The 72,089-nt window shown below is 41.1% G+C and overlaps 1 gene segment (V, D, J or C); it reads right to left on the bottom strand.

The window, feature by feature from the left end:
• Nucleotides 1-39,916: 39,916 nt before the first annotated feature.
• Nucleotides 39,917-57,882, bottom strand: LOC140471507 (Ig heavy chain C region-like). The segment is given in 7 exon segments: nt 39,917-40,333; nt 40,787-41,095; nt 43,035-43,340; nt 46,430-46,735; nt 56,911-56,962; nt 57,345-57,670; nt 57,799-57,882. Coding segments are annotated over 7 exon segments (1,740 nt in total).
• Between the last annotated feature and the right edge of the window lie 14,207 nt (nt 57,883-72,089).

Below are 72,089 nucleotides of genomic sequence, written 5' to 3'. Positions count from 1 at the left end.
GGCTATTGATGATAGCAAGGGGCCCAGCAATCATTTCCCTAGCATCCCACAGAGTTCAAGCGTGCATCCAATAAAATCCAGGACATTTTCCATCCTTTGCATGTTTTAAGACCTCCAGCAGCTAGACTATATTAGAGTGTGGAAACAGGCCGTTTGGCCCAACAAGTCCACACCACCCGCCAAAGCGCAACGCATCCATACCCCAACATTTACCCCTTACCTAACGCTACAGGCAATTTAACATCTTTGGACTGTGGGAGGAAACCGGAGCACACCCACGCAGACACGGGGAGAACCTGCAAACTTCACACAGAGAGTCACCTGAGACAGGAACTGAACCCAGATCTCTGGCGCTGTGAGGCAACAGTGCTAACCACTGTGCCACCGTGCCACCGTGCCGCTCCTCTGTAATACAGCCACTTTCCAAGATGTCAATACTTATTTCCCAAGTTCTCCAGCCTCCATATCCTCCTGCACAGTAGACACTGATAAAAAATATTCGTTCAGTACCTCCCCCATTTCCTGTGGTTCTGCAAATGGGGAGCCTTGCTGATCTTTAAGGGTGTCCTGTTCTCTCCACAGTTACTCTTTTGTCCCTGACGTATTTGTAGAATTCTTTTGGATTCTCCTTAACCCTATATGCCAAAGCTATCACATGTCCCCTTTTTATGCTCCCAATTTCCCTCTTAACTATACTCTTGTTGCCTTCAGACTCTTCAAGTGATTCACGTTAAATCAAGAATTAAGAGGCTAATGATGATCATTCCGATTATCAGAAAAATCCATCCGGCTCACTGACACCCTTTAAGGAAACAAACTGCCATCCATTGCTGGTCTGGCCGACAAGTGACTCCAGACCCAGAGCAATGTGGTTGACTATTGACTGCCTTCTGGGCAATTAGGGATGGGTAATAGATGCTTGTCTTGTCAGGGACACCCTCATCCCGTGAATGAATTAAGGAAAAAAAAAACCCTCAATTCCTGCTGTATATACCTGATACACGCTTCCCTTTTATCCATGACCAGAACCTCAACTTCTCCAAACCTACAGAATTCCTTATACGTACCAGCCTTACCCTTCACCCTAACAGGGACATAATGTCTCTGTCCTCCTGATGTGTCATTTTTGAAGGCTTCCCGCTTCTCCCCTTCTCTGCGAATATCTGTCCCAATCGACTTTGGAAAATTATTGATTAATATCATCAAAATTGGCTTTTCAACAATTTAGAACTTTAAGTTTTCGACATGGTTCATGCTTTTACATCTCTATTTTGAAACTATGGCATAATAATGACTTGCCATAATGTGCTCCCCCACTGATACCTCAACTACCCCCTCCCCACTGCCTTAATTCCCAAGGGTAAAGTGACGTTTAGCTCCTTCTCTGCGATGGAGAGCATTGGTCAAACAGCAGCAGCGTTGTAAATGGGATTGGGGTCAGCAGAGTCTTTGACTCATTGGGTTGAAACTAACAATAATTTGCTTCAGTGACATTTTCATTGAGTGAGACAGAGGGATGGTCTGTACGAGGCTGAGCTAGTTTCCTGTTGCTATCTTATGGAACTCACCTCATTAACTACCCACCCCACCCCATGGTGTCCCTCTCATTCAATACCAGCCCGATTCTCCCACCCATCATGGCTGGACGTACTCACCATCGCACAGATGCCCCTGGATATTCCATGATCCCTGACACTAGTACCATCTTTAAAAGACCAATGGGCACACGGTTGAGATTTCTCTGTTCGGAGATGACCTGCACAGTTTATCCTGAGCATGGCAGCTGAGGGGCAATTAAACCACGGTTTGTCGACAGGGGCACGGAGGTCCTGGTGAATGGGCAAGTACAGAGGAGGACTATTCTCTTCCCAGAGGGGCCACACCACCAGACCCACCGAGCATGGTCTGAGCTCACCACCCAGCTCAGTGCAGTATCTGCTGTCTGAGGAAATGTCCAGCAATACAGGACAAGCTTCAATAACCTTCCCCACTCTGTCAGGGTAAAGGTCACCATATTCTCCCTGCTCCCTCACACTCACTGTATATCTGTTATAGCACCGACCCCAGAACAAGGCTCATGCTCCACCACTCTCACTGCTGCAAGCAGCACCTTCCTTCTCGCTCTCTTTCCCCCCCCCCCCACTATATCTTTCTCTTTAAGAACACTGTTTGGATACAACACTATGGACTGACTCCCACTGGACACATCACCATCTCCACCCTCCCCCCCACACCCATGCCAGCACGAAAAGCAGGGACCCCCACTCACACCTTCACTCCCTCCCTCCATTTCTCGCATTCCAAGAGAAACAGCCTGGAATAGGACAGAAAGGGACAAGCCGGGTGGTGGAATGCCCGATATCCATCTCTCCCCACCACCACCCGTACCTGTGTGTCTGTATTTGACTCTGAGTATCTGTATGTAAGTGCAGGTCTGACCGTCTCTGTGGTGCTGAAAATGAACCAATCTCTCCCTCAGCTGGCCTCCCCACCCGACTGCAGTGACAGCGGCAGAGAGTGACAACCCTCGAGGATTCAGTCTGGGAAGGAGAGTCAGTGAGAGAGCTCATAGCATGATCCAAACTGACAGCACCATGAATACAGACACACACACAAACACAAGCAGGCTCGCACACACAATGCTGGTAGATGGAAGGTTGCAAATATACTTGGGCCTGTCAGAATGGAAATGCTCATCTCTGAGTGATCCATTTTGTCAGGAGATGACATGAATTGATTTCTCATTCTGTGACTTGCACTGTTTAAAACTTATGGGAGAAAGTATTGAAAAGTCCTGAAAAAGGCCCAGTAGTGTTGCTAGTGCCGCAGGAATAACATTGCTCAGTGTCGGACAAAACAGCTCTATGCTTCCAAAGATATTATTGGAAAAATCAAACGACCATGCAATTTGAGAGTTTCACAGTAAAGGATTTGTTATCTTCTGAGTGAGTTAAAAACTCTGCCATTGATGCAGTGGTGTGGAGAGGCCAGCAGAGGGTAGTATTGTATGTATCTAATCACTAAACTCAGAGGCGAGCACTGCTGCCTCATAGCACCAGGAACCCGGGCTCGATGCCACCCTCGGGCGACTGTCTGTGTGGAGTTTCACATTCTCTCCGTGTCTGCATGGGTTTCCGCCGGATTCTCCTGTTTCCACCCACAGACCAAAGTTGTGGATGTTAGGTGAATAGGCCATGCTAAATTGTCCATAGTGCCCAGGGATGTTTCGGTTAGGGCCATTAGTGGTGAGTAAACATAGGATTGTAATTAAACGTGTCTGCGTGGGTTACTCTTCGAAGGGTCAGTGTGGATGTTTTGGGTCGAAGGGTCTGTTTCCACACTTTAGGAATTCTATGAATTCTGCAAACAACAGGGACAGACAGAGACAGTGGAGGAGGGAGACTTTGATTCCAATTTCATTATATTTACTTCAAAAACAACTTTGCACAGAGATGCAGACAGAGGTACACACAAACTGAGATACTGACACTAACATACATAACGTATGCACACAGAGGTACGCACACAGATATGGACGTTTAACCACAAACACACGAACATACCCCCACATACAGGCACACACTGTCTTTAATACAGAGATATATACGTTTTATTAATAAGTTATCAATGGTCAGTTGGAGAAGGCAGGGGAATGGGGTTGAGAAATATTTTTGCCGCGATCAAATGTCGTGGCAGACAAAAATGGGCTGAATTGCCTAATTCTGCTCCAGGGTTCATTGCTCATAAGATCATGTGGTGCCTGGAATCGTCTTTCCACAACGTCAGTGGAGGCTCATTTGGTAAGTATGTGATTTAGGAGAGTTAATGAGAAAGTGGACAGGCTTGAGGAGCTGAGTGATCAATATCTGTTTCTAATTGTTGTCTTGTTTTATATCAAAAGCGTGGTGTTTGTTTGAAGGGGCCATATTTTGAGAATAAGGAGATTCCCATTTCAGACTGAGACAGGGATGTTCCTTTCTGTTTTGGGTTGTGTAATCTGTGGTGTTCTCATGCCGAAGTAGCAAGGTTCAGTTCCATAGATCTTTGATGTACAAGAGAATCCATGTTTATTGGGTACAGACAGGAAAGGGATGTTTAGTAACAATCACATCAACAATGCACATTCTGAATGGTGCAGCAGGTGCAAGGGGCTGAACGGCCAGCTGCTGCCCCAACCGATATGTTGTTTTCTCAACCACTCAATAATGTTACAGAGGTAAAGAAAGATCCCATTTAGCCAGTCAGCATCGTTATAATGAGACAGACGGAGACCATTCTGTCCTCTAAGCATTCACACAGGAATAGATTGAGGTTATTGAGCCAGCTAAGTACATTACACAGTGTAGGATGAGGCCATCCTACCTTTCTAGCTTGCTGGCCAGCAACAGGGGAAACCCGGTAAACTATCAGGGAACAAACATTCAGGATAAATGTTTATATTCAGGTTGCAAAGTTGTAACTTGGTGGAATGCCTCAGGAATCAGTGTGACATTATCAACAATTTACAATCTATACCAATGACTTGGATGAGGTGACTGATTGGATTGGAGTTCATTTAGCTGATTTGCCAAGACAGTCATTTAACAGGATATGGAGCCTCTGCAATGGGATACCGACAGGGGAAGTTAGTGAGCAAATTTGGCAGAAAACAGTATAACAAGGGCTAAGGGAAGTCAGTGCTCTATAAAACAGATAAAATAACAGTAACCTACTTAAATGGAGAGAACATCTCATTGGTCCGGAGGGATGTGTGTGTCTCGGTACATGAGCCATATAAACCTAGTCAGCAGATTCAGCAAGGGATGAGGGAAGTGTATTGAATGATGCTGTTTCATGCAAAGGCTATCGGGTATAATCACCGGGATGTTTTACTGTATCTGTACATGACAATGCTGAGACTACATCGAATGTATTGTATGTAGTAATGAACCTTGAAATTGAAAGAGAAAAAATATGCAATTGTTTTGGAAGCTTTTCACAGATGGTTCACTTTACTCCTTGTTAGAATGAAGGCCTGATAGAACCATACTGTCATACAGCACGGAAACAGACCCTTCATTCCAGCTCATTTGCACCGACCAGATATTCCAATCTGATGTAAAACCATTTACTAACATTAGACCCATAACTCTCTAAACCCTTCTTATTCATATACCTATCCACCCCTCCACTGTTGTAATTGTACCAGCCTCCACCACTTTCACTGCCAGCTCGCTCCATTCACGCACTACCCTCTATGTGATAAAGATGCCACTCAGGTATCTTTTAAATTTTCCCCTCTCACTTTAAGTCTTTGCCCTCTGGTTTGGACTCCTCCAGCCTCAGAAAATAACCTTGGTTGATCCCGCATCGATGGGCCTCATGGCCTCTACAAGGTCAGAGTACTTCAGACCTGAGAATGAAAGCTGATTATATTGAACCATATAAGACCCTAAGGAGAGTGTATTGGACCGTAGCTGAGGGATGGGAGAATAAAACTATGGATTTAATTTAAGAAAACAACATACTCATTTTAACACAGGTACTATGAAGACATGAATTTATTGTACAAAAATCATGTAGGCACATATAAATATACCTTCAAATTATAAATTACAGATTATTCCTAAATGAAGCAGGTAACAGGGATGGAGTCATTCAATCAGGAGAATATTCGACCAGACCTTTCCGAGTCCAGGTTGGTGTTTGGGTCACATTATTGCATGTTTCGGATCAGGGAGGGAGCAAATGCAAACTGTCGTAGAAACAACAGCCATTGCTCAGTCTCTACTTGGACTTCTCTACATCAACATATGAGAGCTGAAAACCAATCAGCCATCTTTAGCACTCTTTGAGGGTTCCTGTTGAGGATTCCTTGGAATCTCTCCACTGCCTGCAGCAAAGGGAATTCAGCCAAATCCAACCGTTCTATGAGGAAACCCCAGTGCTAGCAGCTTCTGTGAGGCAGAATCACTTCATAGGCAGAATAACAATTGAAACTCTCTCAATTTTGCTTTTATTCTGAAATTAACTGTTATTTGGACAGAGGTCTTTCGAATTAATATTCTACAGAGTTCCATTTTTTTCTGTTTGCCTTCAGAAGTGTGTGCTTGCATGCGTGTGCGTGTGTCTTCGTATACATGTTTCTGTGTCTCAGTTTTGTTGAAAAATAAATGTTGATGTACATATTGTCGATGTTCAAACTGTACTGCATTTATGTATCCATCGTAATTCGAGTAACTTTGCTTTGGTTTTAGATTAGTTATTTTTACAAATTTAAGAAACCCATCTGACTTGTTCCTAACACTGAACCTGACACAGTCTGAGATGGATATCATTTATCATATCACACACGTAGTTACACTGATAATTTGTCATAATGTCTGGAGGAGTGTGACGAGAAAAAAAAGCAATGACTCTCTAACCTCGGTAGGAACAGGGATAAGGAGAAATTCTCAAAAGGCCATTTGAGTGGGAATTTCTCCTACCCACAGGTTTGTGGTAGCTGTGTGTTTGCATTTATTTAAAGGTGTGTTAGTTAAATATTTGACGGGAAAGTGAATCAAGGATAATGAACTGCAGATAGGAACGTGGGGCTGAGACCACAATCTGATCAGCCACAACCTTAGTGCCTGGTAGAGCAGGGGCCCACTCCTGTTCCTCAGTCCTACTTCGCCCCATTCCATTCAGCCCCTCAATCGGCCATTCACGAGCAGTTGGAGACCACTTATTCCTACTACCTGGTGCACAGAAACCGAGGTGATCATTTATCCCTTGAATACAGTCAAAATGATTTAGTGTGGATTGAAAAACGTTCTTGGGAAAAAGAGTTGCTGTTACTGTGAAACTGTCCCCTCCTGTCTCTTTACAGAAGTTCCTCTGTCTCCATTTAATTGTCATGTTGTTGACCCAGATTCATAGTGAATAATGACCACATACTGTACCCAGAAATTGCTCACAAAATCCTCTGGTCTCTTTGACTACAACATTCCTTCACAGGACTTCCAGGAAAATAAAAACGATGAACCTTCCAATAACAGAATGCAAGAACATGAGAAGCAGGAGTCGGTCATTCTGCTCCTACGGTCTGCCTTTCCCTTCAATTGGATCATGGCTGGTCTGCTCTAAGCCCCAACTCCTGGAGTGTCAGCAGTTTCAACCATCCATCCATCCCTTCTTCCAACTACCTCAATGATCTATCTCCCCTTCCTCTGTGGAAGAGTGAAGTCCCGACGATAACTCCCCTCTGTGAGAAGGAAACACACCGCAACTATGCACCATGACCTATTGACATCAACAAAATATATAAAAACCAGGTGACTGGCCCTGACAACAAGGCAGTGTTTAACTGAGGATGGTATCAAGTAACCTGAAGAAAATTGAACATAATGCAAATGAAGGGTAACCTCCCCACAGGTTGGAGTGATTCAGCACAAAGAAGATGTTTGTGGTTCTTCGACATGTCCCACCTCAGTCTCGGGACATCTCTGTGGGAGATCCACAGCACAACCATCCTCATTTGCGCCTCGGTGTCTTCCCCCCATCAGAATCTCAGAAGTGGAGATGGTGACTGAAAATCATGTAATGTTTAGAATAATGTGCCCCCCCTCACCTCCTGAAGCAGCCTGTGTCCATGTGCAGGAAGACCTGGACAACATTGAAATGTCGGTAACATTCATGTAACAGTCCTGCTGCATATTGTGCATTACCAGAGTAAAGAGAGGTGCTCCGTCATCACCTCAAGCTCACTTCACTGGAATGTGAGGAGGTCATTCCGCCCATCAATGTTATTGGATAAGAATAGGGATAGCCCATTCATTCCATCCTGACTATTACACAGGAAGGTAAGGAGTCCAGTCAAACACATTGAGCTGCTAAACAGGAACCACGGTTTGCCCAGTCAGGTTCTTGAGCGTCTCCCATGACATCATGAGGTGGCCATTCAGCCACTCAAGCCCATTGTACAGAAATAAGACGATGTTATTTATGACCAAACAAGACAAACCAATGAAACAGACACTGCAGGGATAGACTGCTCCATGTCGTTCCTCCTGGCTCCATTGCTAATGGTCCATAATGTATACATTAATATGGTTTGTTGATGGTGAGGAGAGAGGACATCTCCGAGAAGCCAGACCGGTATTCCCTATGGAAGCTGTTGGGAGCGGCTAACATTTTCAGGAGTTAGGCATTGCAGCTGCTGACAGATTAGTGAACAATGTGACTTTCAGTGCAGGGTCACACACCAACTGCACATTGAGGCAATGAGAGTTCATTCAGAGCCTAAAGCTCTCTCCCAACCAATACAGGAGCTTCACAGAAGTACATAAATTATCATGAAGCACATATCTTGGGGAAAATGTATTTCTTATGCCATCAATGTCTATCTCTGAACATAATGTGTGTTCGTCCATAATCTTCAAGTTTCAATGCAGTCAACTCTTATTCTCTCACCATGCTACAAATTAAGCATCCATTTCCTTTACACTCTCTTCATGTTACCATCATCCGAGAGATTATTCTGATAAAACAGCTTTGCACTGCTTCTGTGACAAGGAGACCATTGATTTATAAAGGTCAGAAAAACTTTCCACAATAGCCGAAATACTGCCTCAACAACACTCCACAACTCCCACATATGATTCATTTTGTAATGAAGGCTGACATTTCATTTCTTGTCCTGGTGAATGGATGCCCGAAATGAATTCGGTCCGTGACGTGTGACCAAGGACATTCGGGCCCTTTTTGCCTAAAGCACTTCCCAACATCTCACCTTCTAACAAATACAACATGAAAAGGAAAGTATATGTTAACAAAAAAGAATAAAGGAAATTTACAGCCCAGGAACAGGCCCTTCGGCCTCCAAGTCTGAGCGGATCCAAATGTTCTGTCTAAACCTGTCGGTCAATTTCTAAGCATCTGTATCCCTCTGCTCTCCATCTATTTCATCTGTCCATACGCATCTTAAATGAATCTACCATGCCTGCCTCTACCACCTCAGCTGGCAACGCATTCCAAACTGCCACCACCCTCTGTGTGAAGTACTTGCCACATGTATCCCCCTTAATCTTTCCACCACTCACAATGAAAGTGTGACCTCTTGTTATTGAATCCTTCACCCTGGGAAAAAGCTTGTCTCTATCCACCCTGCCTAAACCCTTCACGATTTTGTAAACCTCAATCAGGTCCCCCCTCAATCTCCTTTTTATTAATGAAAATAAACCTAGCCTACTCAACCTTTCTTCATAGCTAGCACCTTCCATCCTCATAAACCTTCTCAAACCCTCCAAAAGGCGTCTATATCCTTTTGACAATGTGGCGACCAGAATTGTACACAGTATTCTAAATGTGGCCGCACCAATGCTTTGTACAATTTTAACATGACTTGCCAGCTCTTATAATCAATACCCCGTCCAATGAAGGCAAGCATACTATATGCCTTCTTCACCACTCTATCCACCTGTGCAGCAACCTTCAGAGTACAATGGAACTGCACTCCCAGATGTCTATGCTTATCAACATTTCTCAAGGCTCTTCCGTTCATTGTATAATTCGCTCTAGAATTAGTCTTGCCTACATGCATTACCTCACATTTGTCTGGATTGAAAGCCATCTGCCACTTTCCGCCCAAATCTCCAGTCCCTCTATATCCTCCTGAATTCTCTGACAGTCCCTTATGCTTTCTGCTACTCCAACAATCTTCGTGTCATCTGCAAACTTGCTGATCATACCAACAGTGTCCTCTTCCAGATCATTTATTTATATGACAAACAACAGTTGCCCCAACACTGACCCCTGTGGATCAGCACTGGTCACCTTTCACCATTTCGGGAAACTCCTGTCTGTGTCCTGTTTCTCAACCAGTTCTTTATCCACCTAGCTAGAATATCCTGCACACCATATGACTTCAATTTCTCCATTAGTCTACAATGGGGAATCATATCAAACGCTTTACTAAAGTCCATGTATGTGACATGTACAGCCCTTCTTTCATCTAGCAAATTGCTCACTTCCTCAAAAAACTCAATTAAGTTGGTAAGGCACGATCTCCCCTGCACAAAGCCATTTTGCCTATCACTGTAAACCCATTATTTTCTAAATATAAGTAGATCCTATCCCTCAGTACCTTCCTCAGCAACTTTCACACCACTGACATCATACACACTCATCTTTGATTACCCAGAATATTCCTTCTACCCTTCTTGTACAGGGGACAACATAAGCGACCCTCCAATCCTCCGGCACCTCACCTGTATTTAAGGATTCCACAAAGATATCTGTCAGGGCCCCAGCTATTTCCCCTCTCGCCTCCCTTAGCAACGTGGGATAGATCCATAAGACCATAAGACCATAAGACATAGGAGTGGAAGTAAGGCCATTCGGCCCATCGAGTCCACCCCGCCATTCAATCATGGCTGATGCGCATTTCAGCTCCACTTCCCAGCGTTCTCCCCGTAGCCCTTAATTCCTCTGGACAACAAGAATCTATCAATCTCGGCCTTGAAGACATTTAGCGTCCCGGCTTCCACTGCACTCCGTGGCAATGAATCCCATCCGGTACCTGGGGATTTGTCCACCTTAATAACCACTAGCCTACCCAGCACATCTTCGCTACTTATGTCAGCGTGATCAAGACTAATCAAATTTCTATCTCTAATCTCGACATACTTCATGTTCCTCTCCTCAGTGAACACTGATGCAAAGTAATCATTCAGAATCTCACCCATTCTCTCTGGTTCGACACACAGCCTTCCTTTGTTATCCTTTAGTGGACCAATCCTTTATGTAGTCACTCTCTTGCTTCTTGTATAAGAATAAAATGCTTAGTGCTTCTCCTTAATTCTGCTCGCTAAAGATATTTCATGACCCCTTTTAGCCCGCTTGATTCCTTGTTTAAGACTTGTCCTACTTTTCCGATATTCTTCCAGGGCCCGTTCTGTTCTTAGCTCCCTTAGCCTTATGTATGCTTCCCTTTTCCTCTTTGCTAGTCGTAGAATTTCTCCTGTCACCCACGGTTCACGAATCTTGCCCTTCCTATCCTTTGCCTTCAAAGGGACATGCCTATCCTGCACTATCTTTAACCTACCTTTCAAAGCCTCCCACGTCTCAAATGTGGACTTCCCTTCAAATAGCTGTGTCCATTCCACATTTCCTAGCTTCTGCCGAATTTTGATACAATTAGCCTTGGCTCAGTTTAGTACTCTTCCCTTAGGACCACTCTCTTCTTTATCCATGAGTATTCTAAAACTTACAGAATTGTGGTCACTGTTCCCAAAGAAATCCCCTACCGCAACTTCTACCACATGTCCTGGCATGTACCACAGTACTAGGCACAATATGGCCTCTTCCCTCGTCAGACTATTGACATACTGCAGTAGAAAACTCTCCTGGACATTTCTTGCAAATTCCACCCCATCCAGACCTCTGACGCGAAGTATATCCCAGTCAATGTTGGGAAAAATAAAATCTCCTATCACCACTACCCAATTTCCTCTACATATTTCCATAATCTGTTTACCTATTTGTTCTTCTACCACATGCTCACTGTTGGGAGCCCTGTAATACAGCCCCAACAGTGTAACTGCACCCTTCTATTTCTCTGCTCCACCCATAATGCCTCACTATCCAAGACCTCTATAGTGTGCTCCTTTAGCACAGCTGTGATATCGTCCTTGACCAGCAACGCAACTCCACCCCTTCCTTTTACTTCCCTCCCTGTCCGGTCTGAAGCGTCTATATCCTGGAACGTTTAATTGCCAATTTTCATGCCCTTCCTTCAACCAAGCCTCTGTGATTGCAATGACATGATACTCCTCGGCACCAATCCAAGCCCTAAGTTCATCTGCCTTTCAAACTATACTCCTTGCATTCAAGGAGATGCATTTTAGGCTACCAGTTTTTTTGTTCTCATCTACTCTCTGCCTACTCTGCCCTTTATGAATGCAATCTTCATAATTCTTACAGTCTCCACATCACTGCCTACTTGTTTTCTATTCTGGTTCCCAATCTCCTGCCACATTAGTTTAAATACTCCCAAATGCAGAAACAAAAAAACCCACTAAGGACATTGGTTCCAGTCTGGTTCAGATGTACACCGTCCATTTTGTAATAGTCTCACCTGCCTCAGAACCGGCCCCAATGTCTAACAAATTGAGCCCCTCCCTTCTACACCATCTCTCAAGCCATGTGTTCAACCTGTCTTGTTCTTTTTTATCTCAACGCTGGCTAGCACGTGGCACTAGTAGTACTCCCGAGATCACTACCTTTGAGGTGCTCCTCTTTAACTTCCCTCCTACCTCCCTGAATTCTTCTTTGAGGACCTCATCTCATTTTCTACTTATATCGTTGGTGTCCATAAGCACCAAGACATTTGGTTGTTCACCTTCCCCTTTTAGAACGCTCTACAGTTGATCGGTGGCATACCTGACCTGTGCACCTGTGAGGCAACATACCATCCAGAAGTCCCATTCCACCCACAGAACCGCCTATCTACTCCCTTCACAAGAGAATTCCCTGTGACAATGGTCCTACGAGTCATTTTACCGCCCTTCTGAATAGCAGTGCCTGCCACGATGCCATGAACCATGCACCTGCTGCCCTCACCTGGTAAGTAATCTCCCCCAACAGCATGCAAAACGGTATACCTGTATTGGAGGGGGATGACCGCAGGGGACACCTGCACTGTCTTCTTACTCTTTTTCTGTCTTTTAGTCACCCATTCACTGTCTCCCTCAGCAATTCTAAACTGTGTTGTGACCAACTCACTAAACGTGCTATCCATGGCATCCTCAGCATTACAGATGCTCCACAGTGAGTCCATCCCCAGCTCCAGAGTCGTCATGTGATCAAACAAGAGCTGCAGCTGGACACACTTCTTGCAAGTGTAAGAGTCAGGAGCGTCAGCCACGTTCCTAAGCTCCCACATCAAGCAAGAGGCACAGGCCACGGGTCTGAGTCAACCATTGTTGTTTTGCTGAAAGGTTGACATAGTACAGTGGAAGTTTATAGTATCAATTTGCCTTACAGACATCTTCCATTTAATGATTTTCACATATCCATGGTGTGTGTGTGTGTGTGTGTGTTTGTGTGTGTGAGAGACAGAGAGAGGGGAGCGGGGGGGGGGGGGGGGCTGACAAGAATCCTATTGTTATTTTGGTATACTCTGATTATATTCATAGGTTCAGCCTTTTTTACATGAATGTTCATTACGTCGGTGTTTGGAACTGAGAATTATCCGGAGTTCAGAATGGTTAGGATCATATAACTTGAGCAGCTAATTAAAACAAATCTGTTTCTGCTCAAATTTTCCAAGTATTCAATCACAGTCCATGACGCACGAAGGAATTAATATAAAGCTGACATGACAAAAGGAAGGTTAAAAAATAACTTCAGAGGACATTGGAGTGCTATAGAGAAATATCGGTTAAGTGAGTAGTCAAAGGCCTGACAAATAGAGATTTACGGTGATAAAAGATAAATTGTCCATTTTCACTGGGAGAAAAACGTTTTTTTAAAATAGAGGGAGATTCCATAGCTGTGAGATGCAGTGGGATCAGAGTGTAACATTCCCTGAATCACAAAGTGCTAGCAATACGTAACTAGGAAAGCGAATAAATGTTTTCCTTTTATCGTGGGGCAATTTAAACACAAAAGTAGAGAGCACTGTTGAGCTTGTATCTTGAATGCTCTAGTTCTTATCGGTCACCCTGTTTATGGAAGGAAGTAAATACATTGGAGGCAATTCGGAGAATGCTTACCAGAATAATACTTACAGAATGACTTGTCAGACAAAGGGAATTCGGATAGGCTAGTCTTTTGTCAGTTTGTGGTTAGGAGAGGAAGAGTCAAATTAATTGAAACAAGATGTTTCCTCTTACAGAAGAGACGAGAATGAAGGATTGCTGTCTAAATGTCAGTGGTTGCCCATTTGAAACACATCGAGATGATTTGTTTTCTCTCAAAATGTGGAAACTCTGACACTTTATTAAAACAGAGCTATGGAATATTTTAAAGGCATAAATAAATAGTTTATTGTTGAGAGAGGGATGGTGAAAGGTTTTCAGGATAGGCAGGAATGTGGATTTAACATTACAATTAATGAGACATACTCATGTTGAATATCTAACTCATCCCTGTTTGTATGGGATGTGGCAGGTTGATTAAACTGACAAATTGGAATTTCAATGTAAAGATCCAACAAAGTTTATAATGCTGAAATCCTCCATCTTCAGAGCTTTTTCAATGGTTGAATTTTTCAAGTGTTTGTTTAAAATCGCTTAATTTGTGCTGTAACACTAATTGCCGATGTGGAAACTGTGAAGAGATTCCAATAATGAATGCAGTGATCACAAAGAAAGTTTTAGTCCAATGCGTGACTGAATTAAGATTCATCTAGAACACAACAATGTGAAAGAAAATTAGTGTCACTTCCCGGAAGTTCTATGGAGGGGCTTCTGTCTGAGAACATGCCACAACAATGCAACAATAACAGTAAATTGCTGGTGGACTGACAGTTACAGTAAGATAACGTAGAGACTCCTCATGAAAACAGCACCCAGCAATGCAGAGAATACCATTCCCGACCATAGCAATCACATACTGCCTCTCCATTATCGACATTATCCTTCGGGTCGGAGAGTTTATTTTTACAAACAGACAGTTTTAGGAGAGGACATCAAGGAAGCTTGAATTCAAAATTACTTGCAAATTTGAGTTACTTATCCCTCCTCATTTTAGTCTCTTAAAATGAATATATTCAAGAAATATGTATCCCATCACACTCTCACCCTTATCACCGGCTATAATGTCCATCAAACCTATGAAAGGGGTTGAAGAATAAAATCAGTATTGATTGCAGTATCCGTCTGGATTGTAAGAAGTTGAACAAAAGCAGCTGAACTCAAGCTGCAGGACTGTATCCAGAGTCTTCAGCCATTCAAGCAGCTGGCACTCAATAGTAGCTGGAGGCAAATGCTAACTTCAGGATTTAATTTATCTTGTCTGAACAGTTACAGGCATGGTAAGGTTGACAATCCAAACTGCAAGGGATATGTAAAATATAATTCTCCAAGATTGTTTGCAATAACTGGAAAATATGTTTGATCTTTTGTGTAATTCGTACTTCATTTGATATTATATTTTCCAAGGCAAATGCTGGAGAAGAAGCAGTTCCTGTGAAGTTATGTAGATATTTTCTTCAGCATCCAGAAACCATGTAGCAGGCCCTAGTTACCACAGTCAGCTTTAACCCCCAAAAGATGTATTACATCCAGAAGTGGAAGATAGTGTTCTTTCTTACAGGAGACTTTTGCAGTCATCATTTTATGAATTCTGGTGAAGCCCTGCTGGTTGAACTGAGAGCTGGAGTCAATCGTGATGGTTGGCAGTGCCAAGGGTGGCATGGTACTGACAGTAGGTAGTACAGAAGATGCTTCCTGTTCACAAACCATTATTGAAATGGCATGATCCCAGGAGCTAACAGCAATAACAGAATGAAGACAGAGCAGTGACCTGTCCTTTGCTGCCAGTAGTGGTGGATATTGCTGAGCCTGTACTCAAGAGATTTGCAGGCTACGGCCCACTGCGGGAGTTGAGGAGCTCTCCTATTCACTACTCAGACAGACACGAGTGGCTCTCAATTGATGACTTCATTTGCCCCCCACGCACAGGATAATATAATGGGGCAGAAGGGAATTGGGCTTTGCTCCTGAACTCCCCTCCGCTTGGCCTAACTCATGAGAATCTTGGCAAATGCCAGTTGACATGGAAAATGCAGCCCTGCCTGTGGAGACAGTACCAAAGGTCTTCATTGGAGATATTGGAAAATTGGTTGCCAAGTCTCCATTTGGGCCTGGAGCTCTTCAGCTGAGATATTTTGAGACGCTGCAACAAATATAAAGTTTTGAAGAAATGAATTGGTTGCATCGTATCTCCCTTTTTTGCTTCCACACTCCAGCCTAATTAGCTTGTCTTGCCAACAATTAATGAGGGTTTTGAGCTCATAAATCTTGAACCAGTTTTATAAAACTAGCTGTCAATCGCTTGAAATATTAACTTAATTCTTCAGGTTTATTATGATGATTTTATTGTGGACGTAGATGTATGCTTAAAATGACTGAATAGCACTTTTCTGACTATTTGCAGATCACCTGACAGTCCAAAGTACAAGGTCGATGAAAAACTGTACGCTCCAAAATCTATCATGAAAAAAGTAAGTTTGAAAACAATATGTGATTAATGTTTTGCTTCATTCAGAGGGCACAAAATAGGAAGTAAATCACTTTCTGTGGACTTTTCAGGAAACATCACACAGCAGCGTAGGGAACACCACAGCAGGCAAGAGCATTTGCATAACTGTCTCTCTGTTATCTGCATTAGAATGAGGGATTCAGAATTTTGTTTCAAAAATATTGTATCAGGAGAGAACATCGAAGACACTTCATTGTAAGTTTGCTTACATTTTATTATTGAAGTTTCTAAACTCTTAATATGAATACATTCAAGAACTTGCTATCCCATTTTTGTCTCTAATCATTATCACCAGCAACAAAGGTTTTGAAGAACAAATTCATCATTTATTGCTAAACATCACACAACACCAGGTTATAGTCCAACAGGTTTATTTGGAAGCACACTAGCTTTCGCAGTGTCGCTCCTTCATCAGGTGATAGTGGAGGGCTCAATCCTAACACACAGAATTTATAGCAAACATTTACAGTGTGATGTAACTGAATCATGAACATTTATTGCAGTCACCCATCTGGAGTGTGGCCAGTTTCACTCAAATGGCTGAATGCAAGCTGCAGTCCTGAATCCCGAATCTTCAGTCTTCCAAACAGCTGGCACACAATTGTGGGATGGAGGCAAATGCTCATTTAAATCACTTTATGTATCTTTTATCATCAATTGCAGGCATAGTAAGTGTAACAATCCAAACTGCAATGGAAATGAAACCTATAGTTGTCAGGAACAACTGAAGAAATTGAAGTGTCAGTTTGATCCAAAGTGCAATTTAACTCCTGAATAATATTGTATTTGGAATAAAGGCTATTGCTGCAGAACCAGCAATCCTTGTGAAGTTATGTAGGTATTTCCTTCAGCATACATGCAAGAACAATTTCAAATACGCTGTTCCGGGCCACAGTTAGCACATTGTGGAAACTGCTGGGCTCTGCCTCCCAAGTGTGTATTTTACAGAGAAGTTAGATTGTGGTGTTTTTTTGTGTTGTGAATTGTGGTGGAGTCCTGCTGCTTGGACTGAGAGCTGGAGCCAGCGCTGCTGTAGTGAATGGCACCACCAAGGGCAGCATGCTGCTGATGTGGCCTGACCAAGAAGATATTGCTGGGTCACTATCACAAGAATGAAATGGTCCAATCCAAAGAGCTGATGGTGAAATCGGAACGATAACAGAGTGGCAAACCTTTCTGTGCCACCAATAATGTTTGCAATTGCTGAGCCAATACCCATTGATGAGAAAAAGTCAATTCTGTATTAGAACCAGTATCCAAAGCTCTTCATTGGAGAAATTGGACAGTTAGTTGCCCTTCTCTAATTGCCCCTAAGCTCTTTATTTGAGACTTTCCTGGACTGTGCAACTGTGAAGAAATAGGTTTGTAACGTCATTCATTTCCATGTTCCAGCCTGCCTGTCAATGGCTTGAAATCCTGACACTCCTATTCAAGTGTTTTTATTCTGAATGTAAATGTTTGCTAAAATTGACTTAATAGCACGTTATGACCATTTGCAGCTCTGAAAACATCAACTGCTGAAAGTGCAAGGGAGCTGGTGATTCTGGTTCTCCAGAAGCTAAGAAGCTCATTGAAAAATAAGCTGAATACAATGTGTGACTGTCTACTAATAGCTAGCAGGTCTGGCTGCATGTGTGGAGTGAAAGCAGAGTTAATGTTTTTAGTTGAATGATTCATGTTCAGAACTTCAGACCTCTCTGAAGAAGGGTCACTTGACTCAAGGTGAACTCTGCTTTCTCTCCACAGATGCTGCAAAATATGTTGAGTTTTCAGATTGTCAAATTCCATAGTTTGTTTTATTACATTAAAGAAATTATTGACTGGCATATAATCTTTGCTCTATTGTTAATTTGTAAAAAGACATTTTAGGTGGAAGTTTGCAGTGAATGCTGCAGACCTAATGCTGGGACTGAAACCTAGAGTTTTGGCGTATGCTAAGGATGGTATATTGCCAGCAGTGACCAATGAAGAGATTCTTCATTGATGAAGGGCTTTTGCCCGAAATGGTGATTTTCCTGCTCCTCAGATGCTGCCTGACCTGCTGTGCTTTTCCAGCTCCATTCTAATCTAAAATGACGAGATTCCTGCCAGGGTTACTCATCAGTTGACAGTGCAGCTTAATTTCAAGAGTTGCTCCTCCAGTAAGAGGGACACATTTCTGAGCCCTACTGTTCATACTGATCATTGCTGAGACTGCAAAGGTGGGCACAGTCAGGGATATGAGGGAGGCATGACTGAGAGATCATGTAGAGTCAAGATGTCAAAGAGAACTGGCCTATGTCAGCATGGCTTAGCAATGAGAAGGTGCCAGACTCCCTACTGCCATCTTCCAAATTCGACCACCTCCCAGTTAAAAGCTAGTGAATAATTGAGTGAATAATGTATTAATACAAAGTCTTTCAATAATCATTTCCAGCCCTTCAATGTTCAGGCCTTCAGTTGTTCACTTCAAAGCACTGGACTGTACAATGAGGCTAAACATATTGAAAACACATTGACTACCTAACTCTCTGCTTCCACATACTATTACATTGGCCACCTCCCCTCACCCCATCTCTTCTAAAAGAACAGACTAAGGTGTTCTGCAAACCTCTGTGGAAGTTGAAAAAAAGTCAGCATATATTGCAGTCATATCTTTTGAAAGTGGCCTTTTTTAACAGAATATAATAGAACATAGAACAATACAGCACAGAACAGGCCCTTTGGCCCACGATGTTGTGCTGAACATTTGCCATAGCTTAAGTACCTATCCATGTACCTATCCAATGGCCGCTTAAAGGTCACCAATGATTTTGACTCTGCCACTCCCACAGGCAGCGCACTCCATGCCCCCAACACTCTCTGAGTAAAGAAACTACCCCTGACATCTCCCCTATACCTTCCACCATTCACCTTAAATTTATGTCCCCACGTAACACTCTTTTGCATCGGGGAAAAAGTCTCTGACTGTCTACACTATCTATTCTAATGTAAACAGGAATTTCTGGAGAGCATTAATTTTTGTAAGATTTCTGGAGGAACTTCCTCTTGACAAGATCTCTCTGTGCTATAGCAAAACCCACCATTCCAGACCACAGCCCCTCCCAATATTTACATTACTCCCGGTTATTAGAGTGATTCCTCTCTTTTTATAAATATGCTGTATCAGCTCAATAGAGCCTTTTGATCTTCACGGTTTATTTTCAAATGTTTGCAAGTCATTGATAAGTGTCAATCCTTTGTTTAATTTGTGCTTCACGGTGACTTGTGGCTGGGGACATTTTGTCAGACCAGATTATCAGGAAGATGGGAATCAAAGTTTGCCAGAAATGAGGAAGCAAGTTTGATTTGATCTGATTTTGATGTGGTTTAATTATGCTTCATTTGGAATACAAGAATGTGAAAAGGGAATGTTGGAGAACCATTAATTCCTTCAAAATGTTTTGTGCAATGCAACGAATGCCAGTTCAGACAACAGCAGCTACATTAAAGAGGCTGCTAGACTGCCTCCCAAGGAATTTAAGGTTAGTGACAGAGTTGTCTTAAACAGTAGTACCACCACCCTAAATGCTGAGAGGGGAAATTGCTTGCTGATCAATATTGAGGTTCTGTTTCTGGACATCGGAGCTATAGTGAAAACACTGAAGAATTGTGTTCCTTTCCTTCACTCCACCTCATCGCTTCTTTTTGTTTCTCTTTCCTGCTCATCCTCACTCCCCCACCCCCGATTCCACACTAACTCCAAAATCATCGCCATGGTCTCCAGAATTCGGTGACATTTGATGAAATGTGGCTGCATATTTGAAGAAATATGGCTATGGATTGGGACCAGCTCCTGGTCTCCTCACCTTGGTCTATCTCCCATACAATGTCGCCATTGAATGCTTCGCACTTTTTATAATTTAAGTTGGCCAGAGGCCATGTGTATCCACGGAGTCAGGCACTTTCCCTAGTAATAGTCATTTGTTTGAATCAAGCTTATAAAGTGCTTTCATGGTGAATTCAATACAGGCAGCATCACATCCACTCCATTTCACTGACATCATCAACTAATAGAAGACTAAATGCTGAGGGCATTACAGTGCTCTGGCTCAGAGATCTGTAATTACTCCCGGGTTTATTATGGTCAGGTCTTTCAGTAAACTCCAAACGGATGAAGGAGCAGGAAAGGAAAAGGGATAAAATTCTCTTTTCAACAAAACAGCCAATACTGACTAATATGACATGAACATTCAGTGAATTTGAATAATGAGAAATCACTATATTCGGATTCTGAATCAAACATTGAGCTACAAATTGTGCTTGTAAGGGTTAAATTAGCCATAGTGTATAAAGGGCTTGAGTTACTTTTTCAGAGATAAAGAAGTTAAACTTGAATCCTTGCATTTGGGATGTTGTCCCTCTGTTCAAGTGCAGACAAGTCTTTATTTGACCTCTTTACTCCCCACCCACCAACTCCTACCCTCACAACCAAAACTTCCGATGTTAATAAGAAGTGCCAAACATTAATTTTGTGATCATGCACGTATTTAAAATGATTTAACTGGTAATTTATAACCAGTTGCAGCTGTGAAAATGTTGACACCTCACATTGTGAATTAGGTGGAAACCTATGTTTGTCAGAAACTAAAGGGAACAAATTGGCAAGTAAATACTAAACATGTGGGAAAAGCAGGACTGTTTATAACTATTTGTCATAATTTCCTTATTTTGCATGCGACGGTCCTATTTCTAATGTTCAGAATCCTAATGATATCTTCAATCTGCACTGCCAACTTCATAATTTGTGTGCATACACACAATATGCATAAACTGCATTAAATATTATACCGGGATCATTTAAGAAAGCATTGATCATTGTATCAAAAGATTTTAGCTTGTTTATATAATGAACAAAGAACAATCCAGAATAATTCTGAGTTGGCGGAGGGCTGAGTGCAATGGGGCAAGAGGGCATTTGTGCAAGGACATTTGAGCACAAATCTGGGCAACGTTCAGCTTCAGCTGTACAGTACAGCTTAACATTTCCACAAGCAGGAAATGGTGGCAAAAACAGTACTCTAATTCCCTGCATGATGTTGCAAAGGATATGGATTATTGTTAACTCCAGTGAGGACCATGCTAAATATAGACTGTTCAGAGGGGAAATAAAGAGTAAGGGAGACTGGCAGCTAACTTCAAAAGGGAATCCAAAAGTCATCATTAGTCACAAACAGTGAAAGGGTAGCAACGGAATGAGTGGGGCCAATTATCATTCATCTCCTGTTTAAACGTCATAGGGGCAGGGGCCTGGCTGAGGTATTATGAAGAGGAAGTTGATGTCCAGTTCATGGTGAAACAAAATGTAGTTGAGACTTGGATGAGATGAAGTTTGACAGAATTTTAGAAAGGCTAAAATAAAACAAAATTGTAGATGCTGGAAATCTGAAACAAAAATGAAACTGCTGGAGAATCTCAGCAGGTCTGGCAGCATCTGTGGCGGGAAAGCAGAGTTTTAGTTTTCGAGTCCTGTGACCCATTGCGTATATCCAGCTCTTTCTTTTTCAATGAGAAAGGCTGATCATCATTGAGTGTTGTAACTGATAACAGCGAAATTGGAGATACCTGAGGATACAGAGGAAAGGAACATTGAAGCTGCAGTGGGAATATCCACAACAACCGAATCCTGTTCAAATAGAGGCATGGAATCAGAGACAGGAGAATCACAACATTTAAAATACTTTTGTTCAAAATTGTCTGGATAAATCCAGCAACCAGATTCATCTTAGTGGTCGGAAAGTTTCTAATGAAGTGTAATCACAGCTCCAGCAACAATACTTGGAGATCATATGGACTAAATTTATATGCTGACTAAAAATCTAATATGTAACCTGTTTACCTAAATCAACTGATGAAGGCTCATAATTCTGAATCTTCAGTTTTCTTGGATATTTAATCCAGTTTAGAAACATAGAAAATAGGGCAGGAGCAGGCCATGCAATCCTTCGAGCCTGCCCTGTCATTCATCATGATCATGGCTGATTGGAGTATGACCTTGTTTCATTAAATTATTTGATCAAGGCTTGAAATGCAGCATTGTGAGACTTCTGCTTTTTTAATGTCTGGCAATAAATTATAGACCCAGACACCATTTTAGTTTGCTTTTAATTTTGTGGTTATTGATCAATTGCAATTTAACAGACAGAGCATTCAAAAAAATTATAGACTCAATTCTACAGAAAAAAAAGTGACGAAAAAGTAAGTTTGATTTGTCACGTGGCTAAATTGTATTTTTAATGTGGAATCTAACACCATGAGAGAAATTGCTGTAGAGTCAGAATATCCTGCAAAATAATGTAGAGACTTTCTCATGAAGACATGCCCCGAAAACCAGTCTACATTGTTTGTCCTTGAATTTTTCCAAAAAACATTCAAGGATTATGATCAATATGTATGGTTGTCTCAGATACATTACTGGCAAATGTTGTAACGCCAATACCAAACTCAAGGTCTCTTTCTCAACTTTAAATGTTCCTAGGAGAAATTGAGGACGGCAGAGTCTGGAGATCAGAGATAAAAAATGTGTTGCTGCAAAAGCACAGCAGGTCAGGCAGCATCCAAGGAGCAGGGAATCGACGTTTCGGGCATAAGCAATAGTCAGTAATTTCTATCAGTGTCCACCGTTACAGCTACAAAAAATCCTCTAATATCTCTCCTCAATGGGTCATTCTTTCCCTTTGAATGTGGGCAGTGAGCACTCAGCTCTATCTTTTTTTGGCAGCAAATCGCTACCTTGATCCAGCCTGCTCTCAACAAGAGGTTAACTTGCACTGTCAAAGTGTGGCAATACTGAGAACAATCCTCCCCATACATGACCCATGCTATGATCACAAGAGAGGGGCTTATGTCCAAAACGTCGACTCTCCTGCTCCTTGGATGTTGCCTGACCTGTCAAATATTCCTGTTGATGAATGTTTAGCTTCCTGAGAAACAACTAATAAGTCTTTTTATCTTCTTGATGCTTTCTGTAGGAGTATAGCACCAACACGTCTATCACTTGCATCGATAACTACATTGAATAGCTTTGGGTTATTAGTTGTCGCTAATATTGGGGCAGTAGTTAACACAACTTTCAGGCTGACAAATGCCTTCTGACAGTTTTCCATCCATTGAAACTTCCTGCATTTCTACGCAATTCAATGAGTGAAGCAGCCACACTGCTAAGACTCCCTACAACTTTCTGATAAAACCCACTTGTAGTACTACCAAATGCAGAACAACCTCTGTTATATGAACGTCAATTATCCAAATTTCAGATTATCCGAACAAGATCTCAAGGTCCTTTGTTTGCAATCTGATCAGTTATCTGAGCAATGCATTATCTGAACAATTAGTTATCCGAACAATTAGTTATCCCCACCCGTCTAATGTCGATAATCAAGATTGTTTTGTAGTCGTACTGCTCTTTTGGTCGATGAGGACACCTGTCCATGTTCAATAACATGGTCCAGGAGAGTGATTTATGTTTTCTTGAGTTCGCTGTCAGCCAGGTTTATCACCAAGCCTGCCTCTCAAAGTTGAGTGAATAATTTTGAGAAATTCTGCAAATTTTCCATCCGTGTGTGACAAAAAACCAGGTCATCAATGTGTACCACGCAATTGGGGAACGAAGAAATTGCATCATTGGTTAGTCTTTAAAATGTAGCTGGCACATTCTTCATACCACATGACATGGCTGTAAACTGTACAGTGCATTTTGGTGTCACGAAAGCCGAAATTGTTTTCACATTTTTGAATAGAAGTAGCTGAAGGGGTCCTTTGAGTAAGTCGTAGAGAGAAATATAAATTGCTCCTCCCATCTTCTCAATATGGTCTTCCAAACTTGATTTAGGACATTTATCAGATTTAGTAACTGCATGGATTATGCATAGGTCCACACATAATCATTGGATATGATCTGGCTTTGGTCCCACTGATGTAGGTGAACTCTTTTCACTACGTCAGATTTTGATTATATTGTCTTTCTGCAAGTGTTCAGTCTCTTTCTGAACCTGTGCCAACCTTCAAAGGTTAAATCTGGAGGGTGTTATTTGATTGGAACAGCATTTCCTCAATCAATATTATGTGTAGTGAGATTAGTAATTCCCAGGTTATTCCCACATATCTCCCCATGTGATTATACTATTTATTTTGGGTCATTTCGATTTTCATCCGAAAGGAAACTCAGCCGTTTATCCCAGTTTCCCAGAACTTCTTCATTGTTCAATTTAATTTGAGGAGACCAATTCACAATCATCTGAAATTATTTCGTCACTCTGTGTTGTAGCCAGTACCACATTCTCTTTTGTTTTCTTATCAAAATAGCTTTTGAACAAACCACATCTCTTCAAGCCACAGAATGGTCACAGAAGTAAGTGGAGCAGTAAGCCATTCAGCCCCTTAAGCAGGCACTGCTGTTCAAAATGACGATGGCTGATTATTCAACTCAGTACCCTGTTCCATCATTCTTTCTGTAAGCTTTGATCCCTTTAGCCTGAAGAAAAACTATCACGTTTTGGACTCAATCAATTTCTATGACAGTGAATTCCAAAGAGTCACCACTGTCAGGGTGAAGAAAGTTTTCCTCATCTCAGTCCAAAATGCCCGAGCCAGTATCCTTAGACCGTGAGCCCTGGTTCTGGACTCCCCAGCCGTAGAGAACATCCTTCCTGATTATCGAATTCTGGACATAAACACTGACTTGTACTACATCTTGTGATCTTAGCCTGGATCAATATGGGGAGGGTTGTTATCAGTATTGCCACACTTTGACAGTGCAAGTTAACCTCTTGCTGATAGCAGGCTGGAAGCAAGGTAGCCATTTGTTGCTAAGGAAGAGATAGGACTGAGTGCTCACTGCCCATATTCAAAAGGGAAGAATGACCTATTCAGGAGAGATATTAGAGGACTTTTTCTGGTTGTAATGGTGGACAGTGATAGAAATTACTGACTCCCGTAGAACACACAGGGAATCAGCAAAGGTGACCCAAAGTGCTGATTCCTAATTACACATGTTGCACTTTCCAAATGACAACAGCCCATTGGTTGAAGAAGTTTTCCTTTATTTAAAATTAAAATGCCCATCGATGTATGATACACTTCTGGAGTAGGTGGGACAGGAAGAGATAGGACTGAGTGCTCACTGCCCATATTCAAAAGGGAAGAATGACCTATTCAGGAGAGATATTAGAGGACTTTTTCTGGTTGTAATGGTGGACAGTGATAGAAATTACTGACTCCCGTAGAACACACAGGGAATCAGCAAAGGTGACCCAAAGTGCTGATTCCTAATTACACATGTTGCACTTTCCAAATGACAACAGCCCATTGGTTGAAGAAGTTTTCCTTTATTTAAAATTAAAATGCCCATCGATGTATGATACACTTCTGGAGTAGGTGGGACAGGAAGATAAGCCTACTCAGTCTAACCTAGGAACTTAAGCTACTGATCGAGGGTAGGGAGACTACCATTCGACGATAAGAGGCCTGTTTGGCATCCCAGACAGAATCGATGCAATTGCCCTTAATTGCTTCATTAATCCCTGGGGATGTAAGTAATAAGCCACTTGTCAGAGTGTTGTGTTTTGCTCAGGTGTCACTGAGTAGTGTGCTGATCTTTAAGTCGGAACGTTCAGGGTTCAAGATCTACCCTCGGGGTTAAAATAGACTAATTGATACTGCCACATCAGTGCTGTCCTGAGATAATCCTACACATCAGATGTATATGAGGCATTAAACCAAAGCCACTCTGCCCGCTAAAGGCACCCTTATTATTTTGAACGAACGTGAGGAGATTATACTTGGTGACCCGGCCAATATTTATTGCTCAATCCCGATGAGCAGATGATCCAGTCATCATCTCCTTCCTGGTTTTCTCATGGCACACAAATTAAATATCACTTTTCTGACATGTGACTACATGATCAAAAGTACTTCGGTTGTTGTATAGAATATCTCTGATTGAAAATTGATTTGTCAGAACCTGGATGTATTGTTACTCAACTTTGCTGTTCATTTTTTATTCTCTTCACTCTATGCTGTAAGAAAAAAACTCCTTTCCAACTTCCACCAAAGGAGAATGAGACAAAGCTCAGTGCTATAATATTTCACTTTGTACTAACATCTGGATGAAACTAATATACCTTTCAATGCAAATATAAAACGAATTGAACCCGTTTTAAACGTTTAAAACAAATTATATATTTCACCAAAGGAGTGTATTGAAATATTTCAATAGTTCTCATTGTGTCAAGTACCAGCAAACAGTGGAGTCTGTTCCAATCTAACTTATCTTGTCTAAAGAATAGGCTGAGGAAAAGAACAGCGCATTATGGGCTCCTTCAATTTGAGAATGAGGAAAGGAGTACAGTGTGGATCAGTGATTAACAGCGGGAACAGTATTCTCCAGGTTAGAATAGATGTGCAGTGGAATATACTAAAATGATAGAATGAGAGAAGCTGAAGTGGGATATTGTCGGCTGAATGTTTTATAAGCCTGTTCAAATCGGGTCAGTCAGGATCTTATTGAATGGTGGAGCAGGCTCGAAGGGCCAAGTGACCTATCCTCGTTCATTGTTCATACCTCGAAACAATAATGTTAGTTACTCGAGCGGAGGTATTAAACACACATTTTAAACTGTTACATGGACACATGCTGATATTTCCATCTATGACTCCCTGGGTTTGATAACATGTAGTTGACAGTGGCCCCAGGGGTTCTGCACTTGTTTCAGAGGTCTGGAAATAGATGTACAGGATACTCTGAGATTGCATTAAGATGTTATATAAAAGCACAACTTTTCTACTTGTCTTCCTGCGAGGGTAGAGAGGGTTTTGCTCTTCATCAAACCTGTGCTGCATTTGACTTCAATCTGCTTTTCTTTTTTGCATTATTGTGTGGAGTTTATTCTCTTAAGTCAATAGCCTGGGTTTTGCCCAAAGTTTAAGAGGTTTTTACTCACATTGGTGAGTTTCTGTATCCCATGAGGTCGATTCATTGCAATCAGTAATGGAAAATATAGCAGATCAAATATAATGTTGTTAACTGTTATTAGGTCATTTAACAGGGATAACTATGTGCTGTTCTATGCCCCTCAGGATTTAAAAGCCTTTTCAGTGGGGCCACTGCTGATTTACCCCAGGCGCTACACTGGTGAACTCACTGAGACTGAAACCTTTATAATCTGGGACAATGATGAAATACAAACTGACTGGAACTGCAACTTATCAGAAAAACTAGGGAACAGGGAGAGACTGGGGCCGAAGCTCAGAACACAGAGGCACTGTAAACCCAAGCACCCATTGACACAGCTTCTCGAGATGGGTTATGATGTGGTTCTGCACTATTCGGGTCTGATCTCTGATCAGAACCAATGCTTCTCTGTCAAACCTATGTGGTTTGTGGAAACAAATAATGTCTGCTAGGACGCAACTACAAAGCTCTCCTGCAATAATGTCACACAGAATCAAGTGAAATTTGGTGTATCCCCTTTTGGGGCTTCCTGCATCCTTTCAAGTGGCAGCTGAATTTGTTGGTCAGGTATCAGTTACCATCGAATTGGATGAAATCTTGTTAGTGGTTCATTTATTTACATTTCCCTATCTCTGAGGTTTGCCCCATTTCTTTATTAAAGAGCCAATGTGTGTGAGATCTCTTTAGTGCTGTCTATAGGAGAGCCGTGTTCCTGCCACTGTGCAACTTCATATTGATATCTGCCTTTAAAAACAATCTGAATCTATGGTCACATACTGGTGTCGGAACTGAGTAAGGCTCATAATAGAATGACCAACTCGACAACTGCTACAAACCAATGTGGGCTAGATTTTCCAACTGTCATTATCACAAGGGTGCTTTTGGTGCCACATTCACTATTCAGAATAACAATTGGTTTTTCTGCTTGTGCAGAATTTCTCTCTATTACTTTAAATAATAGTGTACTGTGTGTGGTTTGTTTCTATTTATTTCTGTTCCTCAATGACTTTGAAATTCTTACTGAAAAAGTATCAAAGGCAAAGTAAAGCCATTCTTCTCTCTCCAGAAGTACATTGTTGCTGGTTTTCCTCTGAGGCCAGTGCAGAACTCTACCAGTTCATTGTAGGCCTGATACATTATAGTTAAATTTCACCTCTGCCAGCTGGTACAACATGGAAATTTGAGTATTGATGAAAATAAAGATTTTTTAAATTTAAATCTTTAGTATTGTACTTATCAGGACACAATCAAGAATACCAATGGGAAGGGAGAAGACATTTAATCTGTCTGGGTAATGAGTGCTGATTGGTAAAGACATGGAGAATGGACCAGGTGATGATTGGCAGTTAACTGCCATTGCTTGTTGTGATTCGACTAAATTGGTGATGGCCATTCTCTGATTCATTTGTCAGGGCAATACCTTGACCACTCAGGCAACCTGCCAATTGAAAACTCAACAAAGTTTAGCTGTTAACTGTCCATCACCATCTGACAAGCCCATTTCCATTGGTGACATCTCCATCAATCGTTGTGTACTTTCCAAAGCTGCAGATCTCTTTTCCTGTTCAGTGTAAACTGTTGTTTCCCTTTACATCAAAATCCTTGCTACTATGATGATGCATGCAAGACAAAAAAAAAGTATGTCCTATTTTACAGCAATACCCAATTTCTGTATTTGCAAACAACTGTTTGAAAATGGGAACTTTTTGCAAATGGAGGATCCAACATCCGGCTGATATGATTAAAATGGAGGAGAAAGTGAGGACTGCAGATGCTGGAAATGTGTTGCTGGAAAAGCGCAGCAGGTTAGGCAGCATCCAAGGAACAGGAGAATCGACGTTTCAGGCATAAGCCAAAACGTCGATTCCCATGATTAAAATGGAATCTAGTTTTCGAAGTTGAATTAATTTAACCCCCTGACAAGCCCACTTTGTACATGCAGATCCACTTTGAATATTGTATCAGTCTGGCTGTTGAAAGGCAGCTTTGGAAAGTTGTTTATTTATGTTAACTTCAATTTAATGAATTGCTGAACCGGTGGAAAATACATTCTATTGCATTTACGAAACTAAGATATCTTGTGAAATCAGGAGATGTGCACAATGCAAATGAACATCCCATTTACTGCTGGCCTGGACAAGACTGGTAAATTTAAACTGGCGCTTATAGAGAAAAGACAGAGAACTTAACTGGCTCATTATCATCTAATGTATTGAGTTTAAACTTATGTCTGTCTGTAAATTCTTCAAGGCCTTGATCCATGCTGTCTCTTGTACTTTTTATATACACACTCTGTTCTTTTGGTTCTCTGATTGCTTTATATCTTTTTGTCCACGAGTATGGTCAAGTCCCCTTAATTAGCTGTACTTTACTGATAAACTTCCTCAGATGCCCTCTTTACTCATTCTCTCTTTGAAAGCTTACTTAAAAGGCAGTTTCATGTTTCTGCTCATTGGTCCAAACTCTACTGATACATGTCAACAACCTTCTCCTGTTTGGCTTTCGGTGCATCCTTTTCCAGTTTGGAAGGTCGAACTCAAATGCTGAATATAGGGTTAAAGACAGGATTCTTGGCAGTGTGGATGAACAGAGGGATCTGGGTGTGCAAGTACATAGATCCCTCAAAGTTGCCACCCAAATGGATAGGGTTGTTAAGAAAGCATATGATGTTTAGGCTTTCATTTACAGGGAAATCGAGTTTGAGAGCCACGAGGTTTTGCTACAGCTCTACATGTCCCTGGTGAGACCACGATTGGAATATTGTGTCCAGTTCTGGTCACCCTGCTATAAGAATTATTTACAGGCTTTGGAGAGGGTGCAAAGAAGGCTTACCAGAATGCTGTTTGGACTGGAGGGCTTGCCTTATGAAGAAAGGTTGAATAAGCTTAGACTTTTCTCTCGGGAGAGAAGGAGGAAGCGAGGAGACCTGATTGAGGTGTCCAAAATAATGAGAGGAATAGATAAAATCAAAGCTAGAGAATTTTCTGCAGGGCAGGATTGACAGGTACGAGGGGGTCATAGTTTTAAGATATTAGGAGAAAGGTATTGAGGAGACGTTAGAGTAGGTTCTTGACACAGAGAGGTGTGAATGCATGGAATACATTGCCAGCGGTGGTGGCGGAAGCAGAGTCATTAGGGACATTTAAGTGACTGCTGGACATGCACATGGTTAGCAGGGAGTTGAGGGATGTGTAGGTTGTTATTATATTTTACATTAGGATTATAACTCGGCACACTGTCGTGGGTCTGAGGGCCTGTTCTGCGCTGTACTTTTCTATGTTCTCCGTTAAAGCATATCATAAATGTGAGTAATAATGTCCACTTTTGGTAGATTTAATTGGAATGTATCTGCCAAACCTTTAGCAAAACTGAATCAGCAAACAGCTTCAAACTGTGCGCACATCCATCACATAACATTGCTGCTCCTCATTAACTCTTCAAATACACTGCTCCATTCCAAATAGCGGACCACCCGTTCCCATTCAGAGAAATTTGTATCTGATGGATGGAAGCGGTTGTTTCTGTACTTCTGCCATTTTTATTGAACTCATCTCAAGCTACACTTTAAAATTTGACAGTCAGGCCAAGACTGTTTGTGTTAAGCTTTATCAATTTGGACAAGTTTTCCAGCTCTTCATGTTCTTGAATATTGGAATGGGACTGGGGTCTATCAGGCCTCAAGGGACAGGCAGCAAGGTCATTAGGTGGATAATACGGTGGAAGATGACAAGGGAAGGAAGGAGTTTCAGTGCCTCTCATATTTCCATCTCCGTAGTATTTTATTGATCCCAAATTAGGGAAAAGATGACCACTCAGGTGGTCAATGTAGAGACTGTTCCCGCCAGTGCTGGCAGTTTATTAGCAGTAGGTGGGTCCTCTATTGGGTGGGAGACCTCCTCCTGCATCCTAGAGACACGCCTGCAGGATGTCCCTCCTAATGAAGTACCTCATGGCTCACAACAGGGTATCCCATCTGCATACTGGAACAGTCTCCTGTCCAGGTTAGCGATCATTACGGGAACTGGAAATCAGAGTATGTGAGTGAAAGAAGCCGTGAGGGCTAGAGTGTTCACAACATTCCCAGGACCAGGTTGGCAGGTCCTACTGAAGCCATTAATAAGTCATTAAGATCCCCCAATTGGTGCATGAACAATGGGTTACTCCTACTCCTAGTAAGAGTATTGTGATTAATGCTTTTTAGTGCTATTACGCAAATAGTGAAGTGTGGCCATGTGATAAAATCATTTACATTCACTGCTGAATACTCGAGACTTTTTTGTGAGAAACTTTATAATTTTTCTAGTTGTTCTGAACACACTTTTTATTTCATACAATGGTGATTTTCTACATAGGATTACAGAGGAAAAACAGACCATTTGGCACAATCAGTCCATGCCAGTGCTTATGTTCCATTCAAGGTGTTTCACATCTTTCCTCATCGAAATCACGCATTGTAATTCTCTATTCCCAACCTTTCCAAGTGCTCGCCTAGTTTCCTTGAAATACATCTAAACTATTGATTTCAACTATTCCGTCTGGTCACATATTCCCCGTTCTCATCATTATTTCAGTGAAGAGGTTTCTTCTGAATTCCCTTTTGGATTTCTTGAGGTACCGCCTTATATTGACAGCCTCTAGTTATGTTCTATCCCAAAGTGAAATGTTTTCTCTGTACCTTCTCCTTCAAAACCTCTCATAATTTTAGAACTGTCAGCCTTCTTTTCAAGAGAGAAGAATTCTTCCTTGACATGCACAGCCAGAAACTTGTGTAGCATTTTTATAAATCTTCTTTTCACTCTTTCTCATACATTCTATAAAATGTCAACTGGAACTGCAGGCAATACTCTTAATTATAGTCAACCAAATTATTAGATTACTTACAGTATGGAAACAAGCCCTTCAGCCCAACAAGTCCACACCGCCCCACCGACGCACAACCCACCCATACGTCTAACCTTAACCGACACGACGGGCAATTTAGCATGGCCAATCCACCCTAACCTGCACATCTTTGGACTGTGGGAGAAAACCGGAGCATACCCACGCAGACACGGGGAGAATGTGCAAAATCCACACAGTCAGTCGCCTGAGGCAGGAATTGAACCCAGGTCTCTGGCGCTGTGAGGCAGCAGTGGAAACCACTGTGCCACCAAGCCACCCACATTTAAGAGGGACCCTACTTTCAAATCTATCCCTTTCGAGATAAAGCTTAGAGCTTTGTTTGCATTTTTATGGCCTTTAGAACCTGTGGTGAAATTGTTAGTGACTGATGTAATTGTCTGAAATCCCTTTGTTTGTCTCCCTCCCTTAAATGTGCATCTTTGAAAAATGACCTGCACATTATTCCTACCAAGATGTAACACCTTACATTTATCTGTGTGGATCTTCATTTGCTAATTATTTCCAATTTGGTATCATTGAATTGCTAACTTTTTTTGTCTTAATTAGATACAATATTTAATTTGCAGTTTTACTTTATATTGTTTTGAATTTTTAGAGACGTGCAGTAATCCACACGGTAACTATAACAACTAAATGTAGAATGACAGATAGATGAAAATTATTACAAACACAGGACTAATTAATAGACTCTATTAACTGCAAGGTCAAAACAGGGAATTATTTTTTACACGAATGATATGGTGAGATTATCCGTAGTGCAATAACTTTTTCTCCATTTTTTTGTTGCAGTTTATTTCCTCAGGTCTTTCTGTGCTACTGGTATGAAATTGAAAAGGCACCCATCCTCCATTTTAAGCTAAATGATAATTAAAACAAAACAGCATTTATATAAAATGTAACATGATTTATGAAGCCATCCCTCTAGGCTTATACATATTCACAGCCATGTAGAGTTATATAGGGAGAGGCAGAATAGGCTGGGGCTGATTTCTCTGGAGCATTGGAGACTGAGGCGTGACTTTATAAATGTTTATAAAATCATCAGAGGCATGGATATTGTGAATAGACAAGGTTTTTTTCCCTGAGGCGGGTGGAGTCTCACCTAAACCTATACTCGTGAGTATAGGTTTAGAGTGAGAGGGGGAAAAGTTGAAAGTACCTAAGGAGTAACATGTGCATGCAGAGGATGGTGTGTATAGAATGAACTGCCAGAGGAAGCGGTGGAGGCTGGTGCAATTTCAACATATAAAAGACACCTGAGTGTGTATACGAATAGGAAGGGTTTAGAGGGAAATGGGCCAAGTACTGGCAAATGGGACTAGATTCGTTTAGAATATCTGGTCAGCATGGGCAAGTGAGACTGAAAGACCTGTTTCCAAGTTGTAAATCTCTATGACTCTATGATCTACCCCTTTGCTCTTAATGTACTAGTCGAATCTCTTTGGATTATCTTTAACATTATCTCCCAAGGCTTTCTCATTTTCCTTTCTTGCCCTCCTCATTTCCCTCTTTAGAATGTCCCTGCACCTCTTGGACTCTTCGAGTTCACTTGATCTCATTTATCTATATCTAATATATGATTCATTCTTAATCTGACCCAGAGCCTCAATATCTTTATTCCTCCAGTGTTCCCTCCTCTTACCAGCCTTATCTTCACACTAACAGGAACATCACGCCTCTGAACTCACGTTATCTCACTTCTGAAAGCTTCATTCTTGCCGGCCGTCCCTTGAGCTGCAAGCAGTCTACTCCAATCAACCCTTCAAAGTTTTTGTCTCATACTATCAAAATTTGCCCTCGTCCAATTAAGAACTTTAACTTATATATAATGCCAATCCTTTCCATAGATATTTTACAACTAATCGAATTATGACCCCGGCCACAAAAAGCTCCCCTACTAAGCATTCAGTCACTTGCCCTGCCTTGTATCTCAAGAGTAGGTCAGGTTTGCTCCTTCTGAGGTAGTTACATCTGCATATTAATGAAGAACATTGACTTTAGCACTTACCAAATTCCATACCATCCAAGCTCTTAAGACCATGGCTGTCCCACTGTATGTTTAGAAGTTTAAAATTTGCGATTGTTACAAACCTATTATTTTTACATATAAATAAGATCTTTCAACATATTTGTTACTCAATTTCACTCTGACTACTGGGGGGACTATTACAATTGCATCAAAGTAATCACGCCCTTCTTATTTATGAGTTCCATCCACATAGCTTCACTGGACCATCCCTCAGAAATCCCTTGTGTTAGAACAGCACTTATATTTCACCACAAGAAAAATTGACTCCAATCTCCTTCTAGCTCTTCCTATTTCTGCCGTACCTTTGATGGTGGGAGGGGCTTTGAACATAAATTATTCAGTTTACTGGTGATGGTTCGTAGCTGAAAATAAAGATACCATGGGTGATTTGGGTGATGGGAAATAAAAGGTTACATTGTGTGGAAGGAAAATTCTGGATATAAACAAGATTTTTACAAACCGATCTCCATTCTGTCTGCCCAGGTCTTGCCTACACCGCTGTACCTCCAGAGGACTTTTATTTTGATGAGTTCAAGTTAATCTCAGCCGCTGTTTTGTACTTGTCAACTATTTGTTAACGGGGGTTTGCCGTTTCAGAATGTAGGTTACCTTATTGTGTACGTTCTCAGAGTTCAGTGTTTGGGGTCCTTGTTGGTTCACCCTGTGCTTTGGTATATAATGCAAAATTACAGAAAAATATTAATAGCAATTTAAGGTAAAATGTTAGGATATTGGAAGAACAGCTAAGAGCATCAAGTTTGACAGAGGGTTGTGGGACAGGACATGGAAAGCAGCAGGGTTTCCAAAACTTCTCATCTCTGCCTTCCCTGATCGAAATCAACCTGTGATTTATCATTTTTGAGGATTGTTATTCATTAATATCGGTGTGTCAGATAGATCTCAGTCTCAGGGAGGTGTGGCGTGCTTCTTTGTTTTGTGATGAACTCAGAGGAACATACAATAGTAAAGGAGTAAACCCAAAGGGGTGAAGGAGCAGAGGATCCCCCGTGTGTATGTGCACAAATCAGGGAATGTACCATGACACGTGGACAGAAGAGCAAATAAACCCAACTTCATCAATAACGCTGTAGAGAACAAGCACAAAGCAATTATATTAAACTCAAATAAAACAGTCTCTTGTCTCACCTGGAATGTTGCATCTTGTTTCCGATGCCACGTTTTTGAAAAGATGCGAAGTTATGAGATTGGGTGCGTGACTGATTCACAACACTATTCCCGGAATGATACACCTCACCAACCCTGAGACGTTGGGACTGTTCTCCTCTGCTGATAGTTTCCAGACTCTGTGAACAGTTGCTCTGATTGGTTCTCAATTCCGTCTTGCGTCACATAGATCCCAATGGCTGAATATTTCAAGTACTCATGAGCTCTGCCTGATCAACATCGACCTCTGATTTATTATTTATGAGGGTTGCTGTTCAGTAATATCCCTGTCTCAGATAGATCTCAGTCTCATTCCCTGGGATTTGACAGATGCGGTGTGTCAAATAGACCCCAGGAATTGTGATACATGAGATTTAGGTGTGAGAAAAACTCCAGTCCTGAGAATCTGCCCTTGGATTGTGCACGTGTTGTGTCTGAATACCTGACTGAACGTTGACATTTTTGGCTGATGAATGTTTCGTTGGGCGCTTTAGGTGGTGATTTCTGCATTACTAACCCAGGCTGTCCCCACATTGGGAGTACTTTTAGTTTAGACAGTGTAGAGTAAAGTTTCAAACTCCTTTGCCTGCCTTTTATAGGCTTCTGGTGGAGCAAAGCTCCTCATTTGTATCATTAGATGACCCAAAGTCGTGACCCTTTGTGCATAAGAGGAAATGTTCTCTTATCATTCTGCCTCTGGAGTGTTCCATCAGGCATATCGTGTGATAGATGTATTTACATTATTGGGCTGCATGGTAGCGCAGCATTAAACTAAATGACTGGATGAAACACAACCAAACAGAACAAGTGAAAGCATTTGGCTGGGAAAGGAGTAGGATGTGGGAAAATCTATTATTACTGACTGGTCTTGAAGAAAGAATTAAGTAAACTCAAGGTTAGTGCATATTCATTCGAGATTTATTAACCATTTCAGAAAGCATTTTTATCCAAAAAGTTGATGTAAAAGCTAACAGAAGTGAATATAATGGCTGGATGCCACATTCAGATGAGAACACATGCGCTGTGAGCTGGGAGTTTTCTGTACATCAGTAACAGTCACAAGAAAGGGAATACAAAGGCTCTTCAGAAAGGGTTACATCAGTAACAGTCACAAGAAAGGGAGTACTAAGGCTAATCAGAAAGGGTTACATCAGTAACAGTCACAAGAAAGGGAGTACTAAGGCTCATCAGAAAGGGTTACATCAGTAACAGTCACAAGAAAGGGAGTACAAAGGCCCATCAGAAAGGGTTACATCAGTAAAAGTCACAAGAAAGGGAGTACAAAGGCCCATCAGAAAGGGTTACATCAGTAACAGTCACAAGAAAGGGAGTACAAAGGCTCATCAGAAAGGGTAGGTAACCATTCTGAGTAAGGAACTAATAAAAGCAAAACAAATGGGGCTTCAAACAACTGGGAAGCTACAAATTCTTCCATCCACAACCATCTCAAAGATATCAAAGTAAAAAGGAAAATCCATCAATAATTGTCTCAGTAACACGCTGATAAACTGAAGTAATCTCACTGTTAGAGTCAGCAACAGGACAGATTGTAGATTGGGAATTCAGAGACCTTGATAAGCAGATCACGAAAATCAAGGGGGTCCACAATTCATTCACTTAACCTGGAAAAGAGGCAAAAAGCAATGACGCAGATATTTATGATCAGGGACTTTCAGACTTAATGTTTATTCAATGGCACACTTAGAGATTTTACAAAACATATTGGGCTGCTTGGCGTGAGAAAGATGTGATTATTCTCACCTTCACCAGAGTGACGGCAGCGCTGTAGAAAATACTCAGGAAGAACAAGGTGATGAACGTGGAAGCAGTTGTCCAGATGTTGCTGTTATCATCATCATAGTCTTCAATCCAAGTGCGATCTATTGAATCTATGAATATAAAGCCGAGAGAACGCATTTAGATTGTTTATTGATCCAGATCGATCTATCTGCATCCAAGTCATGTAATTAGAGGCCATTACATCTTCATAAAGCAGTCAGGTATTTCTCAAGTGTGACTCTTATCTGTATCTGTTAGTGCATCATTGACTCTCAGCAAGAAATTACAAATACTAACTGCACATGTACTTTCTTCATTGTCCATGTCAGAACGCTTTAAATTATTTTTCTTTTAATCTATTATTTAAGGATATTATTATTTGAGGAATGCTGATAACTAATGATTATTTTAATTGAATCATTATATTTAAAATATAGGCTGTGATAGCACTTTAGTTGAAAATTGTGGCCATCACTGAATAAAAGTTCAAATGTGGTTCTCATCTTTATGTATTGGTGACCAATTACTTGGCAAATCATGAATATAAGTGACATCACAGTCAGGACATTGCTTCATATTTTTGTTTGTCGGATCTGTACATTTAGGAATAAGTGTTTGTACATGTGTCCCTTAATTTATTTGATCTACTGCTTGGTGTGTTTGGTTTTCCTTTAATGTTTGTGTATGTGGTTATGAGAGTCTCTTTCTTCACTCTTGCCCATGTTGGAGTTTGTGCGTGAATAAACAAATTCCTGTTCCTTTACTGCTGGTGTGCTCATGTGTTTGTGTACCTAAATTTTGGTCTTTTCACATTGTGTAAGCATCATCACGCTAATATGCCACCTCGTTGCTGCCCCTATGCTTATCTTGTAATTTCTTTGTGAGTGTTCACTTTTCATTAGTGCTATCTAAAATGTGTGCTTATGCGTCTGTTTCAGATCCTACCTACATTAGGTTATTTTCATGTTTATGCTTAATAAATGTTAGCATGCAATGATATATTTTGATGGATGTTTATATTTATATGATGATGTTTGCTGTGTGACAATCTTTCCCAAACCATCTCCTGAGAAGCTTGTTTGTGTTATTGTTTGTGGATGCTTGCTGATGCTTGTGCCCATTATCCTTATTTAATAAACACCCCTCTATTTGTTGATCTATGCACTTGTGTGTCTGCATGTGAGACTCTGAATTTGTGTGTACGTGTGATATTGTATCCATGCTGATCAATGTGGTTTAAAAATAACTAATTAAGCTGCCTCTGTCATTGTATGTTTGTGATTCTGAAAATGGGAAAATTATGATATTAATATTTATCTCTGTGCACTTACGTGCCTGTGTGAGTTGACAAGTGGGAGGACATTTTTCAGAATTTGAATCTGTGTTCATGCGTGTATGTCTGTACGCATTGTGCTGTATGAATGTAAATGTATTTGTGTGTTACCGTGTGTCTTTGTTTCTCATGGTTATGTGTGAGTACCCCTGTTCATTTGTGCAAATGATTTTCATTCAGTGTATGTGAGTTTTTGTATGAGCTTAGAGAGTGTTCAAGTGCCACTTGCATCTGTGGCTCTGTGTGAGTATGCATGTGTGACATCTTATCTATATGCACATTTGAGTGTGCACATAAATATGTGTCTTTAGGTGAGAGCTCGTATATGTGTCATTACGAGTGTATTTGTGATCATCTCTCTGTATCTGTTCTTATACCAGACTGCAATTTTTATTGCTGTAATTTATTGTTCGAATTTTAATGGATTGCCCATAATTAGATCTGACCTTGGTGTTGTAGGAAACATTTCCCATCGTCATGGAGAGATAAATGTTTTATGAGCAACACTTCTGTTGCAGTGATAGAATTTCTGTCTCTGAGAGAAAAGTCTTGAGTTCAAATCCCCACTGCCCCAGAGATAACATTTCTGAATATGTTTATTAGAAAATGTCCACTTGTGTTCTGTATGTGAAACAAAATGATATCAGGTATTCGAATACAAGAATTGACCCCATGTGCTCCAGAAAACTGAGACAAACCTATGGAATACAAACCGGGACGATGCAAACACCAGTTTTGGATTATGGGAATCAATGTTCATCATTTGTTAACAGAGCCAAGCATGTCCAACATGCTTCAAAGGTATTATTTTGCATGGAAATGTTAAATCTTTGGACAGTAAGCAAGAAGCTGACTGTTCCTGTTAGTAACTGGGTTACATTACAGAGGACATCTTCCATGAAAACTCTTCACAGGGAGCAAGAGGACAGACCATTCATCGTTCCCCTCCCCTCTGCTTCACGACAACTTATCTGTTGATTCTCTTTGGTGTGAAAGTGAAGATACGTTCTGTCAACTCATGCACTGGTGCAAGATCCCTGGCAATTCCCCAGAAACAAAGGTTACATTCAAACTCTTCTGCACTATTTACGATTGGTATGTTCCAATCAAATTTAATTTTAAAGTGTCTTAAATTTACATTTCCAATTGGTGCAATGTGGCAGTTTAAAACTGACATGAATTTTGTAAGAGTGTCCAGTCGGGGGAATCAAGAACACCAAGTTCATAACTCGTGCTCTACCCTTGACATAAAATGGACATTGTCAGATTTTGTCACAGAGGGATTTAGGATGGATAAGGTATTTGGCGGAATCCTGCAATGAGTGAACTTTACTCTGTCTCTGACCCAGGGTGTATCTGAGCAGAGAACATTAACTGCACAAGACACTCGTCCTAGACCTGTTGATAATCCACTTTAACTACACAGATGGAATGGAAGTCAGGGTGGGAAACAATTAATTCAGTATTTAACTCACAACTGGAGGGAAAAAAACACTTCTATTACTTCTGTTGAATTATTAAATTCAACTTTGAAATTTTTATTGACATGAATTAACAGTGTCCATCAGTGCAAGCGAAATGTTTACAAAACTTGGTTTACCGCTGGATTTATCGACTGTTCTGTTGATTATCTTCAGTGGAATCGCTTCATGTTCCACCACACAGGAGTAAGAAGCACCGCTGGCCCACTCCTCCGCTGTAATGGATAACAGGCTGTACATGAAGAAGGAGATGTTGTCACTCTCCGCCATCACCTCAGTGTTCTTGTAGTTACTGGGATTCACCGGCTTGTCATTGTTTGTCCACTTGACGAAGATCTCTCGGGGGGAGAAACCTCTCACTAAACAGGTGAGGGAGAGAAACCTCTGAGCGGAGATTTCTTCTGTTGGTGGCAGGAGGACCGACACTGATGGCTCCAGCGGATTAATCACTGCAGAATATGTGAGACAAATATAAATCAACCAAAAAATCCTGAACCAATATCACAATTTCACTAAATATTAAACTATGCCACGTTTAATTTGGGATTTATTCACTTCCGTTTACTAAAGGAGCAGAATGGTACACATTCTGTTCAGTAAAAAAAGTCGAGTTTAATGTGAAAGTTGCCTCCATGTTTCCAGCCCACAACAAGGACATTCTGTCCAACTGTCATTGCTGATGGTGACGTCACAACCCAGGCTTCTTCCCACTTTATCTGACTGAATCAGAATACAATATCCTTTGGTCCATCTTTATCTTAATCAGCTACCCAGCTATCCTGCCTTCAGATGCACCATTAATACTCCCAATGGTGTTTGTTCATACCAATCAAACCCTGACATTGATGTAACTGCATCTGGATTACACATGGGATCCTTTGTGTTTTAATCTCACCGCTCACCTTTCTCCTTGTGGATGGAGTCTCTCCGCGGAGTCGGTAGATTCTGATGGTACACCACACATTCAAAAGTAACGCCACTCAGCCAGGCTTCAGTAGAAATGTCTAATTTGCTGATCACGCTGTCGGGATTCTGTCCAGGCTGGTCAGCAATCTCTGTTTTCAGAGGCTTCTTTTCTTGTTTCCAGGTCACGTTGACTCCAGAAGGAAAATTGGACACAACGCAGGTTAACGTCACCGTCGCCTCCAGTAAGACTTGTTCCACTGGCGGTGGGAGGATTTTAACGGTGTTAGGGTGGCACTCGGTATCTTCTATGAAAGAAAAATCAAAGTCAATGAAAAATGCCCCTTTATGATAAAAACAGCCAATCTTCAGATTACTTCTTCACAGGGTGAAGACACCACCTTCAAAATGGCAACTCCAACTATTGCTGAAACGATGCTTCATGTTGTTGATGTATTTTGATTTGTGAAAGCATTTGTGATTACGTATAACATACCCTGTGTAATTACTCCTAAAGAACACTGGCTTTGTAACAAGTGAAACCTGAAAAAAAATAAAATAATCGAAGATACCATCATGTAACCCATGGAATTACCTTTCTTTCAGAGTCTGTCTCTCACTTAACACCATCTATTGATACTTGTGACAAGAGTAATCTCAATATAATGAGTTCATTTCCATGTTCATAACCCTTTGTTGCAAATGCTGCTGGTCATTCTGACTGCCAAATCACATCCTACATTTTAGACAAATTATAATAAATAATAATTATTCTCTTTGCAGAGTTCTAAAGTGTTACAGGAGCGGTGAACAGCCATGGAAATTCTGTTCATTATATTTAACGTGATCAAAAATACTTTGCGTTATTGGTGTGATGTCATTCTCTAATTTATGTCATTGTTCCTCGTGAGCTGTGTTTGGAGTAGATCAGAAAACAAGACATTGAGTACAGCATTGGATATCGAGAAGGACACCCATCTCCTTAAGTCTTTCCCTCCATTCAGTTTGTTCGTAACTGGTCTGTACTTTCACTTTATTTACTAAGGTGCGTTTTTTAATTTCTTCATAGAGCAGGGGAGCAAAAAACAAACAAAAGCGTCTTAAATCAATCTACAAACGCGATGGAAATGTGCACTAATTTTATAGACATCCACTACTCACTGTGTAAACATCGCTACCCCAAACCAGGCTAAATCAGCCTGTCTCGAGTTCCTAGTTCATTCATCCCTATTGGACCGTTCTTACCAGAATTTATTCTCCTGCCTCATCCACTAATTACAGAGACCATCTTAAAGAAGCTCATTGAGATCACGTTTATCCCAGTTGATGTGATACCCACTTGGTCTGGAGTCTGATCCCATAAATGAAGTTAAAGAGCTCAGTACCAGATAAAAATCGATGTCGTAAAATGTCCAAGGCCAACAGGTCATTCCTGAGCAGGGGATGATGCACTGAACGCATTTTAATTTATTTTCAAGTAAGGGTCACTGCATATTTTAACCACGTCATTTTGAGACCACAACATCATAAGATAGAGGATCAGAATAAGGCTGTACGGCCAATCCAGAGTTTAGATCAGAATGATGCTGGAAAAGCACAGCAGGTCAGGCAGCATCCGACGAGCAGGAACATCGACGTTTCGGGCTACAGCCATTCTACTGTCATCTCTAAACAAGAGCCGATCTATCTCTGGCTTGAATACACACAATGGCCTGGCCTCCACAGCCCTCTGCAGCAACAAGTTCCACAGCCTCATCACCCTCTGGCTGAAGACATTTCTCCCCACATCTCAGTTCTAAACGGTGCCCCTTTGACCTTGAGACTGTGCCCTTGGGGTCCTAGTCTGGCCGACCAGTCAAAACATCTATTCCACGTTCACTCGACCTCAGTCTCTCAGTATTTTCTATGTTTCAATCAGATATCTCTCCAATATCCCCCCTCCACCCCCAAACCTATCCTTGAAGGGGCCCTCTGAACGCCTCTCCCAGCATGGTCAGGCAATAAACTATTTAACAAAGCTCACTGTCTATATATCTATCTTCAACAGAGAGGAAACATGCTTTTCTGACTTGCCAAAATGTTGAGTCATGAGCGATGCTAATGTCACACTCAAAGTGAAATGCGATATGTTGCATGTTGGGAAACGAGAAGCTGTACCGTACTGTTTACTACGCCTGATAAATGAGCGTGTTTGATTCACATCAGAGTTTAGAAGTATTTGTAGCTCTCTCAGTGTGTGTCTCTTACCCTGGAGTGCGGTGATGTTTTTACTTTGAATGTTCTCTCCATGATTGACCTGGCAGGTATAGACTGCGCTGTTGAACCATTCACCATAAGGGACCATCAGCCGACTCATCACCGAGAAGTTCCCGTTTGCCTCACACACAGGAGACGTGAAGAAGCCAGAATCCAAGGGTCGGCCATTTTTCAACCAACTCACGGAGGTTGACTTCGGATGGAAATCGATGATTGAACAGACGACGGTTGCAAACTTGCTGCTTGCGATTTCTTCACTGGAGCTCACGGTTAGGAGAAGAGTTGGTGGGAGAATACCTAGATCATTAGGAAACACATCGCATAAATTATCTGATGAATTTCAGAACAAATACAATCAGTTCTCATATATCAAGGTTTCTTGTGGTTAATGGATACAAGAATCATAATTATGCAGAGTGCTGCAGAAGCTGGGATCCACACAGAAAGATCAGCAGGACAATGTGAAAAGCTAAAATTATAGGACACAGCAAGGGAGTCAAGGAGGCATAGAAACTATAGGCCGGTAACATCAAAAGGGAGATAGCAATGTTGGATGGTATTCGTTTTAATGACAGAGTCTGATGAACAAGGCAGACAAATTACTGGCATAAATGAGGAAATGATGCGGTTGCTATCACAGAGACATATTGAGAGCCAGGCAGGAGTGGCTATTCAACATTCCAGGATTTAGTGCCTTCAGGCGAGACAGGGAAAGATGGAAAAGGATGAGGGCTGGGGTGTACAGTGCAGAATGTTGCTTCTGTCGCAATTCTGACAAGAGTATTTTAGGCTTTAAAGAGAAATGAAACCATGGATCCCTCCTCGAACAAAGGCAAATGGACAGTACTTCAAAACCAAAATACAGCAAACATAACTACTGGGAGAGCATGATAGACCTTACTATAGGTCCAAAAGAGAAAGTGAACATACATGGGCAAATTTCAGAGAAATGTAAATTAAATAGGGGAATGAGAAAAGAGGTTTTTAACTTCCTCAGCATAGGCTTGGATATTCATTTTGTCAAAAATTTAGAGGGAGCAGAATTCTGAAAATGCCCCCAGGAGAATATTTTAACAAAGTATGTGTTTAATACTGAGAATTTTAATCCAGACCTTGCAAGAGAGGGGTGAACCTGGACTTAACTTTAGGGAATGAAGTCGACCCAGTGGGTAAAACCTCAATGGTGGAGCACTTTGCAGACAGTGATCGTAAATCAGTTGGATTTCAGATTGTACTGCAAAGGAATAGAAATTGGCCCAAAGTTTTGAAAAAGGGAAGGACAATTTTAGTAAGATCAGGTAATGACTTGACCAGAGTGGACTGGAAGCTGACACTTATTGGTAAATCTGAGTCAGAGCAGTGTGACACATTTAAGAGAGAGATAAGAAAATCACAGGGAGGACATTTCCCAGGAAGCCACTGAGTGGGACCAAGAATGCAGTGGGCTCTGGACACCAAAGGGCATGGAGGGTGAGATAAAGAGAAACAAGGGAGGCTTCCGGTCTAAACTGAAATCTCAAAACAATAGGAATTAGTATGGAGTACAGAATGTGCAAGGGGGAGTTTGAAAGACAGAGGAATTAGAAGAGCAAAAGAGACCATGAGAAAATAATAGCAGTCAAAATAAAGGAAAATATTTTTAAAAGTTACACGCTCATTCAAAATAAAATAATTATTCGGGAAACAGTAATGCTCATTAAGTGTATTATTGGAGTGGAACCGAAGGATTAGATTGTGGTCAAAACGAACGTGTTCTGTCAGTGTTCACTAGTAAGAGGGACAATGTGGGGACAGAAAACATGGAGGGGTGTTGTGATGTAGTTTTCAGAAATTAGGACACATGACGTGATGTTCTGTGTTGTCTTGCTGAATGAAAAGTGGTTATATTTCCAGGGCAGATGAAAAGTATACCGAGCTGTTGAGTGATGCAAAGAATGAAATAGTTGGGTCGCTGACAATAATTTAGAATTCCTGTCTGGCCACAGCACTTGTGCCAAGTGAGTGTAGATCAGCCAAAGTTGCACTGTCATGCAGGACGAAGGAAGGTATAAATAATGAAAACACAGATCTGTCAAGCTCATCTCAGTGGTAGGGAAACTATTGAGAAGTGAAGTTAGTCTTCATTTGGAAGATAAATCAACAATTTTCATCACGGTTTTATTGAGAGGAAGTCATGTGTAAGAATTTGATCGTAGTTTTCAGAGAGATAACTCGATGTCCAGATGATAGAAATAATCAGAGCCAATGGGATCGGAGTTAATTTGACAGATTGGATCGAGAACTGGCTGAGTGGTGGGAGCAGGGGATAATAGTCATCGGGTGTCTGCGTGACTGGAAATCTATGTCTCCTGGTGCTCTGTAGGGATTGGTTTGATTTCCTTGTTATCTCTCTTACATACTAATGATTAAGACTCAAATTTAGGAGTATTAACCAGTGAATTCACAGATGAAATGAAAACTGTCATGCTGGTAAGTCATGAGCATAATGGCTTTCGATTGCAGGAGGATATAAAAGGGTTGGTTGTATGTGAAGTGAAGTTGCAAATGGAAATTATTCTGCATAAATGTAAGGTGATGTAATTCGGCAGAAGAATCTGTGAGGTATGACGTTTTGAATGTTGAAACCCTGGAAAGACCTGAGGATCTTTGGTGCATGTACCCACCGATCCCCTATAGTACTGTGTCGTCTGGATAAAGAGGCTAAGAAGGTGAGAGGATATTTGCTTTTCTGAGCCGAGACATTGACAATGAAGAGTAGGGAGATGATACTGGAACTTAATAGAACACTGGTTAGGCCATACTGAAGCGTTGTATGCATGTTATCGAAGGAATGTGATTACACTGAAGGCAGTATTGATGAGATTTGCCAGGATCTTGCCTGGGTTGGAGGGTTTTAGTTATGAAACTAGTTTAGATAGACAGGGGTTTTCCTTGGAGCAGAGGAGAATTAGGGAGAAGATTATCATAATGTCTAGATTTATTTTAGGCATAGACAGGGTAAACTGGATGAAACCTTTCCCCTTGATGGAGAGAGAAGGTAAGGCCAGGAGCTTCCAAGTGGATCTCAGGGGAAAACAAAATCAAACAGAGGGTGGTGTTTGCCTGGAGCTCAGCACCTCTAAGTCATGTAGAGACTGAGCCCCTCATAGTAGGTATGAAGTATTGCGATGCATCCTTGCAAGGGCAAATCACACAAGGCAATGGATCAGGTGCTGGCACATGAGACTGGAATAGTTAGGTGGCTGTTATTGATAGCCATGAACTGAATGGATCAAAGGGCCTTGTTCCTGTGCTGTATAAGGTGATTCTGTGAAAACGGTTATAAATAATGCCTTCTTCATATTAATCCCAGATGCTCTGTTTATCTCAGTTCCCACAACACATACCTGGACATGGCATTTCTTTGCTCTTGTGTGACCCGCTGTGTTGAACCTCACAGTAGATTTTGCTGGGGCAATCTGCCGCTGAATCGGGCAGGGTTAACTGGCTGCTCAGGGTGTAGGTTCCCTTCTTGTTTCTCACTGATGGGTAAGTCTTAAATCCAGTCGTGATTAACTCCCCATCTTTCTTCCAGGTTACCTTGGTGACGTCAGGGGAATAGTACATCGCCAAACAACCAAAGGTCGCAGAACCGGTGTCGTGCTCCTGACAGGAGGAGACCAGGCCATAAAGCGTGGGGGGAGACTGTGTCTCTACAATAGAATGACCAATTGAGCAAGTTAGTTTCTGTTCATTTGACCTTATCAGTTACTCAAATGTATCCTCAGCTGTAAACGTTTGCCAGTATGCTCCCACTGAGTCTACAGCATAACTGGAGTTTATTTTTGTTTCCTACCAGTTGCTGATCATGATCATTGGTTCCTTCTTTAGAAACATGGCCTGGACCTTGACCATTGCCATATAATTTAGGAAGAAGAACATCCTGATCCCACCCCAGTAACTTTGAAGATCTCACCAACTGACACTTTCACTGGATTGCTGTGAAGAGCAAAGAAGTTTCACAAAATACAAACCAAGGAAATGCAGATTCATCAAAATTCTACACTGTGTGCAAACAGGCCATTTGGCCCAACAGGTCCACACCCACCCTCTGAAAAGTAACCCATCCAGACCTATTCCCCTCCCCTATTATGCTACAGTTAACCCTGACTAATGCACCCAACCTCCCAATCACTGAACACAACATTTTCAATTCCCCCAGCTTGCACATCTTTGGACTGTGGGAGGAAATGCACACAGACATGGGGAGAAAGTGCCAACTCCACACAGACAGTCACCCGAGGCTGGAATGGAACCGGAGTCCCTAGCACTGTGAGGCAGCAGCGCTAACCACGGAACCAGCGTGCTGTCCCACTAGGTACTGTGCTGCTGGAAATACCCAACCGCTGGCAGTACCCCCGGAGAGAAATCAGAGTGAATCATAGAACATAGAACAGTGCAATACAGGCCCTTCGGCCCTCGATATTGTACCACCCTGTCATACTAATCTGAAGCCCATCCCACCTACACCATTCCATGTACGTCTGTATGCCTAGGTAAAAACAATGACTACAGATGATGGAAATCCGATTCTGGATTAGTGGTGCTGGAAGAGCACAGCAGTTCAGGCAGTATCCAAGACTGTCCAATGATGACTTAATCTTGGCGAATCTACTACCGTTGCAGGCAAAAGCATTCCATTCCCTTACTACTCAATGACAAAAGAAACTACCTCTGACATCTGTCTTTTCCCTATCTCCACTCACTTTAAAGTTGTGTCCCCTCGTGTTTGCTGTCCCCATACTTGGAAATCAGGTCTAGTGAGCCTTCCTCACTTATCAATGCAAGGCAGAATGTTCTCTCTGGGAGGAAGGTCACTGCAGCAGCAGCACAGGCAGGAGCTGAGCACTGGGACTGGGAGGAGGGCTGTCACGGCTGAACTCATGCCAATTGTCTGGAAGTTGAAACATCTAATTTACAATTATCTGAATTCTGGAGGCCTCTGAAAAATGGAGGACCATTAAGGTTCAGAGGCTTTGGAGTGTTACAGCTGAGTATTTACGTAAATATGATTTGAGAAATGAACTGGTAATGTTTAACTTTAATAACTATCAAATTGACACGCAGTTCACCACCAAACCTCACATTGACAAACCCAACCCATTCATGCCCGGAACACACAACCCCTATCACACAAAACACATCCAAGGCAATCCATATTGGTAGTATAGCTGAGAAGAGAGATCTCGGTGCCCATGTACATAGATCCCTAAAAGTTGCCAGCCAGTTTGATAAGAATTATTTAGAAGGCATACTTTCTGTTGGCTTTCATCAATAGAGGGACTGAGTTTCAGAACCACGAGGTTAGGCTGCAGCTGTACAAAACTCTGGTGTGGCCGCACTTGGGAGTATTGTGCACTGTTCTGGTCACCACATTATAGAGAGAATGTGGAAGCTTTGGAAGAGATCAGAGGAGGTTTACCAGGATGTTGTTTGGTATGACAGGAAGGTTTAATGAGGAAAGGATGAGGGTCTTGAGACTGTTTTTGTTTGAGAGAAGAAGGTTGAGAGGTGACTTAATTGAGACATAAAAGATAAACAGAGGGTGGACAGTGAAAGTCTTTTTCCTTGAATAGTGATGGCTCGCAGGAGAGGACATAGATGATAGATGTCAGAGGTTGTTTCTTGACTCAGAGAGGAGTTGGGGCATGGAGCGCACTGCCTGCAACAATAGTACACTCGCCAACTTTAAGGGCATTTAAAGGTCATTGGATAAATATATGGTTGAAAATGGAATAGTGTAGGACAGATAGGCTTCAGATTGGTTCCACAGGTCAGCGCAACATTGAGGGCTGAAGGGCCTGTACTGCACTGTAATGTTCTATATTCTATATTCCAGATGGACATATGATCTCAATTCCTTTCACTCATTTACACTCCTGCCGCCCTGCACCTGGCCCATGGTGAATCTGGCCCTGACTGGACCTGGCACCATCATTTTCACAACCTCTGACAAAAGCCCACTACCCAAGACATGACCTCAGCCCTTGATCACTGACCTTACATCTTACCCAAGTCAACCTGTGCACATTGCATCCTCGCTACTTTCGCATCTGTGCTTTACAACCTACTATTTTGCCAGACTCGGAGCTTTGCATTTTGACAACACGTCCACCTGTCACTTCATTACAGTGACCTTCCACCCTGAAACATCCTGGCACTATGCCCACCGCTACACTAACAAGCCTGGCATCCTGCCCACCTCTCCATAAACCTGTCTGGCAAAGACAGACCTCCTGCATTTCAGTTCAAACTACCCCTCACCTACCAAGCACAATTCGAACAAATTATCCTGTGACCATTACCACTTACCTTGATGCCACCTTGCCAGACAGAGTGCATGCAAGCTTACCCAGCAGCCAGCCAACACCTCACAGCCTACCAGCCCAAATTCTCCCACATGCCCAATCTAGCCCCTCACTTGCTCACCACCTTCCAACTTTGAGCCTACTCCAACATAAAGTCAGAGAGTCATAAAGTCGTACAGCACAGAAACAGTTCCTTTGGTCCAGCTCATCCATGCTGACCAGAGTTCCCAAATTAAACTAATTCCACTTGCCTGCCTTTGGCCCATATCCATCCAGACCTATCCTGTTCCTGTAGCTGTTCAAATGTCTTCTAAATGTTGGACCTATCTCTGCATTTACCACTTCCTCTGGCAGTTCATTCCAATGTTTTGGACAGTTACAACATGAAGCCTACCTCCTGCACTCAGTGCTCTGACCAATGAAGGTACATGTGCAAAACACCTTCAACACACTAGGTACTTGAGACAACGCTTTCAAGAATCTATGAGTCTGAACCCTCAGGTTCCTCAGTGTTCAACATCACTATCCAGTGCCCTACCATTAACTCTGTAAGACTCTATGAGTCTGGAACCTCAAGGCCCTGTGTTTAAACATCACTATCCAATGCCCTACCATTAACTCTGTAAGTTGTGACCTGATTTATCTTCTCAAAATGCAACACGTCGTATTCATTTAAATTAAACTCCTTCTGCCACTCCTCAGTCCATTGGCCCAGCTGATCAAGATCTCATTGTACGTTTAGATAACTTTCACTGCCAATTATACCACCAATGTTGGCATTACATGCAAACTTACAAACCATGTCCCATTCAAATTTTTCATGGCTTTCAACCAATATTGTAGCCTGTTTTCCTTTCTCCCACATATGTGTAGCATTTTTTTAAGGATTGAAGGAATCTATCTCCTTATTGAAATCATTTAATGTTTTGTCCTCAATCAATTTCTGTGGTGGAGAATTCCAAAGGTTCACCATTCTTTTGCTGAATAGTAAACAATCAGGTTCAATGTTATCGAGTGTTGGGAAGATTGGTGAGCAGCAAGATTAATGATGATCCCATGAATAGCCTTCTAGAGGGGCCAAGGTGCCTTCTTCAGCTTCCATTTTGCATGTTGTCATGTCCCTTCGGCAGCATGTTCCAAAATTGTGACCCTTGAGGATAAGGGCGCACATGTATGTAAATGCTTCTCCTGAAAGCTTTCCTCCAAATCTGACTTCAACTTGACTCTCAACTATTTCCCTGCCCGTTTCCTCTTCCTCAATCATAGACATGGGACTCACTTCCTACCAGCGCTGTGAATGTGCTAATACCACACCAACTTCAGCAATTCAAATAGACTGATGACAACTGGTTTCTCAAGGCAATATAAAAAGTCTGACACTTCCTCACCGGTCTAGAGATTCAAACAACCACTGGAAAAATTGTAAATTATTTGAGGCACTTGTGTGTCTACACAAGATGACATGGTTTCCGTTTGTGTGATTTGACTGTGTTTTCACTAAAGGAACAGAGCTATTTCTTAATCATATAATAGGAATCAAGCATCCCTCATTTTTAGCAAGGCAATCACACATTATATTTCTTTATTCCAGGGAAGTATAGTGTTAAATTAATGAAATATGATGATTGGGATGTTTCAATTGGAAATAGTCAGAGATTTAAAGTTTACTTTCATGAGCAATTAATTCCAGCCCCATTGTTTCACAGTACTCACAGGAATGTCTTTCAGAAATGGTGTCTCCCTTTGTTTACTGAATCAGTAAATCTGGGATAGTTTTTGCTTGTTAATCAAAGGTGTTAAAGAGTTTTAGCCAAAGGGAGACCTGCGGATTTAGCTCACAGATGCTCCATGATCTAAGTAAGTGATGGAACAGCTCGAGGGGCTGAGTGCCCTCCTCTTGCTCCTACGTTCCTATCATTGTGTCATTCATTAAGCTAGCACTGGCGGTGAACACTTTTTATTAAAATATTTCAACAAATTAATTGTTTCACACATGCTTTTAAAAAAATTCTGTTGATTATTTGGAACGAGATCATTGACATTCTCTATTTGAGTGATCAAAATAACTTCCACCCAATTACAGCAGCCACTGCACTCTGGAGTGGGTTGTTACTTCATAATAGTTTCTTGTGAAACTCCAGCTCGAGATCAGGGCGCTCAAATTCAATGATTCTCTGATATTTAATATCTCTGAACATTTGCAATTTGTTCAAATGCATCTTTTCTCTGAAGAACGTGTTTAATCGAACAGAACTTTTTTCAATGAAACAACAAACTTTAAATGCTAGAAAACCAAAAGAAAAGACAGAAATTTCTGAAGAAACTCAGCAGGTCTAGCAGCTCCTGTGGAGAGAAGGCAAGGTTAACCTTTCGCATCCAGAGACCCCCCTCTTCACCAAATTGTTTTCATGTTTTTGACACAAGAGCTCACACCTGTTGAGATAAACAGTGATGACGTTGGCTTGACTCCTGCTGGAGAAAGGATTCTTAGCAGAGGTACTGGATGGTCGGAGATAGCAATTGAAGACCAACTGAAAAGCTATCTCCATCTGCTGCAAGTGTTGGATTCAGCAGAACTCCCACCGGACTGGACAATCAAATTCAGCTACAGCACTGGTTTAAATATAAAGTAAAACAGCCTAAGCATAATCTAATCAAATATGCTTCGAAAATGATTCAATCTGGATTAGTTATAAATTATATTGTGAGAACAGCAAGTCAAAAGCTGGGATTTCTTTGAGCACTTACTCCATTAACACCATCTAGCGATGCCCAAACGCTTGTGAACAAATATTGATCTGGAAAAAGCTGCTAACTGCCAAAATTCTGTTTAATATCTAAGAGACACAAGTCAGGACAGCGATTGAATAGATTTCACTGGCCTCTGTGAGTGGAATTCCAACAAACATCCAAACATCTCAATCTTCTTTCTTGCGCTGAAGTAACCTGATAAGAGATGGTGTTACATACCTCTCTTACAGGTTGTAAGTGAACACAGGCCACCTGGCACAGAATCAGGGACACTACCACAACATCACAACAGACCTGAACACAATGAGCTCGACACTATCACAGAGAACACAGCCCACCTGTTTTGACAGTACATAAACCATGTTCGTTATTAACACCTTCCAACATTCAGGAATTTTTCCAGAATGTTTGTACAATGAAAGTAACATTTCAACATTTATCCAAGAATACTTTGATAGCAGCTCCGAATTGTTCAAATTCTATGGGAACTACAGAGGAATAAAACTAGGAATTGTATTGCCATCAATTCCCTTCCTCTTTCCCCTGTGAATGTTGCTGCACCAGATGGTCTACTTAGTCTGAAAAAGATTAAAATGTTTTAAAGTGTAATATGACCGTTGCCAGTGACATTAAAAGCTGATAATAGGTTTTCAAATAATAAGATGCAAAAAAATTCTGATTCTACATTGTGCCATGAAACATGTCCTGCATAACTGAGGCACAAAGAAAATATACAGCATATTTCCATCTGCCTCACTCAATCAAATATCTCTTGTTGCCAACAACCAATTTCAAAACTCTTGCTATCTGCCTTTTGTTCCTGAAACGTTCGTTCTGATTGGAACAACATGGTCAGGGCTCTCAATTCTGAGGCACCTAATCGAATATTGTATTTCTGGCCGATAAAAATGGTTTTGAAGCGCGAGATGAAATTGAACTGTCTGAGATTCAGGGATCCGAACTGGACAATTTACAAATGGTCAGGACCGTTGACAAGTTAGTCAGAGATAGCACTGAAACAAACTGTACAACAGACTTAATCCTAGAGGATACATTTCTCAGCACCTCACGTCAAATATATTTACTGTACTTGAACATTCATCAGAGGAACTAACCAGTGGATTAATGTGAACGAGAATGTGTTCACCTTGAACATAAATAACCACTGAGTTAATAAACTTAATAAGTCATTGTATTTAATAAAATGATTGAGGTGGGAAATATCGCCAATTAAAGCACAGATCTGGAGGCAATGGATTATTCTCTAAATTATTTTTACATATTCTTAAAACGTTCCTTGAACTGGGGAGATTTTGCATGCACTGCATAAAGTCAATACTGCATTCCAGTGTGGAAAGCATTTCTGTTGAAGGAATCAGGGCAAGGTCATTTTCTTGTTTACTGCTTTTAATGAACGAAAATGTTTAAAAAGGTATGAATTGAAAACATGCTTCTGTCTGGAGTTGCCCGCTTTAACAGATGTCTAAGTAAATGTGGCCACTGCTGCCTCACAGATCCAGGTACCCAGGCTCGGTTCCAGCCTTGGGTGACTGCCTATGTGGAGTTTACACAATCTTCCCTGTGTCTGTGTGGATTTCCTCCCACAATCCAAAGATGTGCATGTCAAGTGAACTGGTCATGCTATATTGTCCATAGTGTTAGGTGCGTTAGTCAGGGGTAAATATAGGGTAGGGGAATGGGTCTGGGTGGGTTACTCTTCAGACGGTCGGTGTGGATTGTTGGGCCAAATGGCCCGATACATACTGCAGGAAATCTAATCTAAACGATTGTCACACTTAACAAATGTGAGCAGATTCCTTCGGATCGCTACATTGCAATAAATCGGTCAAGTATATTAATTTTAATAAATATTACTCTATTTTCAGTGTCTGAATAAACAATGTGCTCCGTTATCCTCTAGTTCATGTCTTCTGCAAATTTGTGAACTCTGCATACGTTTGAACACATCGATGTAAAATGAATTCTCTGCGTTTGCAGCAAGTACTCCCATGGTTTTGAGAGTAGAGTTCCAACAGTATGGAAACAGGCCATTTGGCCCAACAATTCTACACTGACCCTCTGAACAGTAAGTAGCCCAACCAGACCCATTCCCCATAATTTATATTTACCCCTGACTAATGCACTCTAACCTAGACATTCCTGAACACTATGGCTGTGCTAAATTGCACAAATCACCTGACCTGCGCATCTTTTGGACTGTGGTAGGAAACCAGAGCGCCCGAAGGAAACCCACGCAGACACAGGGAGAATGTGCAAACTCTACAGAGGCAGCCACCAGAGGGTGGAATCGAATTTGGAATCCTGGCGCTGTGAGGTAGCAGTGCCAACCACTGAGCCACCATGCTGCCCTGCGAATTGATGAGTGAATTATTTTAATTAATTCAAAATTTGTCCTTGGTCACATAATTCACGACAGCAGATGTTTCCGAAAGAATGACTCTTCAGTTGATTTTTTTGTACAATGTAACTATTTAATTAAAATGCACAGATTGGGAACACATAAAGCACTGTGCAGATTAAATAATTCAGTTAATGGTTTATTTTTATCCTGCAAATCCAGTTTAATCAGGGACATAACAATGAATTAACTCAAGTTACGTATGAAACTGATCAAAGCAGTGAAACTGATCTGTTCTTCATAGAATTGTGCAGAATTTCCAAATGGTCTTTGTCAATTATCTTTTCTAGTCAGAAAAATATGTATGTAGTGTACAGCGGAATTGAAAGGTGTTTCTTGATCAATTATAACACAGTCATGGCATTTTTGCTCAAGAGCAAGAACTATGAGAACATTAGACTTTTGAAATGCTATTTATATTTCTCTATGACTTGTAAACTCTTTAAAGACAGACCTTGTGATTGAACTAGACAGTGGAGTTCTGAATTTGGATTGGAAGGCATGGATTAGATTAATCCTTAATTATTACATTTAAGTAAAAATGGCGCCCGAAGGTATCTGTTTTCCCTTCATTTCTAAAACCTTTGCGATTTGCCTTTCACTTAATAATAGGCTTTATGAAATTTCAACTCGCATGCTGATTGCATTGAATGAGGGACCTGGAGCGGTTCACTGTCACCAACCGTGTTAACATTGCAAAACAATGTCGAAACCAGAAACGGTTTCCCAAATATAACACATTTAATGTCACCCAAGCACAGTCCTTCCTCAACAGATGAACGATCACCAGATCACAACATGGTGTGTTTGCAGCAGAACTGGCTCTGCAAACATTTTCAACAGAACCAAGAACATGATGTAACCTCACAAAAAAAACAAATTGAAATCGAACAAAGCTGCTCAGAATCCAGCAAACTAATGATTAAATTGGATGGAAATAACAAGTCATAACAACAACCTTGTTTGTGAGGGGACTTAACACTTAAAGCTGTAATGTTTCTGGCAACAGTTCAATTTATTTCCAACCTGCACACCCTTCTTGATCATGACAATCCTGTGCAGCACACAGTTGAGCGGTTGAAGGCATATATTGATTAATCACTTCATGGTCAAAACAAAATTACTGAATGGACAAATATTACCACATTATAATTTTAAGTTAGTTTCAATTACATAATCTGATCAATTCTGCAGTTTCAGATTTTAGTCCCAAAATTTATTTTGAATGAGGCTACTCAAAACAAAATTCAGCTAGTTTACAATTAGAACTGAGTTTTTTTTTTAAAAAGTCAATACATTAAAAACTCGTTGTTTTCATTTCTCACACTTCTTTCTTCCTTAAGTTAGTTTTCAGTTACAAATGGATGTAATGTTTTCAATCAAGCAGAGAAAATGTGTCATATAAGTTTAACAAATGCAGAAATGATTAATGAAAACCAAAATTACTTCACAAATATTGGTAATCAACAGTAATTCAGAGAGTCATTCTCCTCACCAGAAAGAAAACACCAATTACAGAAAGCATGAAAACGCTGATCAATTTCACAAACTGAATAAGAATTCAATTAACTCAATTCAACAGAATCAAGGAAAATAAAATCAGAATCCAATCAACTCAAAACATCAGATTTAAATGAAAGATAACCAGAATCCAACCAATTCAATTCAACAGAATCAAATAAAACAATTTCAAAAGCCAATCAACACAATTCAACAAAACCGAGTAAAATCAAAATTCAGAATCCAATTAACACAGTTCAAACTGAATCAACTAAAGCAAAGCCAAACTCCAATCAACTCAATTCAACAGAATCGAGTAAAACAAACTCAATCTCATGCAATATAGCACTGCAAGAAAATTGTATGAGTTTCTGACCTGCTTGTCACCAACAAACATAACAAAATAAATGAGAAAATATAATCATGATAAGAACATATATTCAAGAAATGAATAATGATATTTTTGCATATTTTAATCATGTTTGGTAATATCTTGAACATCTTTGAATTCTTAGCGTTTGTTGTTGATAATAAAACACACAGTCAGGGTGTCACTAACATTAAACATTATTTATAGCTGACAGATTAAGAGACATTAGGTGTTTCAAGTAACCCAGCCACACAGAATGCCCATCTGATCAAACAAAAAAGAGATACACTGAGCAACTGACTCTATCATCACCATTTTAACTATTTGCTGAGCCTTAACTGAAGTCTATAATCAGTCTGAACAAAAATCAATCCGAACTAAACCAAACTCAGCACAGAATCTGAGTTTCATTTAATTCAGAAATTAGTCACATGAATAGAAAGTTTTTAAAAAGTCACTAAGAAAGTTCAAAGTTCTTACCTGAAGTCACTGTCACCATGGTCCCTTGGCCCCAGTAATCAAGATAGTTACAGTGTTACATTCTCTGGACTGGGTCACACAATAACTAGCTCTGCATAAAACAAATCAAAAGTCTACCATCATTTTAAATTTTCAGAACCACAGGCAAAATAAAGTCACGATAAATCATCATCACATAATTGCGCTAGTGAATTCTGATCATTCTTGATAAACTTTAATACTGTTTTATCCTTCACAGAGGAACACATGAGCTGATTCTCAAAATTCCCAACGGTGTATTGATAATTACCCAACACTTTTACAAATTAAATAATGATACTGGCATTAAACCGCACAGAACTAATACTGCACTGCAAGTTAAGGCAGTTTGTAGAAGTAATCACTGACTAGTTTCAAACAGTGGAGGCTGAATAGGTTTTTGTATTGATCATAATTGCAGTGTCACCCCAGTTGTAGTATCTTGCACAGTAATAGATGGCGGTGTCTTTGATCTTCAGGTTCCCCATGTCCAACGCGAAAATGTTGTTTGAATTGTCTTTGGACGCAGTAAATCGATTCTTAATCGCTGGTGCATAGTTACTGTCGGATGAACTATAGTAGTACAGCAGCCACTCCAGACCCTGTCCGGGAACCTGTCGGAACCAGCTCATGTAGTAGCTGCTAAGATCGAAGCCGCTGGTTTTACAGGTCAGTTTCAGGCTGCCTCCGGGACGGCCAGTCTCTGCCTCTGGCTGAGTCAAAACAACCTCCGACTGGACACCTTTAAAAAAGAAAACAAATAAACCATGAGCATTAATACAGATGAAATCATGGCTGAGTCTTTTGCATTCCTGCGGTAGACTAACATTGAGACAGTGACAAAGACAGACTTGAACAAAAAACACTCACATGATAAGAAAGTAAGGAATAAACTGAGAAAAATTGTCGACACAATCATTCTGATAACTTGTGGGAAGCGGTTCTTTCTAAACAGAGCCGACCCAGGAGTGTTGAATTACGGTCTAGTGCCCAGGATTTATATGGCCATCGGAAAGGGCAGGCTTACAGCTTCCGCCTGTTGGTTTCATGCTGGAGGCTGAGACTGGATCCTGGTCTCAGCTTGTACAGCCCGAACACATGGGATCATGTATTTACGAGGTTACGCTGAAACATGGACATATACACACCTTGGGATATTTATTTTGCTGAATAGCTTCTTTGGGAGTGTTTTTATTTAAATGGTGGAAGTAAAATTGAGTAGCTTCAGGTCTGTTTCACATGATAGTTGCAAGTATTTTGTTTAAAAAAAACAAATTCATTCGGATGTTAGCTCCCTTTATTTCTACATTCATTCACAAGCAGATAAAACTAAAATCAAAGTTCAAACATATTACCAGCTAGTAAAACAATTGAGCTTGTCTTCCCAGGACACTGACAGTCTCTGTCCCAATACAAAATAACATGTAATTCATACTAAACATTTCAAAATTCAATTTAGACAACTGAACATAGAGCTTGTCCAAAGTGATTATATTTAGAATATTCAATTAGAAGTTAACTCCCTTTAATCCTACATTCCACCACAAGCAGATAAAGCTAAAAAGAACTTCAATAATATTATTAACCAACAAAATTAGTGACTTTATTTTTGCTGTCACTCAAAGTCTCTCTCACTTTACAAAATAACATACCATTTCTAATCTGCGTTTCTAAATTCAGTTTAGGCAACCTAATATGGAGCATGTCTAAAGTGATTATGTTCAGAATGTGAGTGTGTGTCACTAAACAGTTTGGACTCGGAGATTAGAAGCAGCTCCTTACATTGCAGAATGTCTCTCCCTGCACCTTTTTTTTCAAATTGCTCCGACCCTAAAATGCATAGTAAAGGAAAGCTGTGTGCCTGAGAAATAAAAAGTGAGTTGGCAGGGATACAGAACACCTAGGTAAACTTTTGAAAGAGCATCTAATGAACTAGAACAGCACAGTCCATACATCCATATCTAACAGTCTGGGTACAACAGGAATGTTTGGTTAAATTAGAGAGTATTACAATAATCATTACCACGGATGTAGGTTATAAACAGTACATGTCTCTGCTCACTGATAGCTCTGACAGGGGCAGATAACTCATAAAAATCAGTAAAAATTTGCTGTTACACGACACCAGTGTTAATCATGTACAAAGGGCCCACTCAGTTTGAATGAGATGTATGAATCCGAGAATGGTGTAACAAGTGATGTGAGTTTGAACCAATTCAAGTTTGTTAATTTACTTTGAGATGATAACAAATGTTACTGCAATGTGGGATTTTGGATCCATTAACTTCATATTCAGGAGCTTTAAAGATACTCAATAAACAGGCTGAACTAACCAGAACGTCATTGCATTCAATGTCCTGTTTTCTGACAGTCACACAGTGAATGCTGTATTTAGTGACTTTCCTTTTTAAAGAAGAAATGCCAAGTGAAATGTATCCATTGTGAGTAAATGGGAAAATATCGTTTGTCTGTTAGGATTTTACTTTAGTTGATTCATTTTCCCTTTAATAGGCCAGATACAATAGTTGGCAGCAATTAAACTGACTGCAGAAAAGGTCCTTGAGTTCCCAGTTTCATTTACTGGAAGCAGGTGGAGTTTCTGCAGTGGATCAAAGATATTTTGTCTCACTGTTGACCAGTTGGTGGAAAGCAAACTGCAAACCATAACCACCGCCTCCTCAGAAACAAATCGACTCAGCAACAATGCTGGAGGAAAGTTTATTTTTCAGTTATGTAACTTGGAGAACTAGTCACTCCTCTCATTGAAGGAAATGTTCGCAGCGTCTCAGACACAACCTTAACATCAACAGTTCATTCGAGGATCACTACAGCACTGTTTGATATTGAGAAAAATTGATAAATAGTCAGAGGGTCATGTGGTGATACAGCATGGTTACAGACCCTTCGGTCCAACCAGTCCATGCCAGTCATAATCCCAAACTAAACTAATCCCACCTGTGTGTACTTGGCCCATATACTTCCAAACATTTGATATTCATTTACTTATCCAAATGTCTTCTAAAGGTTGTAAGATCATCCCACACAAAAACCATTCTCTGTGTAAAAAGTTGTCTCTGATATGTTTTTTTTATTTTTCTCCTCTCATTGTAAAAACATGTTCCCTATTGTTGAAATCCCCCACCATAGGGAAAATTCGCCAATGTCTTAGTCAAAAATTGAAAACAATCCCAACTCCAAACATTTACAAAATATCACTATGGATCTTCCTCGAGTCCAAAAAAGATTGTCCCCTTTGATCAATGATTTGTAAAATTTACTCGTGTATCTGCTGTGATAGATGTTTTCAAATAACTTCTTAAATGCAAATGGTTCACATCAATCGGATTAAAGTAACATTTCGTGCACTACCCCACACACAAAAAAAGAACTACTTTGTTAACATGATTTGCTCTGACGAAGTCTACGATGGATTCTTTTATCAAACAAAATCATTTCCACTGTTGTGAGCGCTCGTCTGTCTTCTGTGCAATGGTCTGAATTTTAAGTTGTGTCTGACTGCAGATGGAACTGACTGATCTGGGTATAAGTATAGTTTGTGCCTTTCACATTGTTGATGTATATTGCTGACTTTAGTTGAATAAAGAGGTGTTGTCCCAGGCATCGTCTGGCACCATTAATTAGACCATTAATTTCCACATCACTAGCCAGATTATCAGGTGGAGTTTATTGATATGTGATATTTTTGAAACGAAAGCTTCGTACATTTCCAGTAAGAATCATGTCAATTAGAGCCATTCACCTTTCCACTCATGGCTTGATAAACTTATATGAGGTCGCCCCCCCGCACTCTCACCCTCCAGTGATAAAGGTTCCAGTCTATCTGGATTTCCAACGGTGGTTCTGTTCCCTCACATTCTGCTATTTAAGATCCTCCGGCCACCCCAGGTCCACAGACAGTGTCCCTTGATACTAATTCAAAGAAATGAAAGGAACTTGTCCCACCATATTTTTCAATTTTCTTTGGCTTCAAACACCATCAAAAATAAATGTTTGTATCATTGCTGATTTATGGGAGAATGCCGTGTACACAATATCTGCTGAAATAGCTGCCATACCATCCTGAATCTGGTTCGCAGGTTCATCTGTTGCTCACAAATGCAACCAGACATCAGGGAACAATGAACATCGCCCACACCCAACCGTCCACCATTCCCCTCTGGACTTTGCACTTTGTGAAATCCGTGTTGTCGATAATCAGTTAAAAGAAAGTTTTTTTTTAAACTTTCTTAATTCATGTTGCTGATCTTGGCTGAGTAAAGGTATGTTGCTGTCAGCATTTCTGGGGATCATGTCTGCATTTTTTTCATGTCAGTTTACAATGATATTAAGTCAAGAATTGTCAAAATGTTCTGAGAAACAACGTTTAGAAATGGGCCTATTAGCTCCTCAGGGCTGTACCAACTGTTTGAATATTGATACAGTTCTGCCCCTACTTTTTCCCCATAAGCCAGGATTTACAGCATTGGAGATCATATCTATGTTTATAATGGATTAGACCCTACACAATGTTCCCGAATGTTTACAGTGCTATCACCTGCAGGGTTATGGACAACATGCTATAAATTGGGTGTTGGCTGGAAGCCTCTGTCTTCACGTGATACAGGTGTGATGGGCGAAGTGATCTCTCTGTCGTGAAAAATTTTCTACTACTCTAAATTCATCTTTCCTACTTTGTCTCGTTCAGAGGCTCTTCATACCAGAAATATTCCAAGCATTCGTTTCAATGAGATCAATACACTCCACCTGATAGTCTGGCTCGTGATGTAGAAATTAATGGTCAAATTAATGGTGCCAGACGATGCCTGGGACAACATCACTTTATTCAACTAAAGTCAGCAATATACATTAAAAATGTGAAAGGCACAAACTGTACTTATACCCAGATCAGCCAGTGTCATCTGCAGTCAGACAAAAAATTCAGACCATTGTACAGAAGATAGACAAGCCCTCACAACATTGGGAATGATTTTGTTTGATAAAACAGTCCATCATAGACTTGCTTAGAGCAACTCGTGAAATATTACTTGATTTCTTTTTGTCTGGGGTAACACATGAAATGTTACTGTATTCCGACTGATGTGAACCATTTGCACTTCAAGTTATTTGAAAACGTCCTTCATAACAGATATGTGAGTAAATTTTAGAAATCATTGATCAAAGGGACAATTTTTTTTGGATTCAAGGAAGATCCATAGTGATATTTTGTAAATGTTTGGAGCTGTGATTGCTTATATTTTTAACTAAGACATTGGCATACAGTGCACAACTTCACAATTTGCTGTAACATGAAATTCGCAAACACTGTGAACCTGGAAGGTGATGGTTCAGAATTTAACAAGGACCTAACAAGGTTCGTGAATGGACCAACGAATGATTCATGAAATTTAACAAAGGCATTTCTGAAATGATTAATTTAGCTAGGATAGATGTAGAGACACAAATTCACATCTCTGTTTGCATTTCAATATACTATAGATCGCTTTTCTATTATATCCTAAAATACTTGCGTCTTCGTTCATATTTAATAAACTCTATCTTGTTCCGGTGTTAAGATAGTTTCTTTATTTACTTCACTCAAGACTGTATGCTGTATTCTTGCCTCAGTATTGACCAAACTCGGTTTGGTGCCAGCTTATATCACTTGAGCTGCTTTTTCAGGAAGTGAATCTCTCCACCTGTTACGTCAAAATAATCTGTTCATGCTTAGTTCGAAAGGAATCCTGTTAATATCATCCCAAATTCAGGCTCGGTTATTTTGTATTTATTCACTGGAAATGAACAGAATATGACTGATCTGTTCTTGGTGGAGTGGGAGAGGGAGTTAAAGTGTTCAGCCACTGGGCCGTGGGGTTGCTTGGCATGGGTGTCCCAGAGATGTTCTCTGAAATGATCAGCAAGTTAGTGTCCTGTCTCCCTGATGTAGAGGAGACCACATCAGGTGGAACAGACACAGCAGATGACATTTGTGGAAGTATAGATAAATTTCTCTGGATCATTTGGGGCCTTTTCGGAGGTGAGGGGGAGGTGTGGGCGCAGAGTTTGCACTTCCTGTGGTGGCAAGGGAAGGTGATAGGTGTGGGGAGTGGGCTGGTGGAGGGGCATGGACCTGACGAGGGAGTCGCGGAGGGAATGGTGCCACCGGAATGCAGATAGGGGTAGGGAGCGAAATGTACCCGAGTTATGGGGTCTGTTTACAGGCGGTGGAAGCAGCGGAGGATGATATGATGTATGCAAGGTCGGTGCATTGGAAGTTGAGGACCAGGAGGGCTCCCTGTTGAGATTGCAGGAATGGGGTTCAAGGGCATCATCCACCACGTGGGAGGGGAAATTGCAATTTTTGAAAAAGGAGGTTATCTGGGATATTTTATGGTGGAACTGCTCCTCCTGGGAGCAGGTGCGGTGGAGGCAGAGAAATTGACAATAAAGGGATGGCATTTTTACAGGAGGTCGGGTGGGAGGAGTGTCGTCCAGGTAGCTGTGGGAGTCAGAAGGCTTGTAGTAAATGTTTAGTTGGTCACTGGAGATAGAGGTGGAGAGGTCTAGGAAAGGGAGGGAGGTGTCCGAGATGGTCCCTCTGAAGTTTAGGTCAGGGTGGAAGGTCTTATTAAAGTTGATGAACTGTTCAACCTCCTAGTGGTAGCATGAGGTGGCATTGATACAGTCATCAATGTAGCGGTGGTAAAGGTGGGCAATGGTACTAGTGTAGCTGTGGAAGATTGACTGTTCCACATATCTGACGAAGAGGCAGGCATACTTGGGGTCCATATAGGGGTCCATGGCTACCCCTTTGGTTTGGAGGAAGTGGGAGGATTGAAAGGAAATGTAGTTGAGGTTGAGCATGTACTGCTTGGGTTGGGGTGACAGGAAGAAGGCCTACATCATGGCGTTTGGATGTGTACACGGCCTGGACATTCTGTTCATTCTGGGGCTTATCAATTGTTTGCAGTTATTATGGAACTGCAAGTGCAATGGCTGGGAACTCGGAGAAACCAATGATTAGGTCTTCTGCATGAAGCAAATTTTGACCAGAACATTTAAACACCACAAAGCTCGCTGTAGGAAATGCCAGAACTGCAACTTTTAATAATATTTGAAACTTTGTTAAAAATAGGGATTTTTAGTCATAGTTTCTGAAATAATCAAGAAAATAATTAACCGTTAGAACAAGCTCTTTCAAAGAGAGAGGATTTGCAAAGTTTGAAACCATACAGTGCTGTGGTTTATTTGAATTCAATGTCGGTCAGAGTTAGATACAGCCAAGGTGATCTCTCCATATATTGATTCTGTTAATCTGACACACCGACATACCTGTCTGTACAAAACTGTATTATTTGTTTAGTTGATTAAAATTTAGGAAACAGATCAAACAGAATGTATTCAGCTGGGAAGGTGATGGATACAGAAGACAGAATCAAAAACTGGGAACATTAAATCTGAAGAGAGAGTAACAAGGAGTACAAGATCAAAGACATGACAAGGTGCATGTCGATATGTTCCAGACGCTAGTGTTTCGAATGAGCTTGTTCGATGGTCGAGAGACTCGTCCAATGACGGCCTGGACTCAGACCACACGGTGGCACAGTGGTTAGCACTGTTGCCTCACAGCGCCTGAGATCCGCGTTCAATTCCCGCCACAGGCGACTGACTGTGCACATTCTCCCCGTGTCTGCGTGGGTTTCCTCCGGGTGCTCCGGTTTCCTCCACAGTCCAAAGATGTGCAGGTTAGGTGAATTGGCCATGCTAAATTGCCCCTAGTGTTAGGTAAGGGGTAAATGTAGGGATATGGGTGGGTTGCGCTTTGGCGGGGCGGTGTGGAATTGTTGGGCCGAAGGGCCTGTTTCCACACTGTAAGTAATCTAATCTAATCTAAACCATGAAACAGAGATCGAAATGTCGATTTGCAAATGTCACTTCGATGTGATCACTTCACACTCTGTGTCCTGATATTGCCTACATTGGCAGATGTTTCCGCCAGATTGCATCCCCTGGGTTTATTTTCTGATCAGAAGTGAGATGTGTGGCTTGCTGCTGGCACATAGAAACAGGAAGTTGTGCGCCAGCTGAGAATGATACATCAGGCGCTACTTTCCGTATTATCAGCACAAACAGTCTTCCTACCTCTGAGGGTGAACACCCACTGACAGGGTCAAGAACAAACGGACAGATTGCTGTAGGTCTCAGCATTGTAATCAATTCCATTCCCATTTCCCAGAATGAAACAGAAGAGACACAAGATTATTTCAGCTAGAGTAAATTATCTATCTGTCAGAGAGATAAGAAGAGTTACCATCGGGTGAAAGGAGCTAAATGACAATATGTAGTTTCGCTCATAAACCTGTGTTTAAATGTAGAAAGCTTGGGTGAAGTTAATAAATAAATCTAAGAGACAGCATTCATTAAAAGTTGGAAAAGTAAAGTTTAAACAATAAAATTCAGCATGGTAACTCTTCTTATCTCTCTGACAGATAATTTACTCTAGCTGAAATAATCTTGTGTCTCTTCTGTTTCATTCTGGGAAATGGGAATGGAATTAAATACAATGTTGAGACCTACAGCAATCTGTCCGTTTGTTCTTGACACTGTGGAAGTGATATCATATCGGAAGTGGTTGATTCTGTTTTTCGGAGAGGCAATGAGATGTGACATCGGGTGTAAAAAGTGGATGTAATGCTTCTTGACTTCAATCAGGTTTTTGACCAGATCTTGCATCTTCAATAAGGTAAGGGTTCATGGGATCTGGTGCAGTTTGGCAAATGCATCGAAGGTTTATTTGTTGGCAGAAGGTAATGGTCGAAGGTAGTCATTGTGAAGACATCTTGTGTCCAGTAGCTTACTATATGACTTGGTGCTGGATCCTTTGCTGTTTGCAGCATATATGAATAGTTTAGTCAAGAATGGAGCAAATGTGATTAGTAAGTTAAAAGATGAGGTGAAAAACGTTTGGTTTTGCAATTAGTGAGGAGGAAAGCGAGTGTGACATCAATGACCTCGCCTGTCGGAGAGAAGAATTGAAAACAGAACATTATATCCTAAAGTCTGTGAAGTAAAGCATTTTCGAGACTAACAAGTTAAGCGAATATATGATGTATTGTTGGAATCTACAAAATACAAACGATAAGCGATCTTCAGGAATCCTGAAGAAGGGCTCATGCCCGAAACGTCGATTCTCCTGCTCCTTGGATGCTGCCTGACCTGCTGCACTTTTCCAGCAACACATTTTCAGCTCTGATCTCCAGCATCTGCAGTCCTCACTTTCTCCTCGATATTGTGGCTAGACCATTAATTCAGGAAGCTGGGGTCTGAGCCCACAGTGCTGCCACATTGAGTCATGAATTAAGGTTGATAATTAAACAACTCATTGAAGGAATAAGCTCCACAGATATTCCCTTGCTCTGCTTTGGAAAGAACAACACATCAGCGCAAAAGTTAAGGCTGAAGCATTCACAGCAACCTTCAGCCAGATGTGCCAACTGTCTGATCCATCTCAGCATCTTCCATAGATCACCAATATTACAGATACCTGTCAGCAGAGAATTCCCTTCGCTCCACGTGAAATCAAGACACTGTTGGGCGAGTGGCACTGGTTACTGTAAATGCTATGGAGCCTGACAAAATTCTGGCAATAATACTGATGACTTGTGCTAGCCAAGCACTCCCGGTACAGCTACAACACTGGCATGGACAATGTGGAAAATAGGCCAGGCATGTCCTGGGCACAGAAAACAGGTCAAACCACCCTGGTGAATTATTGCCACATCAGTCCATGCTCAATCATGAGTTAGGTGTAGGAAAGTGCTTTCCACAGTGCTATCAAGCAGCACTATCTCAGCAATAACCTGCGTAAATGTGGGTCATGCAAGGCCTATTCAGCTCATGACTGAATTACAGACTTGATTTAAACATGGTCAAAGAACTGAATTCTAGAAATGAGGGGAGAGTGACAGCCCTTCACATTAAGGTCACATTCGACAGAGTGTGATATTATGGAGTCCTAGCAAAACCAAATTCAATGGGTATCAGTTGACAACCTCCCTGCTGCCTGCAGTCAGACCTCCCACATTGGAAGATGGCTCTGCTGGTTAGAGGTCAGTCGTCTCAGCCAAAGCAAATCTCTGTTGGAGTTCCTAAAGAAAGTGTTCTTGGCCCAATCATGTTCCGCTGCTTCAGCAATGACCTTCCCTCCATCAGAAGGTCAGAAGTGAAATCTGCATTTATCTAGCACTTTTTCTGTGACTCCTCAGTCCACATTCAAACGCAACAAAATCTGGACAATATCCAGACTTCAGCTGACAACTGACAAATAGCATTCACACCACAAAACTGCGAGACGAAGACCATTGACAATAGGAGTGAATCTAACCAAAACCCCTTGACATTCAATATTGTTACCATCAGTGAATCCCTCACTATCGACATCCTGGGTTTTATTGTTCATTAGAAATTGAGCTGGACACTCCATATAAATACAATGGTTGTTACAACAGGACAGAGGTGAGGAATACTGCAGCGAGTAACTCACCCTTCTGACTTGCAAAATCAATTGACTATTTAAGAGACAGAAGTCAGGAGAGTAATAGCACAGCTCGCCCCTTGGCTGGATAGGAGCACCTTCAACTGCACTCAAGAAGTTAGGCATTGTCCAGGACAAAGCATCCCACTTGATCAGCAGCACATCCACAAGCGTCCATTGCCTCCATATCTGACGCTTAGTACCAGCCGTATGCTGAAAAATGAGTTGCTGGAAAAGTGCAGCAGGTTAGGCAGCATCCAAGGAGCAGGAAAATCAACGTTTCAGGCATAAGCCCTTCTTCAGGCATACCTGCCATATGCACGATCTAAAATACTGCACTGCAGAAACTTAGCCACTTCCTTAGAAAGTACCTTCCCACTACCACTTGCATCTCGATGGACAAGAACAGCAGATACATGGGAACAGCATCACTGTAAGGTCCTCTCTAATCCACTCCTGACATGGAAATATATCATCGATCCTTTACTGTAATTGGGTCAAAATCTGGAACTCCCTTCCTCAGGCAATTTTGGAACATGTTATTTCAGAAAGGCAGCTTACTGCCATCTTCTGAAGGACACCTACAGACAACTGAAAGCAACCACCGTGTTCCATGAGTCAATAAAAAAAATCATTCAAGCTAACATGACAGTTTGAGAAAGTGGTTGAGGAGGCATTATGGGTATGTAATAAGCAATCAAAAGGTTTGGAGCAAAGTTCCAGAATCAATCTCTACCATGGTAGCTTCAATTAATGAAAGAGTATGAAATGAAAATGCTGGGGTAATGAATGATAATCACAGACCTACTAAAGTTTTGAAACACGTTACATGGTTCAGTATTGTCCTTCAGAGGAGGATGTGTGACTTTCCTACCTGTTCAACAAGAAGGCGATGGTTCCTTTCCTGCGACGAACCTGACTAAGAAAGTGAGGACTGCAGGTGCTGGAGATCAGAGTTGAGAGTGTAGTGCTGGAAAAGCACGGCAGGTCAGGCAGCATCCAAGGAGCAGGAGAATCAACGTTCCAGGCATAACAACTTCATCAGGTATCTTAATGAAGACCTCATGCCCGAAACGCCGATTCTCCTGTTCCGGATGCTGCCTGACCTGCTGTACTTTTCCAGCACTACAGTCTCGACTGAGAAGCCATTTGGTTGTAATAAAGCTTAAGAAAGATCAACCATAATTAGCCAAGCAAGTTGGCAGTCCTTCAAAAAGGTAGCTGATGACCACCTTCTTGGGATATGTGACTAACTTTTTCATAAGTCAGTGCAGAATTCAAAAATGCAAATTATGGTGAGTCAGGCTGTTCAGAGTCCGGTACACATTTAAGATTGATGATTGGATGCAAAGTCTCCTGTGGTGTTGCTGTGAACAGCAAGAGAGTTCTTGCCAGTATTGCACTCCAATAATTGTTCATGAAGTAAAGTGTCAGATTTATTGCATTTCTGTGCTTTCTGTGCATTTCCCACATTAGGATCACAGTGGTGATATCATGAGACCAGGATTCTCGAACTCCAGTTTGATGTTGAATGGCCAGGGTTTGGAATACCATCGTTTGCCCAGGGTGAAATTTAAATTTAAAGAAATCCTGGAATCGGAAAGAAAGCCAAATGGAGACCATGTAGCCCGAGTCAATGGAAAAATACAAAAACAGCTGCTGCACGAATGCCAAGGCATCTGTCACCTTTCCATGGTCTGGCCGACATGAGATTCCAGACCCACTGGGAAGTAACTGACTGTGTTCTGAAGTGGCTTTAGCAAGTTATTCAATGGACAATTGGGGATAGGGACTCATCGCTGACCCTAACCAGAAAGTAGTACGTGTAACAAAACCTCACAACAACTATATCAATTAAATGCAATTGTTGCGGCAGTTCCTGATGTCATTTCAAGTATTTCATGTGAATGTTCTAACACACAGTTTGAGTGATGCTGCACCGTCTAAACGGACTACAATATAAATCATTGGTCATTCAGAGTAGATCAGTTTAACATTTAAGTTTAATTGCAGAATTTTCAGCACTGAATTTTTAACCTAAATAAAAGTTTTCAATCAATAAAATCTGTTGCAATTCGTCTTCATAAATTTGTATTCACTTCTACAAATGGTCAATATTCTTAAAACATACTTGTTTCGATTTGAATCTTACCAACAAATCACTTTGTTCATCTGGTTTTGCTGTCATCATCACTTCTTTGAAGCCAATTAAGCATTTATGTAAATAAACACAGAAATAGAATTCTCAGAATAGATTACAGAACCACAAAACCCTAATTTATATTTCCCCACAAGCACAGCACACGAATTGTGGAAAAAATGCAAATAACTCAATGGATTCCAATACTAATTGATGTTAGGACTTTTTAACACATAAGTTGTATGACTGTTGAATGACAGAGGTATCAGTTGTCATGTTTCGTCAAAAGTCTATAATTCAGAGATACATTGGCACAGCTAATATTTCTGTCTCTATTTTTCTCTCTTCCCCTCCTGCCTTCTCCCCTTTTTTCTTTATATCTGATGCCGTGTTTTGCCTCTCCACAATCGGAAGATGTTTTCCTTAATAACCTGAAGCCAACACCTCACCAACATATCCTCTCAGCCAAATTCATCCATTTCATTAGAGGGATTTGAGTCAAGATTTTCTCAAAAATCTGTCTGAGTATTGAGTGATCTGGAAATACTTGATAGGAATGAGGCTGCAAGACTGTGATAGCGTTTTCATTGTATCTCAGCAGTATTATTCTTGGCTGAGGAATGTTTAATGGTTCAGGGCAATGCTTATTTAGACTATAATTAACCTTTACTGCACATCTCATGGAATGTTTAATATTGTAGAGGTCGATTTATTCTGTATCAACTCTGTGTTGTACCTTCTCTGGGAGGGTTTTTTTTTAGGGAACCCTGGATGCAGCTCTACTCTATGTCTAAACTAAAATATATTTGACATGATTGCATTGGACAGCACAATATAGAGGGAGATTTACCCAGCACATTACATGAGCTGTACAATCACAGAAAACATTTGATGTAGCCGTGTAAAGGGGCTTGGACTCCTACCCACTGTCTTTCTGGTTTTGAAATGCTTGATACCAGAATAAAAAGGGAACAACACTATGCACCGAAACGTTGTTATACGTGCAGATTATCATCTACAGGCACATACGCAAATCATCTATGAACAACCCTTGCAGTGTTTAATGGATGAGTGCTGAGAGAGCTTTAATATGCAATACGTGTCTATTCCATGCAACATATGCCGACAGTGTGCTTGATATGGTAGTTTAAATGTAGTTTTGATTTGTCTTTAACCTTTTCTTTGACAGTCGTGGTTGTGTTTGACAAATATCCAACAGAACTGGAGGACTCTATGACTATAAATGCAGTCACTGCATTCGAGGAAGAATGCAATGCCATCAAACAGGGAGAAAGATGATCCCTGTCTTTTTTCATGATGAGGAGAGATTGAAGCAGCTGGGCTTCAAACATGAAATTTAAATGAGGCCTATATAATTCTGAAAAGAGTAACTTAGAGCAAAGGTCAATGATAGGGAACCAGAAGCAGCTTGTTCAGCCAATGGAGTTTGGTCTTCCAAACAATGACATCAGGGCTGAACTGATAATCCTCACCTCCAATTTCCAGCGTTTTAACTGTAAGCATTGATTCAATTACCAAATCAAATTCTGTCCATTTCAGCCTTCGAAATACTGAATGACCCAACCTCGACAGTCTTCGGTGGAAATGAATTCCACAGATTCACTACATTCTGGAAGACAAATTCTCTTCTGCCTGAAATTTGTGACCTCTAATTCAGAGATTCTACTCCCTGGTCCGAAACTCTCCCACAAGGAGAAACAACATTTCTGCATTTACACCATCAAGTTTCCTGAAAATAATAGATGTTTCAGAAAGTCAGTACTGAATCTTCTATGTTCCCAAATGACTCAATCTCTACTCTCAAGACAGTCCCTGCATCCTCAGGATCAGTCGACTAAACCTCGTGTGGATTGTCTCACATTCCAGTGTACATTTCCTTTGTGATATGAATCCAAAGAACAATTCACAGTATTCCAGCTGTGGTAAGAATAGAGGTTTTTTTCAGTTTTAACAAAGATTATAATCATACAGACATCCAGCAAAGAAACAGACCCTTCGGACCAACTGCACTGACCAGATATCCCAATCTGACTGAGTACCATTTGCCAAACATTTGGCCCATCTTCCTCTAAATGTTACCTGTTCATACACCCATCCAGCTGCCTTTTAAATGCAGTAATTGAACCCGCCTCCACCACTACCACTGGCAGCTTTAACCATACAGACAACCATGAAAAGGTTACCCCTCAGGTTCTTTTCAAACGTTTCTCCTCTCACCTTAATCCGCTGTCCTCTAGTTTTGGACTCTCCCACTCGAGGAAAAAGGCCTTGGCTATTCACCATATCAATGCCCCCCATGATTTTATAGGTCTTGTTCAGGCCACTCCTCAGCCTCCTTTCCTCTCACTGCAGGGAAAAGAAAAGTCCCAACCTATTCAGCCTCACCTTATACCTTAAACACTCCAGTTCCAGCATCATTCTTGGAAATCTTTTCTACACCCTCTCAAGTTTCACAAAATCCTTCATAGG

The sequence above is a fragment of the Chiloscyllium punctatum genome, unplaced genomic scaffold (assembly GCF_047496795.1).
Source record: "Chiloscyllium punctatum isolate Juve2018m unplaced genomic scaffold, sChiPun1.3 scaffold_91, whole genome shotgun sequence".
NCBI classification, from domain to species: domain Eukaryota; kingdom Metazoa; phylum Chordata; class Chondrichthyes; order Orectolobiformes; family Hemiscylliidae; genus Chiloscyllium; species Chiloscyllium punctatum.
The sequence above is the reverse complement of the archived record's forward strand: the minus strand, read 5'-3'. Positions and strand labels throughout refer to the sequence as shown.